The 72,089-nt window shown below is 34.1% G+C and overlaps 2 protein-coding genes and 1 long non-coding RNA gene across 3 annotated transcripts in view; all 3 read right to left on the bottom strand.

Annotated features, from left to right (window-relative positions):
• The window catches only part of LOC129880307 (protein NRT1/ PTR FAMILY 1.2-like), a 2,928-nt gene extending 2,846 nt beyond the window's left edge, over nt 1-82 (bottom strand). Inside the window, exon 1 of the mRNA XM_055954281.1 lies at nt 1-82. This exon is cut by the window's left edge and continues 69 nt beyond it. Within this exon, the coding sequence (XP_055810256.1) occupies nt 1-55 (55 nt within the window). The 5' untranslated portion in view covers nt 56-82.
• Nucleotides 83-63,602: 63,520 nt separating this feature from the next.
• On the bottom strand, nt 63,603-65,167 carry LOC129875315 (uncharacterized). Its single transcript, XR_008763139.1, has 2 exons — nt 65,005-65,167; nt 63,603-63,854 (listed from the first exon to the last, which is right to left on the bottom strand). It is a non-coding gene; the product is annotated as an uncharacterized LOC129875315 (long non-coding RNA).
• A 2,828-nt stretch (nt 65,168-67,995) lies between these two features.
• On the bottom strand, nt 67,996-70,934 carry LOC129880306 (protein NRT1/ PTR FAMILY 1.2-like). The gene is made up of 4 exons (XM_055954280.1): nt 70,755-70,934; nt 70,446-70,663; nt 69,130-69,686; nt 67,996-68,954 (listed from the first exon to the last, which is right to left on the bottom strand). The coding sequence occupies exons 1-4, from the start codon at nt 70,825-70,827 to the stop codon at nt 68,057-68,059; spliced, it is 1,746 nt and encodes a 581-aa protein (XP_055810255.1). The 5' UTR covers nt 70,828-70,934; the 3' UTR covers nt 67,996-68,056.
• Nucleotides 70,935-72,089: the final 1,155 nt, after the last annotated feature.

Genomic DNA, 72,089 nt, shown 5'->3' with positions numbered 1-72,089 from the left:
TTTTCACTACCACTCTCTGTTTGCTTCTTTGCTTTAATATAGGATTAGATCCCATATCCACGTTCCTCGCCTTAAATCAGATGCTTCCAAAATACGTTAAGTATTCGCCTCGATTTACAAAAAATAGTCATCCATTGGTCCCCCTTTTTTAACTTCTTTTTTTAAAAAAATTGAATTGACACTAACTAAATATAATAATTTAAATTTAGTTGTAACGATCCTGAACATCATTTTTGTAATTTTTTGGAAAATTACCATTCTATCCTTTTCAATAGTTGTCCAGAGTCATGTTTGATCAGTTTGCGAAGTTGATTTTGAAATTTTATCGAAAAGTTGTGATTCTTGGAAGTTTTCAAGTTTTGAAGACTTTAGTTGTTAAAAGTGATTTTTAGTGACAATCGGAGTTACGAGTCTCATAATGAAATTCTGTCAGTTTCGTCAGCTCTGGAATGCAGAATTAGGTTTAGAAGTATTGTCGTTTTCAATTTCGGAGTCGATATTTGGAGTTGACCCTTAAGTTGAAAGTTTAAGTGAATTTAGGCTAAAGTTTGATTTTGGTCAATATTCGGAGTTCGGACGCTCAAATTGGAATTTTTGTCAATTCCATCAACTCCAGAACATGACTTTTGGGTTAGTAAGACTATTGGCTCAGGTCTTGAGTTATTTAGATGAGTTTTGATAGAGTTTTGTTGTTTCAAAAGTTGAAAGCATGAGATAGTTGACCAAACTCAACATTTGGTGATAGGAAGCTTAGAATGAAATTCTGAGAGTTCCGTTATGTTATACCCCGTACTTTTGTATCTTGAAAGACTTTTGTACCTTGAGAGGTTTTTGAGTTTCTTGAAAGGTTTTTAAGCTTCTTAAGTTTCTTGAACTTCTTAAGGTTCTCAAGTTTTTTTTTTTTAAAGTTCGTAAGCTTCTTAAGGATTACCATGTGAGCCGGATAATCTATAACGTTATCAAACAACTCTAAGAAAAGGAGAATGTGACACCCCATAGAAGGGAAGATTGAAAATATGGTTATGAGAATCCGAAAAGAGTTGGAGGCCAAGTAATGAGTCGTAGGACTCGACTTACTTACGTAAGCTACCAATTTGAAAATCTTACATACTTAAGCTACTTGAGTACATACCAAGCTTATGTATCAAGGATTACATAGGTTCGTAAAGTAAGATGGGATTGCGAACCCACGAGGAGGAAAAGAAAGCGGCACGTGGCATTCCATGAGAGAGTGCCACATGGCAGCATGAGGGAGTGCCATGTGGCAGAAGCTGCAGCAAAGGGGTGGGTCCCATATGCCACATGGCAGCCCAAGGTTAGAGGGGGTGGTGTGTTGGCCCAACGAGGGCTTGACATGTATCATAACTTAGGGGTTGACATGTGTCACCCCTAAAGTAGCCTATATATATATGTTTGATGACTTTTTAAGTCATCCTTATCCTTTAAGGTTCATATTTATCAAAAAAATTCAAGAAAAGTCTAGAAGAAAAGAGAAGAGAAACTTGAGCTAGAGAGAAGAAAGAGCTTCGGTTGTGGGGAGAAAAAGAGGTAAGTTCTCCGTTTTTGTTCCCTGAATTAATTATCTAGGGTGTACCACGATGTTATGAAGGTGTTAGTAATGAAAATTTATGTTTTGGAGCATCCCAAAATGTTATCAAACAGCCACAAAGTTTTAATCGCGCTAAAGGAACTTCCGAGGCAAGTTTTGGCGAGTTTGGTGAGTTTTGGGCAAAGTAAGGTTTTTTCTTTTGAACTGGAGTTTATGATGTTGTTATGAGGTGTAATACATGTCTTAAATAAGGTTGGAAGTGGAAAAATTGCATAAGGATGCTTGACGTTAGAAAGAAACTAAATTGAAGTGGTTATAGCTAAATCGAAGTTGAGTAGTGTGTTGTCGTTGTGGTGCTGCGGGTGCAGTTAGTTGGGTTGAGTGTTGCAGGTCTTTAAAGTATTTTAAAAAGGGTGTGGGTGCTTCTGGTTACATCCACACGACCCTCAATTTGGTATGGTTAAATATTTTGCGAAAAAAGATTAAAAACTCTATTTTTGTATCGTAGTTTGGAGCTAGTTGTTTGGAGCTTGTATTGTGTAAGGTTGAAGTGATTTACTTGTAAATATGCTGCTGGTTTTTGTTGTTGGTATGGTTGTTGATATTATGGCCGAGTTGAAATCTCGGGGATGTTGAAGTTATAAAGGAGATGCTGCTCGATTTTCGATAGATTTGGAACTAGTAACAAACTAGTCGAGGGTAATAGATAAGGAAATAACTCCTATGAGTACTTGGGTGTAGAGTTGGAAATTGAAAAGTGAAAGGTAATTAACCTTAGTATTACTTTCATGTTAAATAGGTTCAATAGACGACAAGGAGAACGTGTAAGAGTAATCTATAAGAGGTATGCAAAGCTATCCTTCTTTTCTTTTGGCATGTATTAGCCTTAAGTGATTGATATACGAAATGTGGGGATAATTTCATTCATAGAACTCCAAGTATGACTAATAAGTCTTATTCACATCTCGATGGTATAATTCCTATACTAGTTGAGTTATTTCCTCTCAAGGCTTCTATATGATAGAGAGTAGTAAGTATGTGAAGTTATCTCCTTTCTCTTGGCATGTTTTGGCATAAGTACGTAGAGCTACCCTTCTTTCCTCTTGATATGTCTTTGACACAAGTGTGGTGCTATGATGGTAAGGTAATACAATAAGAAGGTTATGATACCGAGCCCATGACGGGCCGGGTACGATATATGTAAATGATGACTCCTTGAGGAAAAGTAGAGACTAGGTAAAGCTTATTATTTCTCTTCGTTTGGCATGTACTAATTGTAAGTAAAATATGATACAAGCTCTGGGGTAACTCCACTCTTAAGTTCTAAATGTAATTCGTATCTCTTATTCACTTCTGAATGTCAAACTCGCGTAGTAAGTTGAACTACTTTTCTTAAACTCCATAGGTTGAGAAGTACTGGATGCATAAGCTCCTAGTCCTAAGGACTATGTGACGACGGGTATCCCTGATTTTATGAACTGTTAGTATTACTTTAGTATATGTCTAGGGTCCCCGAGATCCTAAGTGATATCGGCCTTAATGGCATTTAGAAGGCACCCGAGATGGCTACACTACTATTCTGGTGCTTAGACGATAGCTTAATCTTCTTACATTGTCGAGTCTCTGATAATGATTTAGATTGTATATGTTTACTCACTACTTTATTCGTGTATACTGTAATACATCTTTCACCGAGTCCTATAAAAGGACGGGTATGGTATATAATGATTATGACACCGAGTCCCATAAAGGGTCGGGTACGATATATAATGATTGTGACACTGAGTTCCATAAAGGGCCGGGTACGGTATATGATAATTATGACACCAAGTCTCATAAAGGGACGAGTACGGTATATGATGATTATGACACCGAGTCCTATAAAGGGCTGAGTACGGTATATAATATGTGGATCGGACCAAACATTTCTCGGCATTATAATATAATATGTGGATCAGACCAAACGTTCCTCGATATTATAATATAATAAATGGATCGGACCGAATGTTCCTCGGTATTACTATATAATATATGGATCGGGCTGAACGTTCCTCGGCATTACTATATAATATGTGGATCGGATCGAACGTTCCTCGGCATTACTATATACGATAACACTAATAGTATATAGATGCTTATGATAACAGAGCGATGTAGTTGTTACACCAAGTTCCCAAACGGGCCGGATACAGTACGTGATGATAGTATGTACGACTTTATGTTATAAGCTGCAGGTACAGTAAATGATTAGATGTCATACTTGCCCCTGCATCCCTACGCCAACTGTAATTTTCTTATGATGTCTATGCTTTACATACTCAGTACATATGTCGTACTGACCCTCCTTTCTCGGAGGGCTGCGTTCATGCCCGCAGGTATAGATACACACTCTAAGGATCCATCAGTGTAGGAGTTCTACTCAGCAGTTCAGAAGCGCTCTATTGTGCCGGAGCCTAGTTTTGGTATTAATCCTCGATGTATATATTTACTTATTCATGGGTACGGCGGGGGCCCTGTCCTGCCTTATGTTACTGTTCTTACTCTTAGAGGTCTGTGGATATGTATGTGGGTTGTATATGTGTGTGTGTACAGTGGTGCCTATAAGATTTATGTTTTGGGACATTCCCTTTGTCATGGCAGCCTTGTCGGCTTATATATTATCGTGTTTGTTGAACAGTTGTGCCTATATGTTACAATAGCCTTATCGACTTATATATTGTCTTGCCTGTTGGCATGCTATGACTCAAATAGGAGACAGGTTTACTTATAGTTAGCAAGGATACACATGAGTGTCCAGTTCGGGCACCGGTCATGACCTACAAGGTTGGGTCGTGACACGTTAGCTTCAGAATATGGTTTTTTTGGTCTATATGGATTGTTATTTGGGTCCCAAAGCTTTTAGTTTGATTTTGAGCTACTAGACGAGATGTGAGAAAAGTTAAAGCTAAAGTTTGACTTTAGTTAATGTTTGAAGTTAGGAAGGTCATTTTTGAGTTTTGATGATTCTACTATGTCTGAATGGTGATATTTAGTTTAGTTGAAGGCTTGGTTCAGTTCCCGAAACTTTTGGATGAATTTTTCATGTCATTATTTGGAAATTTGGAGATTCTTAAGTTAAAATGAATTTGGTTAACATTGGATTAAAGTGATTTCATTTTGGTGTTTTCGTGGTTTCTTTGAGTCCGAAACATCATTTTCAAGCTAGTACCATACTTATTTTGTGTTCGGAAGGTTCCGAACAATTTTTGGATGAGTTTCGAATCTTTTTGGGTGATTTGACGTTGTTGCAGCAAAATAAGTCAACTAAAAGGTTCATTATTAGTTTTAAAAATCGAAAAAATATTTTGAAACTTCTAAAAGTTTAGGCATAAATTGTAGGATTGATTTGCAAATTTTGATGTATTTTCGCTAAGCCGAGATTGGACTTTTATCACAAAATATTAAATAAATATTTATCGAGCAGAAATAATATTTAATTGAGTAAACAAGCACAAAATTGAGTTTCGGTTAAACAAGCAGGTCCATATCATTATTTAAAACATTTTAAAAAAATAATTGGGTCATTTTGGTACCGTATGAGGAAGCTACGACTCTTTTAGTGAAAAGTTAAGTTGTTGATTTCTGGTGCAAAATATTGTTATACATGTATATAAATTTCATACTACGTTAATTTGGAATTTTGAGCATATCGGTAGTTTTAAAATTTGAAATGGAGTGATTCTTGCGGATTTCTTCTTGAGTTCATATGGGGTTAGTATCCAATCCTCAATTTGACATTTTTTCATGATTTCTTCATATGGTTTTCTTTTTCTATCCGTAAATTTCTTGGGAAAATTAAAGTTTTATCAAATTGGACTCCGTTTTTGATGAAAAAAGTATATTTAGGATCCTTATGTTATGGGTAAACTGATTTGGCATTAACTTGTTGATTCATTAATTATTTTCATCATATTTATTGTGTATAATTTGAAGTTTTTTCGGTAAAGTTAAAGTTTATTGACATTTCAAGGTCGATTTTAACTCCATTTTCGATGAAATTTCATATTTGAACTTTCCTAAGCATGAATAAGATATTTTTCAAGATTTGAGTCAGAGTTTTGAATTCGGATATTGGAGATTTTCTCAAGAACATGAATTTTAGTAAAATTAATGATTATGAATTGATTTCAACCCCTTTTTTGAATTGATTTTCACCAATGGATTCCAATTACTTTGGGGACTATTTTCATGTAAATGTTTTTAGATTTACCCTTCGTTTATGAAATTGGGATTTTGGATTGATTTTAGCCCGAATTCTAAATTGATGATTTGGGTGTCATTGTGCTCGTATTTTTATTGAGAATTCATATTTGAATAGATTTTGTTGATTTAGATACTCGACGAAAGGGGAAGACCCGAGTCTCGGAGTAGTTTGTACTTGAATTGAGGCAAGTGAACTTCTAAAACCCCGTAAATCTTGTAGAATCCTTAAACTTTCTTTAGTATGTATGTTGAGGAGTAATGGGAATGAGGTTTGGGACTTTAATCATGTGAATTATGCTTAATGAAAGATCGGATATAATAAAAAGGCAATATGTACTATGATTGTGACTGAAAACGTGAACTTCTGGACTTGAACTTGATGTGAATTCGACGAAATATTATGACAACCTTAATGTGATTGTGAACTTGATGAAATTGTCATTTGCTCATTGTTGATTATGGGATTTGATTTGAAATACTTACTCACCGATTGATCATAATTATGTGATAAAGGGGTAATGAAAGAGAGACTTTAATGACTATAATAATGTAAATATTGGTGCATATACTATTGATATGGTAATATGAATGATCTTGATATGGATTGAGTGTGGTTGTGGACACTATTATATTCGCATTATTTATGTGAACATGTTTATTTGCATTGGATCTGAAAAACTGTGATGAGACCCGATTAATAATTATGCTGATGGGAAGCTCCAGCGATTGATACTTATGCCGATGGAAAATAATTCCGGCAATGCAGATGGGAAATGATTTCGGAGATTGATGATTATGTCGATGGAAAATGATTTCGGCGGATACATGGATCTTGTGTGGCCCCATGGGTTTCGGCATGCTAGTCAGTGGATGGTATCACTAGGACAGACATGCATCACTTTACTTGACATTACATTGCATTGCATTACATCTTATCTTGTGAAATTCATACTCCCAATAGTTTAGGTATGAAACTCAAAAAATGTGGATAGTTCGAATGCGTTTTTGATATTTAACTCTTTTATATATAGTGCTAACCAACTACAAATGTGGCATTACTTATGTAGAATCTAATACATGTATAATATTTCTCCTATCAGCTATCAAACGATCCCTTCTAATATTCAGTAAAGTGAATGCTCCATACTAGATGGTCACCGTTTTAATTTATTTTATTCTTTTGGTTTGAGTTTATACCAACTTTAAGAAAGTGAAAACAAAAACTTTTAAATTTTATGGTCTTAAATAAAAATAGGTATTGGAGGACATCTAAAGTTGACATTATCTTTCACTTAGACACTTTAGCTAAGCATTTTAAACACCTTATGTAGGGTTCTATTATGTCTGTTTGACACTTTTTTTTACAATCAGCAAAACCATTATGGTGAATGTAACACACTCGCCAATAATGTGTCAAAATAACGAATTAAATGAAGACACGTGACAAATATATCACAAGTAATTATTAAAAAATATATTATGAGTAAAACCTAATTTTAAACTATTTAGTTAGAAAGGTCTAAAATGCTTCTTAACTATTTGAATTGGTACGAAACCACCCTTCATAAACCTTTCAACCACCAAATACATTTGACGCCAATCTTTTGGCTGAAAAATACATTTGATATGAACCGTTTGGCTCATATGTGTCCTTATTCTTAACTTCTTCCCAAAAGTAAAGTCACTAAATCACATATGATTCATATTTTGATCCGATACGCTTGAAGATAATGTTAAAAATTATTAATTTTATGATATCTTCCTATTGATCTATTTTAAATCAACCTCGATTTATTACAACCCAACTCATAGCTGGGATCCAACTAAAATTCATACTCATCCCGTTTGATTTCCATTTAAAATAAAATTATCATTTTATTAATATAAAATTTTCTATCAATTATCCAATTGTCGTGTTCATTCTTTTTTTAAAAAAAATCTCTTATTCATAAGTAGGATATGAGAGAGTCAAACTTGAAATGAACTTACATTTTCATATTCTTCGAATTTGTATTATTATCTGTTGACACCCAATTTTGACTCTCCACAACGCAAATTAGCTATTGAGTTTCTTTGAATTTTAAATATTTTTTCAAATAATTAGCTTTTATAAAAACAAAGATATTTTCATGTTATTCTTAACTATTTTTTAAATTTTAGTATAATATAAATATTTCTATAAACTATATCTTTGATTACTATTTATTTAGTTATTCGAAAATCATCTCAAAAAGATTTCATTTTTTACTAAATACAATGTTAGTTAGGTTAGTTTAATTATAGTTTGCATTTGTGAAAATTTTAGTTTTTCCTAAAAAAATAAAAATAAAAAAATAATCCCCAATCTCCACATTGAAAATTGCAAGAAATTTTGAAGTTTTTGGAGCCTATATAAATGTTCATATTCTTATTAAGAAGGGAGAAGAAGTAAGAGGTTTTTTAGCCACCCAAAGTTAGAAATTGTCTTAACTTGGTTAGAATTTTGGACTCTTGTCCCCAGCCTAAAAGTTGTGAAAATTTCTAACTTTCAATCTATATTTTTCTTCAAGGAAAATAGGAGATTGAAGTCGAAATTTAGGCTAAGAACAGTGTTCTTACAACGTCGAACCCACGAAGGTTCGAATCTAAATTTTTAATCTTTTTTTTTGTATATTGAAGTTTCATCAAGCTCTTGGGTGGTGGTGAAGTTTTCTTCCGCTCATCGTCTTCAGTCTTGCTGCCCGAAAAGAGGTAAAGTCTTTTCTTAGCTTTATTTTATTTAATTATTTTATGTTTTATATTTAGTTGATTCGTAGTCTTTTTTTTTAGTTAGCATGTATTAAGAATAATTAGATTAATGATAGAAATTTTTTATAGTTAACATGTGTTAGAATTAATTAGCTATCATGTGTTAGGATTATTTAATAAAAGATCTTAGTTTTGTTCATTATTTTTCCAAATAGTTTCCTTTGACAATATAGATTTTCATGTTTTTAATTTCCTCTTTTAACATGATTTAGATAACAAAAATATGCTTAAAATTATTATTCTACTAGAACTTTCATGGCCTAATTGATTTAATTCTTTCTTTAAAATTTGAGTTAGTATAATGTATATATTAAATCTGTGTTCTTTAGTTACTTGAATATATTTCTTCTTTCATTTTCTTTGTCTACATATATGCATGTTGTTAGTCACTTCTAATATGCTCATCAATTTGATAACTTAAAATAAGTAAATGCTTATGTAATTTTAGTTTGGTGCATGTGATATCAATTCAAGTTCATCTTTGGACCCCATCGTTGCATATCGTTGAGTTTTGAGTCTCCCATCATCTTGTTTGATTTGCTGGAAAGTTGATAAATAGAAAAAGAAGGTAATATTGATGATTTATATGTTGATATTGGGATGTATACACAGAACACAGAAGTGATATTGGGAACCACTTCTTAGCCTTTTCCCTTTTGAGTGCTTACATGCACTATCCCTCTCTTGGCCCAACCTCTTTGAGCGCACCGAAGACGTGCAAATTATAAAAGAAGATTCAACTTTGAAATTTCCAAAGGCAAAAGACGTAAATTCTCCAAAAAAAATCCTATAAGGTCGATGTAAGACAAAAAGGAAACTACTCCAATAAAAGAGGAGAAACCTCAAAATGAAGGAGTGAAAAGAGAAAAAGCTCAAAAAATAAAGACTCAAAAGGAAGTCAAAATCTAAGAATGAGATAACAAAGAGAATCGGACGTCAAAAGGCGTAACAATCATCAAAGACACAAATTCAGTGTGACACTCAAGGAGAGATTAAGTCATTCTTATCCCAAATAAATATCTCACCTGTCCTTAAGCCTACATTACAAGCCAATAACAAAGCCTTACATGATCTCATTCCAAATATTCTCACATTAGTTGAGACTTACATATAGGCCAAGCATATGGTATCACAGTTGCGTGCATTGAACATTCTTGAGAGTGTGAGTGCACTTTGAAAAATGTCCTCAAATCAAACACTTTAAATATGTGCGAAATAAGACTTTCTTTATTGTGAGGGTACTTGAAACATGTGAATTGGTATAATTCTAAACTTTTGTTTGAAGAAAGATAAAAAAATCTTGTCGACACTTAAGTATGTTTGAGGTACTACTTGAAGTTATAGGAATTACCTCGAAGTCAATCTCAGTTATAAGAAAGGAAATGAGAAATATTTCTATGCAATCCTAACTGTTGGTATCAATTGTAGTCAAAATCTGACTATCTCTTTACATTCTCTAAAAAAAACTGCATTTGTCCTTTGAAATTGGATGGTTTACTCTAAATAATGTGACATTAGGCTAATTCCATCGGTGTAAGATGCTTATTTTACTTCATTGGATCGTCCATATCAAACGGGTGGCATATCTCATATTTTTAAGCTGTAAATATTGCAAGTAATACAATTTTCCATATTATTATGCTCATATTGCACATGTGTCTACTAATTATCTTGTCTCATATTTTGCAGTACTCATCATCCACAGGATTGGAACTACATTTAACCTGATTCCTGCACCAACAGGATATGTAGGCGCCACAATGGCTCGGTTATGTTCCTCGTAAGATTTTCATTTCTTCCTTACAATGAAAACAGGGACAGAATTTTTGAGAAGATCTCAAAAATTCACAAGAAAATACTATCTCTAGCAAGTCAAGATTGGAGATCATGTTAATATATGCAACTGGGATAGAAGTTTTGAGAAGATCGCAAAAATTCCACAAGAATGTCAAAATCCTTTTTCAGCAGCTCAACATTTGTCAAGAGATCTAACTGGGATAGAATTTTTTAGGAAGATCTCAAAAATTCCATCAAGAATTATCAGAAGTTCGAAGTCAACTTCAAATGATCTCCAACATTGCTAGAATGAAGCGAACACAAATTTAATATGCGAGCCACCGAGGCCTCGTATAAACTTCCATCAAAGACATGAGTCCCAACGAACACAAATTATTCAAAAAAAAAAAGAAGGAACGTGTGCAATCATCCAAGAGGATGATATTTGCATATTTATTTGCCGAGAGGGCCATTTCATTACATTGCATTACCAAGAGGGCCATTATCATATCATTGCCAAGAGGGCCATTATCATATCATTGCGAAGAGGGTCATTTCATTATCATATTCATTTTCCAAGATGGCTATTTCATTTTCATTGCATTGCTGAGAGGGCCATCATCATATCATTGTCGAGAGGGCCATTTCATTTTTATTGCATCGCCAAGAGGGTCATTGCATTTTTATTTGCCAAGAGGTCCATTGCATATTTATTTGCCAAGAGGGGCCATTGCATTTTCATTTGCCTAGATGGCCATTGCATATTTATTTGCCAAGAGGGCCATTGCATATTCATTGCCAAGAGGGCCATTGCATATTTATTTGCCAAAAAGGCATTTGTATTTTTATTTACCAAGAGGGTCATTGCATATTTATTTGCCAAGAGGTCCATTGCATTTTCATTATCCAAGAGGGCCATTGTATTTTCATTTTCCAAGAGGTCCATTGCATTTTCATTTTCCAAGAGGGCTACTACATATTTATTTGCCAAGAGGGTCATTGCATATTCATTGTCAAGAGGGCTATTGCATATTTATTTGCCAAGAAGGCTATTGCATTTTTATTTGCCAAGAGGGCCATTGTATTTTCATTTGCCAAGAGGGTCATTGCATATCCATTGCCAAGAGGGCCATTGCATATTTATTTGCCAAGAGGGCATTTGCATTTTCATTTGCCAAGAGGGCCATTGCATATTTATTTGCCAAGAGGGTCATTGCATTTTCATTTTCCAAGAGAGACATTGCATATTTATTTGCCAAGAGGGCCATTGCATATCCATTACCAAGAGGACCATTGCATTTTCATTTTCCAAGAGGGTCATTGCATATTTATTTGCCAAGAGGGCTATTACATTTTCATTTTCCAAGAGGGTCATTGCATTTTCATTTGCCTAGAGGGTCATTTCATTTTTATTGCATTACCAAAAGGGTCATGCATCATTCAAATCATCCAAGAGGATGACATTTGCATTTTCATTTGCCAAGAGGGCCATTATCATATCATTGCCAAGAGGGTCATTTTATTTTTATTGCATTACCAAGTTTGTCACGCCTTGAGAGGGTACCCTAGGCGTGACCGGGACTCAAAAACCATCTTTGGATTCTGAGAGAACCACTTGGTCTCATTACTCATTTGTTCATCAACGAAAGACTTAAGAATACTAATGTGGGCTTATCATCAACAACATCAAAGAAAAAATAGATAATTCATAGAAGAAGTAGTTTCTAAGGAGAACTACTTCGATTACATCATCAAACTCTGTCTATGAAGCCTCTAATACTCTTAGATGGTGCCAATGACATGTCCATGGCTACCTTAAAAGAAACATAATACTCAAAAATAACAAAAGGATAGAGAGTTCCTTCGAATACAAGAAGGACTCACAAAATAGCTGAAAAATAATGATCTTCAACGATGAGCCTGTTGAGGATCTCTAACACCTGTATCTGCATCATAAAACGATGCAGGTCAAATGATGTCAGTACGTGAAATGTATGAGTATGTAAAATGGCAGGAAGGTAAGGACATATATCAAGAAATTTCTTCCAGGAAAACTCAGCTCAGAACTCAACATCATCTGAACATTAATATGTAATGCAAAGTTAAATTAATAATAAGAAATGCTTACTCAGTTGGAAGTTTCTCTAACCGACAACCATCACTTATGGGCTAGCAATGATACAACGAAGCGATGTTGTTTCCACATCCATCCAATACCTTGCCAGGGTAAAGGACATCACCATCTTGGATCCACTCATCAAAGTCCTCTTTTTGAGACTTAAGAGGCATAGCCTCCATCCTACGCTGGCTACGTAGTTCTGGGGTTTGAGTCAATTTAAACTCTTACCTAACTCGGTGCTCAATACTACTCCCAAAATATGTGCTCATATTAAACTCATCATCTAGTCTCATTGGACTTTAATTTAAATCATCAAACTCATCTCATTACCACTTCATCAATCATTATATTTCAAAAACATCATTTACATCTTATCAAAATATTTTGCTCAAAACATCATTTACTCAATTTAAGTTAAACTCAACTCTTTTGCTCTTTCAAAACTCAATAAAATACATATATAGTATTAGTTCATATCACTCTTTTTATCAATGAAAATATTAAGCCAACATCTTTACTCAAAATATGTGTAAAAATATTTATGAACATCAAATCAATTAGGATTCATGGGGAAGTAGCCATGAACAATAATTCCAATAATATGAAAGATAACAATAATAATAATATTAATGCATAAATATATCTATCTCAATAGAAGAAGAATTAATTTATTTAGAATTCAAAATTTGGATAAAACTCAACTATAACTCAATTATAAATAATTTAAATCTTGGACGCATGGACGAACTCAATCCAATGCTATAAAAGCCTTAGATACCTTAAATATAAAGCTTTAGTCTGAATTGGAACACTCTTGGACCTCTAGCCTTTTCTTCTCGCCGGAGCGTTTTGTGTACTATCCGGAGTATAAGAATCACCGAAGTAGTATTTTTATACTACTAAAACTAAAACTATAGTTGAGAATGAGTAAATAGAGAGAAGAGTTGCTTAAGAAAGCTTGATGAATAAAATGAGGAAATAAGATGGGTATTTATAGGTGGGAAAGAGGGACCTAACAATAAATAAAATAATTATAAAGAAAAATCTGAAATTTTAATGGAATATATTGATGTCATTGGTGATATCAAATGGAGGACTATTGATGTCATGAGTGATGTCAAATGTATCTAGATCTTTCCATGGTAGGTGAAATGAGTTATCTTTGATAGAATACTCTTTTTCGGAGCTGCGTTTGAATAAGATAAATTCCTTATTAGGATTTGGTGTCTTCATAAGAATTGTAGATATAGAAGTCTAGTTTCATGTCGTTTAAGAATCAAACAATTTGGAGTAACCTACAGTGATATATGATTTTTATTCTACAAATACTCTATTTTATCACAACACACTGTCTTACGATAATTAATTTATTTGACCTACTTAATCTTTAAAAATTAACATATGATATTCACAAAAGTTGTAGGTAATGATATTGTGGTTACTCAAAAATTTGGTTCACCTAATTTGGATCATCCTATGAAAAGTTATGCCCATAATACAGAGGCTGTATTATTTACGTCGAGAATTGAAATACAGACATACAATGTTTTAGGGGTTGTTACACAAGAGGGTCATGCATCATTCAAATCATCTAAGAGGATAACATTGCATATTATTACCAAGAGGGCTATTCATATTATATTATCGGAAGTGGTAATAATATTGTTGAGAAGGCCATTGTATATCGATCTCATCAAAGAGAAACATCAGTATTTTCCAGCATTATAAACGCCTGAAGGGCATACGTAAGACGCATCAAATATCAGAGAAGATTTGAAGTGCAATTGCCAATTTTTATTCATCCTATCGATGGACATGTATTTACATCCTATCAATGGATTTTCATTCGTCCTACTAATGGACATGCATCATATCCTACCGATAGTTCAATTTTTATTTGTCCTACCAATGGACATCTATCATTCGTCCTATCGGTAGACCAACATATCCTACCAATGGATCATCATTTGTCCTATCGATGGACCACATTTACATCTTACCAATGGATCATCATTTGTCTTATCGATGGACCAACATATCCTACCAATGGATTTTCATTCATCCTATCGATGGACACACATTTATATCCTACCAATGGATCTTTATTCGTCCTACCGATGGATAAACAGTTATTTTGCCAAAATATCCTATCAGCGGATCACGTTTATTCATCCTACCAATGGACTGCATCATATCCTGCCGATGGATCAGCTTCATTCGTCCTATCGATGGACACACACTTACATCCTATCAATGGATCTTCATTCGTCCTACCGATGGACAAACAATTATTTTGCCAAAATATCCTACCAATGGATCACATTTATTCATTCTATAATGGACATGCATCATATCCTGTTGGTGGATCATCTTCATTCATCCTATCGATGGACACACATATTTATATCCTACTAATAGATTTTTATTCGTCCTACCAATGGACATACAGTTATTTTGCCAAAATATCCTACCAATGGATCACATTTATTCATCCTACAATGGACATGCATCATATCCTGTTGGTGGATCATCTTTATTCGTCCTATCGATGGACATACACATTTATATCCTACCAATAGATCTTCATTCGTCCTACCGATGGACATACAATTATTTTGCCGAGTATTCTATTAATGGATCACCCTCACACCGATAAAGCAACATTATCCTATCAATGGATCAATGGAGATTTTCTACATGCAAAGAGGATGAAAGAAAGTGCGAACAACATCAAAGAGGATGCAGCACAACGTGGAATATTTTCTTAGCAGCAACAGGTACACAGTCCGAAGAGGAATATCAAACTCATAGGACACGAGCTGAGAAACGACTTTTACTATAGTAAACCACATTCCTATCAGAAGATGTGTGGTTATTTCGGGGTCCAATCATAATTTCAAAATCTGTACCAACCCCTTTTTAGAAAGATGATGATAGAGTCGGTCAAAATGGATTTGTCAATTTTTTTTATTCAGGATCTCTTTTATCGATCCTATCCAAACAAAGGGACAACTGTTGACACCCAATTTTGACTCTCCACAACGCAAAATAGCTATCAAGTTTCTTTGAATTTCAAATATTTTTTGAAATAATTAGCTTTTATAAAAAAAAGATATTTTCATGTTATTCTTAACTATTTTTTAAATTTTAATATAATATAAATATTTCTATAAACTATATCTTTGATTACTATTTATGTAATTATTTGAAAATCATCTCAAAAAGATTTCATTTTTTACTAAATACAATGTTAGTTAGGTTAGTTTAATTATAGTTTGCATTTGTGAAAATTTTAATTTTTTCTAAAAAAAAAAAAAAAAAAATCCCTAATCTCCCATATCGAAAACTGCAAGAAATTTTAAAGTTTTTGGAGCCTATATAAAGGCTCATATTCTTATTAATAAGGGAGAAGAAGTGGGAGGTTTTTTAGCCACCATAAAGTTAGAAATTTTCTTAACTTGGCTAGGATTTTGGTCTCTTGTCCCCGGCCTAAAAGTTGTGAAAATTTTTAACTTTCAATCTATATTTTTCTTCAAGAAAAATAGGAGATTGAAGTCGAAATTTAGGCTAAGAACAATGTTTTTATAACGTCGAACCCATGAAGGTTCGAGTCTAAATTTTTAATCTTTTTTTTTGTAGATTGAAGTTCCATCAAGCTCTTGGGTGGTGGTGAAGTTTTCTTCCACTCATCATCTTCAATCTTGCTGTCCGGAAAGAGGTAAAGTCTTTTCTTAACTTTATTTTATTTAAATATTTCATGTTTTATATTTAGTCAATTCGAGTCCATCTTTGGACCCCATCGTTGCATATCGTTGAGTTTTGAGTCTCCCATCATCTTGTTTGAATTGCTGGAAAGTTGATAAATGGAAAAACAAGGTAATATTCATGATTTATATATTGATATTGGGTTGTATACACAGAATACAGGTGGAAAATAGTATCGTATACACTGATATACAGTATCTATATAGTCTGATATGCAAGAAAACAGTATTGTATACACTGATATACATTATATATATATTCTGATATACAATGTGTATACAACTGCAATATACAGTGAAATTGTGTTTAAAGCCCAAAACGCAGATGGCCCAATAACTTAGTCCAGACAGAAAATAAGTGTTGGACAATATTTTCATGTGTTATTTATTGTTTATTTGTATCAATTCGGGTTGTAATAATTTATTCACTTATGTTATTTATTCTTGCTTAGATATTAATTTTAATTTGTTTTAACTTAATTAGAATTCCCTAAAGATAAATCAATTCATATTAATTTATTCTTTAGATGATTTTCTACCTTTACTTAGGCATTTGGTAAACTTTACTTTTTTTTTATACATGTATATTATTTTCAATGTTTAAGTTTGATCATTTTTTCCAAAAAAATATTTTAAAGTCTTCGTTTTCTTTTAAATTAATATTTTTAAAAGTTAGTCAAATAATTTTCAAATCGTCGGATAATCGCGCGCTAGCGGCCACTTTGAATGTTTAATATCTTCTCAAAGTGGAAATAAGAACTTCGTACATTTTTCTCTGAATTTTTAAGACTTAAATCTGTTAGGGTCTTTTACATTAAATTTTCTTAATTTCTTTTAAAAATTAAGTGGTGACTCCTCTTTTCTAAAATTAATTTTCTCTCTATAAAGTTGAAATTAATTTTAAACCGTCGTTTTTCGATATAAGATTATCACGGTGGGTTGGGGTGGGATAGGAGAAAATGTTGTTTTTATTTTTTTATTTTAAATTTTTATATCATCGTTATTTTCCTCCTTTTTCCTCTTTTGTTTTGTTATAAGTTGTTATGGTAATAATTATAAATGGTGGTAATCGTGGTACTTGATAATGATAAGTGACGACGATAGCAGTGAATTGGTGAACCATCTATCCTCTACAAGACGAGTTCAATTTCAGTTAGAGTTCTTGAAGAGCACTCAACCCTAAACTCTAATTCATGTCTATATAAGAGGTCATATATTTTCTTGAAAAGACATCTCGAATATCTCATAAAATCTTGAAATATTCATAAGAAATTAAGATGTGGTCAAACTTTTGTTTAATAATCAAACACTTCAAAAAGATCCAAAAATCTTCTTTACATGAACATCAAAAAGAAAAATAGAAATATACCCACACTGTTTATTTTTCATACATTAAATTTTGTTGCAAGTAATATCATTTTTGTAGAATTCTTTCAATAAATATCTTAATAATATTTGAACTTTTTTAATTGAGATGGCAGAGAATGCACGTAAACTCAATAGCATTCAGCCATCCACAAGAAAACAGTAGCTCAATTTATTCATGTGATATTTAATTTGATATTGAAATCACCATTTCCAGCCATCCATAAGAATGAGAATGAGACATGACAGACTGTCACAAGTGGGGGAAGGAAAACGATGAGGCTTGTCAGTAATTTAAAAATAGTGAGCAGGTCCGCCCCCCGGCATATTAGTCATGAAGATTTTTTACTTCTTTTTTGGAGTTAAATTTCAAAAATTATGTTTGATTATAAAATATTCAAAAATTAACTTGCATTTGAAAAATATTACTCCATGAGATTGCTTTCACTCCAAATCATTCAAAAACAGTTTCAATTTGAATTTATGATTAAACCTAACTCTACTTTTTTCAAGTTTCACAATTTTAATACCCAAACGAGCCCTTGACTAATTCTAAACTCAACTTAATAAGGAAATAAAAATAAAAAGAAGTCCAAAACACTAGTACCGTTTTCTTAAGCCTCCATTTGACAAAAGAAAACGTGTTATTCACATTTTTGTCTAAGGAAGGTCACAAGATACTTCAAAAAATATATGTAGAGGTCTAAAGCTTATAGAAACACCGTATTGGCGTTGCATCATTCAACATTGATATAGTATATCAAGGTTCGGATAAAAAATGTTTACCTCTCATTGTTATGTTTAATTATTTTTTTCCAACACCATCAATGATGAAGCAATGCTTATCCTCAAAAGATATTTTATATTCTTTTCTACCAACAGACAAATACTCAATAAGTTTTGATCACTATTAGGTACATAAAGAGCATCTGAAATTGCTTTATTACCTAAACTTGTTTTGATGACCGAAGGAATAAAACCACACTACGGAATAATATATGTGCAAGTGAAAGATCCAACAAATATTATATAGAAGAAATTTATTAAACTAGAAAGAAGAGATATGAGATTTTACTTAATAACTCAAAACTTTTGTATCTCACTATGTTGAAAATATGGAATAAGGCACCCTATTATAATACTAACAAACCAAATTAAATTAGGAGTAGAAAATTTATTCCTATATAAACTAGGACAGATAAATTCTAACTAGACATGAATTAAGTAAATATCAAATAACTAATCATAAACAACTTAGGATTCCTACTTTTGGTTCATTTCCAATATAGCCTCCCTTAAACCAAGATCTTCAAATGAGACCATGCCTAACATCTTCTTCAACTTTATGAACAACTCTAATTTTAATGGCTTTGTGAAAATATCAGCAACTTGTTCTTCGGCGTTGCAATATTCAACCACTATCTCTTTATCTTGAATCAAATCACGAATGAAGTGCCATTTGATGTCAATGTGTTTGCTACGGCCATGAAAAACTAGATTCTTTGTTAACTCAATTGCAGACTTGCTATCACAAAATATATTTGTAAGTCTATCTTACTTGTGTTGAAGAAATTCAAGTATCCTTCTCAACCATAATGCTTGTGTAGCACTATTTGTTGCAGCCATATACTATACTTCAGCAGTTGACAAAAGCAACAACTTGTTGCTTCTTTGAAGACCAAGAACTCAATAAACTCTCTTGAATCTCTAGCCTTTTCTCCTCGCCAGAGCTTTTTGTGTACTACTCGGAGTATAATAATCACCAGAATAGTATTTTTAAACTACTAATAACTAAAACTATATTTGAGAATGAGTAAAGAAGTGTACAGAGAGAAGAGTTGCTTGAGAAAATTTGATGAATAAAATGAGGAAATAAGGTGATATTTATAGATGTGGAGGAGAGACCTAACAATAAATAAAAATAATTACAAAGGATGATTTTGAAAATTCAATGGAGAATTGTGATGGCATGGGTATGTCAAATGGAGGACTATTGATGTCATGGGTGATGTCAAATGGATCTAGATCTCTCATGGTTGGTGAGATGGATCTTCTTTTTACGGAATACCCTTTTTTCGGAGCTACGTTTGAACAAGATAACTTCCTAATTAGGATTTGGTGTCTCATATGAATTGTAGCTCTAGATGTCTACTTTATGTCGTTCAAGAATCAACTCAATTGGAACATCCTACAGTGAGATATGATTTTTTTCTGCAAACACTTCATTTCGTCACAACACCATGTTTGTAAAAATTAATTTATTTGATCTACTTAGCCTTCGGATCTTAAAATATGGTCACTAAAATTGTAGGTAATGATTTTAGGGTTATTCAGAAATTTGAATCAGCTAATTTGGCCATCCTACGAAAATTTATACCCAAAATACAGAATCATTATCATTTTCGTCGAGAATTAAAACACCACATACAACGTTTTAGGAGGTGTTGCAGATATAATGATTATATAATGCTTGAATATGATCATTTGTATTACTCATTGTCTTAAACATACTAGGTTCTTCATTTTTTTTAATTTCTAAAAAACTATATATAATGCAAACAAATTCAAACATAGTAGTAAATTTCATATACAAATTTAACATAGCACCAATTAAATAAATAGGAGGAATAAGAAAAAAATATTTTTTAAATTTTTCTATCATTCCAGTAATAACTTCTTTGTAATCATCTTTCTGTTTATATTTCATAAGCAATACATAAATTTTGGTTATATAAGCTAAAATATTACAAACAGTAGGATAATAAGCACTAAAAAATTCAATAGTAGCCAAATAATTTTTTTCTAAAAATATAATAACATCATTAATTTTAGTCCAATCAGATTTCTGCAACATGACTTGGAAAAAATTATATGCATATTGATTAAAAGTTGTAGTTGTAAGGGCTTTATAAATATTGCAAGTCTTTAAAAAATCATAAGTAGAATTTCACCTAGTCTCAATATCTTTGGGCATTAATCTTGGTCTAAGATTATTTTGCTCGCATTTTCTTTAAAATTCTTTAAGTCTAACTTTTCTATTATTTTCTTAAATAAAACCAACTGCATGCCTAACTTTTTCAATTATTGTCTCAAAAAAATAAAGACTATTTTTTATAATTAAATTATATATATGACAAGTACATCTAATATGAAAAATATCCTTTAAAGAGGGGAAAACTCAGTTTCTAAAGAATTAATAGCAACGGTATTGTTATAATCATTATCAAAAGAAATACATAAAACTTTGTGTTGAAGAGCATAATATTTTGCAACAATTGATATAGAATCAGAAATACATTATACAATATGTTTTCGGTCTTCATCATATTAAAATGCTAAAATATTTTTTTTGCATAACAAAGTCACTATCTATCCAATAACAAGTAATGGTTAAATAATCATATTTATTTATAACACGATCAAGATAAAAAATAAGTAAAACTCTACATGGAAGATTTGTTAATAATCAACATAAATAATATGCATATTGTCCATGAAGTCTAAAAATATCTGATCTACAAGTAATTCTAGGAATACCTTTAAACATGAGATTATAAACTGGTTGTATATAATGAATAAAAGCATCAGAAAAAGCAAATAAAAAAGGTAGACAACTCAAAGCTATCATTTTCGCTAACTCTTCATGCCCCCTCATTTTATTATATGTCACAATTAATTGTTTGACAATCTTATGCTCAAAAATTGCTTGACAATCTTTACATTGAACTTTAATTGTTCCGGCTATGCGTTCAAAATAATGTCATACTATAAGTTGTGGAGGAAGATTACGAGTTTTAGATTGAGCATTACATATATCAACATCAGAACTAGTTGGTGAAACATCATCATCATCATTATTATCTTGTTCTATTTCTACTTAATTCAACTTCATTTGGTTATTTTATACCGTAAGCTTCTTGATATGCATATTCATTCATATCATGTGCACATACACCTATTTCTTCAAATTCACTAGGTGGTGCTTCAGTCATACGAGAATAACTTCCACTTATACTATCTCTACCGGAACCATTTTTTTCTTACTACCACTACTACTTTCGAGAAATAAATTTTTAACACTTTGATCTACTTTTTTTAATCTATCCATCATGCAAATTAAAGTAATAAAAATTATAAACACAAAATTAAATATTTAAATATACTAGAATTAATTTACTAAATAAAAGCAAGAGAAGAAACGATTATACCAAATTTCCGGAATCAAACAAATAATCATAAAATTGATGAAATATTGAACACTTGAAAGTTGAAAACTTCTACTTGATGTTCTTAATTGAAAAAATAATAAAATATTGCTATCACTTTAAGAAAGAATTGAGAAATTGAGAGAGAATTAGATAATTGTTGGTAAGAAAAAATAAGTAAATATTGTAGGTATATAATAGAAAAAAAAATTGATTAGTGATTTTTTTTTAAAAAAACACTATTTTGGGCCTCTTTCCGGAAAGTCAACGGCCATTGGCCCAACGACTATATCTTATAATTTTATTTTTTTGGCTTATCGGGTCGAGCCGAACCAGTGGATTGGTAGGTCCCTAACCGGGCCAGTTGTCACACCCCGAGAGGGTACCCTAGGCGTGGCCGGCACTTAGAAACCATTTCTGGCTTCCGACAGAACCACTTGGTCTCATTTCTTATTTATTCATCAGCGGAAGACTTAAGAATATTAATGTGGGCTTTTCATCATCAAAGGAAAAATAGATAATTCTTAGAAGAAGTAGTTTCTAAGGAGAACTACTCCGATTACATCATCAAACTCTGTCTATGAAGCCTCTAATACTCTTAGATGGTGCCAATGACATGTCCATGGTTACCTCAAAAGAAATATCACACTCAACAATAATAAAAGGATAAGGAGTTCCTTCGAATACAAGAAGGACTCACCAAATAGCTGAAAAGAAATGATCTTCAACGATGCGCCTGTTGAGGATCTCTAACACCTGTATCTGCATCATAAAATGATGCAGGTCGAATGACGTCAGTACGTGGAATGTACGAGTATGTAAAATGGCAGGAAGGTAAGGACAGATATCAAGAAACTCCTCTCAAGAAAACTCAGCTCAGAACTCAACATCATCTCAACATGAATATGTAATGCAAGTTTAAAATATGATAATAAAAATAATAGTAATAAGCAATGCTTACTCAGTTGGGAGTTTCTCTAACCGACAACCATCACTTATGAGCTAGCGATGATACAACGAAGCGATGTCGTTGCCACATCCATCCAATACCTTGCCAGGGTAAAGGACATCACCATCTTGGATCCACTCATCAAAGTCCTCTTTTTGGGACTTAAGAGGCATAGCCTCCATCCTACGCTGGCTACGTAGTTCTGGGGTTTGAGTCAATTAAACTCTTACCCAACTCGGTGCTCAATACTACTCCCAAAATATGTGCTCATATTAAACTCATCATCTAGTCTCATTGGACTTTAATTTAAATCATCAAACTCATCTCATTTAATGTTTATCAATCATTATACTTCCAAAAACATCATTTACATCTCATCAAAACATCTTGCTCAAAATATCATTTTCTCAAATTCATTCAAATTCAACTCTTTTGCTCTTTCAAAACTCAATAAAATACATATATAGTATTAATTAATATAACTTTCTTTTTATCAATGAAAATAATAAAAAGCCAACATATTTACTCAAACATGTGTAAAAATATTCATGAACATCAAATCAATTAAGATTAATGGGAAAGTAGCCATGAACAATAATTCCAATAATATGAGAGATAATAATAATAATAATAATAATAATAATATTAATGCATAAATATATCAACTCAATAGAAGAAGAATTAATTCATCTAGAATTAAAGATTTGGATAAAACTCAACTATAACTCAATTATAATGAATTTAAATATTGGACGCATGGACGAACTCAGTCCAATGCTATGAAAGCCTTACATACCTTAAATCTGAAGGTTTACTCCGAATTGGAACACTCTTGGACCCCTAGCCTTTTCTTCTCACCGGAGCGTTTTGTGTACTACCCGGAGTATAAGAATCACCGGAGTAGTATTTTTATACTACTAAAACTAAAACTATATTTGAGAAGAAGTATATAGAGAGAAGAAATGCTTAAGAAAGCTTGATGAATAAAATGAGGAAATAAGGTGGGTATTTATAGGTGGAAAAGAGGGACCTAACAATAAATAAAATAATTATAAAGAAAAATCTAAAAATTTAATGGAATATATATTTATGTCATGCATGATGTCAAATGTATCTAGATGTTTCCATGGTAGGTAAGATGAGTTCTTTTTAACAGAATACTCTTTTTCGAAGCTGTATTTGACTAAGATAAATTCCTTATTAGGATTTGGTTTCTTCATAAGAATTGTAGATATGGAAGTCTAGTTTCATATCGTTCAAGAATCAACCTATTTGGAGAAATCTACAGTGATATATGAATTTTCTTCTATAAACACTCAATTTCGTCACAGCACTATATCTTGCAAAGATTAATTTATTTGATCTACTTACACTCCGAATCTTAAGATGTGTTCTTAATGAAAGTTGTAGGTAATGATGTTGTGGTTACTCAGAAATTTGAATCACCTAATGTGGACCAACCTATGAAAAGTTATTCCCAAAATACAGAGGCTGTATTATTTTCATTGAGAATTGAAATACCGACATACAACATTTTAGGGGTTGTTACAATATCTCCCCCTTGGGATCATTCGTCCTCGAATAAAGATGAAAGTAGGAGACATAAAGAATGAATATCATCAATACATCAACTCCGATACTCAAATGGTCAATGACTCAAACTCAAGAATAAACATCGATTCAAAGGTAGAAATAAGGAATATTACCTTGAATATCGTTATCAGAAGGCACAAATAGATGAGGATAGTTAGCCTTCATATCTTCTTCAGCTTTCCATGTAGCCTCTTCAACAAATTGATTTCGCCATAGGACTTTGACAGATGCCACTTCCTTAGTTCTTAATTTGCAAACCTGACGATCAAGAATTTGAACTGGAATCTCTTCAGAACTCAAACTCTCTTTCACCCCAATGCTCTCAGCTGGGACAACAAGTGAAGGATCTCCCAAACACTTCTTAAGCATAGAGATGTGAAACACGGGATGAATAGCAGCTAATTCTGGGGGTAACTCTAATTCATAGGCTACGTTACCTATCCTCCTTATAATCTGATAAGGACCAATGTAGCGGGGACTAAGCTTCCCTTTCTTTCCAAATCTCATCACACCCTTCATGGGTGAAACTTTCAAGTATACCCAATCGTACACTTCAAACTCCAAATCTCTTCTTCTAACATCAGTGTAGGATTTCTGGCGACTTTGAGCAGTCCTCAACCTCTCTTGTATGGTTTTCACCTTCTCCATAGCTTGGTGAACCAAGTCTGGTCCAATCAACTCAGCTTCACCAACTTCAAACCAACCAATTGGTGATCTACATCTCCTCACATACAGAGCTTCATAAGTAGCCATTTAAATACTCGAATGGAAACTATTATTGTATGCAAACTCAATAAGAGGTAAATGATCATCCCAATTACCTTTGAAGTCAATGACACAGACTCTTAACATATCCTTCAAAGTCTGTATCGTACGCTCTGCCTGGCCATCTGTTTGCGGATGAAAAGCAGTACTAAGGTTCACTCTTGAACCCAAGCCCTTCTGAAATGACTTCCAAAACTGAGCAGTAAATTGAGCTCCCCTATCAGAGATGATAGACAAAGGAACTCTATGCAGTCTAAAAATCTCTCTAAGATACAGTTTGGCATAATCCTTTGCAGTGTTTGTAGTCTTAACCGGTAAGAAATGGGCCAATTTAGTCATCCTATCCACAATCACCCAAATAGAGTCATGTTGTTTACGGGTTCGTGGTAAACCGGTAATGAAGTCCATATTGATCATTTCCCACTTCCATTCTGGGATCTCTATATTCTAAGCCACTCCACAAGGCCTTTGGTGCTCAACTTTAACTTGTTGGCAATTTGGGCACTTGGATACAAGCTCTGCTATATCTCTCTTCATTCCACTCCACCAGTATACTTCTCTCAAGTCATGATACATCTTTGTTGAACCTGGATGGATGGAATACTTAGAATTATGGGCTTCATTCATGATTCTCTCCCTAATACCATCAACACTTGGAACACATAATCTTTCTTGATATCTCAACACTCTATCTCCTCCTTTGGTAAAAGCCATTACCTTCTGCTTGTGAACCTCATCCTTTAGTTGAAGAAGAATGGGATCCTGATCTTGCTTTTCTTTCACCTCTGCAACTAGAGATGATTCAGCTCCATTTCGTACTATTGTACCACCCTCACTAGAGTCAATAAGTTGAACTCCCAAACGCGTAAGTCTATGCACTTCATTTGCCCACTCCTTCTTTTCCTCTTCCATATGGGTTGTACTCCCCATAGATAACCTGCTAAGAACATCAGCAACTACATTTGCTTTACCTGGATGGTAGAGAATGTTCATGTCATAATCCTTGAGCAACTCTAGCCATCTCCTCTGCCTCAAATTCAGGTCCTTCTGGCTGAATACATACTGTAAGCTCTTATGGTCTGTGAACACATCCACATGTACACCATAAAGATAGTGACGCCAGATCTTAAGAGCAAATACCACAGCTGCCAACTCAAGGTCATGAGTGGGGTAGTTTCTCTCATGAGTCTTAAGCTGCCTGGAGGCATAGGCAATGACCTTACCTTTATGCATCAATACACATCCCAACCCAACTCTTGAAGCATCACAATAGATTACAAAACCATCCGTTCCTTCGGGTAGGGATAGTACTAGAGCAGTAGTCAATCTATCTTTCAACTCTTGAAAACTTTTCTCACAAGCATCAGACCATTGAAACTTAGCCTTCTTCTGAGTCAGCTTAGTCAATGGTGAGGATATGGATAAAAATCCCTCAACAAACCTCCTGTAGTAACTAGCCAAACCTAAGAAACTCCTTATGTCGGTTGGAGAGGTGGGTCGGGGCCAGTTCTTAACTGCCTCAATCTTTTAAGTATCAACTTGGATTCCATCCCCAGATATAATATGACCTAGGAATGCTACAGACTCAAGCCAAAACTCACACTTTGAAAACTTAGCATACAACTCCTCCTCCTTAAGAGTTTGAAGGACAATCCTAAGGTGATTATCATGCTCACTCTTACTTCTAGAGTAGACCAAAATATCATCGATAAAGACAATTACAAACGTATCTAGGTATGGATTGAATACTCGATTCATGAGGTCCATAAAAGTTGCTGGAGCATTTGTCAATCCAAAGGACATAACAAGAAACTCAAAATGACCATAGCGGGCTCAAAAAACCATCTTCGGGATGTCACATTCTCTCACTTTCAACTGGTGATAGCCTGATCTGAGGTCTATCTTAGAGAAGCATGTTGCACCCTAAAGTTGGTCAAATGAATCATCTATTCTGGGAAGAGAGTACTTGTTTTTAATGGTGACCTTGCTTAGTTGTCGGTAATCAATGCACATTCTAAGGGACCTATCTTTCTTTCGAACGAATAAGACAGAAGCGCCCCAAGGTGAGACACTTGGCCTAATAAATCCCTTATCTAGGAGGTCTTTCAGTTGTTCTTTTAACTCTTTCAACTCAGCAGGAGCCATCCTATAAGGAGGAATGGAGATAGGTTGTGTATCAGGAAGGACATCAATACCAAAGTCTATCTCTCTATCAGGAGGGATTCCGGGTAGATCTTCAGGAAAGACTTCAGGAAACTCATTCACAATGGGAACTGACTCAAGAGATGGAGTTTGATCATTAATATTTTTGACTCGGACTATATGATATATACATCCCTTAGAGATTAATTTTTTGGCCTTAAGGTAGGAAATAAATTTACCCCTAAGCACTATAGAATTCCCCTTCCACTCTAAGATAGGCTCATTTGGAAATTGAAACTTGACAATTCGGGTCCTACAATCAACAGAAGCATAACAAGAATAAAGCCAGTCCATACCAAGAATCACATCAAAATCAACCATGTCCAACTCAACTAAGTCAGCCATGGTATCCCTATGATAGATTGACACAGTACAATTTCTATAGACCCTCTCAGCTAAGATAGAATCACCAATAGGAATAGACACGCTGAAAGGCTCAAGAAGACACTCAGGAAGGATCTCAAATTTACTATCCAAGTAAGGAGTCACAAAAGATAATGTAGCACCCGGATCAAGTAATGCATACACATTAAAAGAAAGGACTCGGAGAATACTAGTAACAACATCGGGTGCATTTTCTTGGTCTTGGCGACTAACCATAGCATACAGACGGTTGGTTCCCCCACCTGCACTTGAAGCTGCATCTCTATGATTACCTCTATTCTGTGGAGCTGCAGAAGAAAACTGAGCCCTACTACTTCCATCTCCCTGCCTCTTTGAAGGACACTCATTCTGGAAGTGACCTATCTTTCCACATCCGTAGCAAGCATTTGTGCCCACATGACACTCTCCCAAATGAAGCCTCCGACATCTAGCACATGGTGGTTTCCCTCTAGAACCTTGAGCCATACTTAATTGGGATTGAGAACCTTGAGATCGAAAGTTTTGGTGACTTAGCGATCTCTAATCATACCTGGTATTAGGTGTAAAAGCATTGGTTGGGGAAGGTGCATAATTGGAAGACCTTTTCTGAAAGAAAGACTTGTTACCCTTCCCTTGTTTCTGCTCATTCTCATGCCCAGCAGACTTAGCCTTTTGCTTAGGTGTTCCTCTCGGTCCTTTTTCTTGTCATCCTCAACCTGCTGAGCATACACCATCAATCTAGAAAAATCCATGTCAGAAATCATTAGCATTGCCTTACATTCTTTCTTTACATGTTTGCCTAGGCCAGAGACAAACTTCCTCATCTTAGACCTCATATGAGGAATCATTTCTGGGGCATATTTGGACAATTGAATAAACTTCAAACTATACTCTTTCACAGTCATACTCTCTTGCTTGAGGTTCACAAACTCCTCAATTTTTGCTTCGCGTAGCTCTTGGGGAAAAGAGTTATCAAGAAATACTCTCTCAAACTCATCCCAAAGAGCAGGTTCTGCATCCTCACCTCTACTTTCTTCCCACTGGTTATACCAGACATTTTCCACATCCTTGAGTTGATAAGACACCAACTCAACTCCCTCGATCTCTGTAGCATGCATCGCTTTTAGTATCTTCCACATCTCATCAATGAAATTTTGGGGGTCTTCATCAACGTTGGAACCCGTGAAGACTGGTGGATTCATTCTCAGAAAATCTCTGATCCTCGTGGCAGCAGACGGATCTTGATAACTAGAGCTAGGAGTTGGTAAACTTTGGCTACTATTTCGAGTAGCCACCAACTGGGTGAGCATAGCAATCGCTCCTCGAAAATCTTCCTCAGAAGTAGGAGTGGTCTGAACAGTAGGTACTTGGGGTACCTCAGTAGACTTTACAGGTCGGCCCCTAGTTCTCCATGGAGGCATCACTGACTGTGAAACCGCAGCGTTCCTCTGACTAGCTGAACGTTTAGGAGGCATGTCTGAAACGTGTAAACGCATGAATTAGAAAGAAAGCTTTTATAGAGTTAAACTCTATCGCACGAACTAAGATTATGAAAGAAGTGAAATAATTCCTAATGTCCTATAGCTTCCTGATTATAAGTGTGGTGCACGACACACCCATAAACAAGACTCTACTAGACACGGCTTCATAGACACCCTAGGACTCTTGAACTCTGGGCTCTGATACCAAGTTTGTCACACCTCGAGAGGGTACCCTAGGCGTGGCCGGCACTCAGAAACCATTCCTAGCTTCCGAGAGAACCACTTGGTCTCATTTCTTATTTATTCATCAGCGGAAGACTTAAGAATATTAATGTGGGCTTTTCATCATCAAAGGAAAAATAGATAATTCTTAGAAGAAGTAGTTTCTAAGGAGAACTACTCCGATTACATCATCAAACTCTGTCTATGAAGCCTCTAATACTCTTAGATGGTGCCAATGACATGTCCATGGTTACCTCAAAAGAAATATCACACTCAACAATAATAAAAGGATAAGGAGTTCCTTCGAATACAAGAAGGACTCACCAAATAGCTGAAAAGAAATGATCTTCAACGATGCGCCTGTTGAGGATCTCTAACACCTGTATCTGCATCATAAAATGATGCAGGTCGAATGACGTCAGTACGTGGAATGTACGAGTATGTAAAATGGCAGGAAGGTAAGGACAGATATCAAGAAACTCCTCTCAAGAAAACTCAGCTCAGAACTCAACATCATCTCAACATGAATATGTAATGCAAGTTTAAAATATGATAATAAAAATAATAGTAATAAGCAATGCTTACTCAGTTGGGAGTTTCTCTAACCGACAACCATCACTTATGAGCTAGCGATGATACAACGAAGCGATGTCGTTGCCACATCCATCCAATACCTTGCCAGGGTAAAGGACATCACCATCTTGGATCCACTCATCAAAGTCCTCTTTTTGGGACTTAAGAGGCATAGCCTCCATCCTACGCTGGCTACGTAGTTCTGGGGTTTGAGTCAATTAAACTCTTACCCAACTCGGTGCTCAATACTACTCCCAAAATATGTGCTCATATTAAACTCATCATCTAGTCTCATTGGACTTTAATTTAAATCATCAAACTCATCTCATTTAATGTTTATCAATCATTATACTTCCAAAAACATCATTTACATCTCATCAAAACATCTTGCTCAAAATATCATTTTCTCAAATTCATTCAAATTCAACTCTTTTGCTCTTTCAAAACTCAATAAAATACATATATAGTATTAATTAATATAACTTTCTTTTTATCAATGAAAATAATAAAAAGCCAACATATTTACTCAAACATGTGTAAAAATATTCATGAACATCAAATCAATTAAGATTAATGGGAAAGTAGCCATGAACAATAATTCCAATAATATGAGAGATAATAATAATAATAATAATAATAATAATATTAATGCATAAATATATCAACTCAATAGAAGAAGAATTAATTCATCTAGAATTAAAGATTTGGATAAAACTCAACTATAACTCAATTATAATGAATTTAAATATTGGACGCATGGACGAACTCAGTCCAATGCTATGAAAGCCTTACATACCTTAAATCTGAAGGTTTACTCCGAATTGGAACACTCTTGGACCCCTAGCCTTTTCTTCTCACCGGAGCGTTTTGTGTACTACCCGGAGTATAAGAATCACCGGAGTAGTATTTTTATACTACTAAAACTAAAACTATATTTGAGAAGAAGTATATAGAGAGAAGAAATGCTTAAGAAAGCTTGATGAATAAAATGAGGAAATAAGGTGGGTATTTATAGGTGGAAAAGAGGGACCTAACAATAAATAAAATAATTATAAAGAAAAATCTAAAAATTTAATGGAATATATATTTATGTCATGCATGATGTCAAATGTATCTAGATGTTTCCATGGTAGGTAAGATGAGTTCTTTTTAACAGAATACTCTTTTTCGAAGCTGTATTTGACTAAGATAAATTCCTTATTAGGATTTGGTTTCTTCATAAGAATTGTAGATATGGAAGTCTAGTTTCATATCGTTTAAGAATCAACCTATTTGGAGAAATCTACAGTGATATATGAATTTTCTTCTATAAACACTCAATTCCGTCACAGCACTATATCTTGCAAAGATTAATTTATTTGATCTACTTACACTCCGAATCTTAAGATGTGTTCTTAATGAAAGTTGTAGGTAATGATGTTGTGGTTACTCAGAAATTTGAATCACCTAATGTGGACCAACCTATGAAAAGTTATTCCCAAAATACAGAGGCTGTATTATTTTTGTTGAGAATTGAAATACCGACATACAACATTTTAGGGGTTGTTACAATATCTCCCCCTTGGGATCATTCGTTCTCGAATAAAGATGAAAGTAGGAGACATAAAGAATGAATATCATCAATACATCAACTCCGATACTCAAATGGTCAATGACTCAAACTCAAGAATAAACATCGATTCAAAGGTAGAAATAAGGAATATTACCTTGAATATCATTATTAGAAGGCTTAGCGATCGCGATAGTCTTTTACTCCCATTGTTCTTCATGATCACGAGGAAGAGTGGCTCGCCATCGTGATTCCCAAATTGATGCCAGAACAGTGTTTAATCGGGAAAACCCCCATTTCCACCATTTTTGAGTTTCTTGAGCTTGTTGGGGCGATTTTGGAGAGAATTCTTTAGTATTTCCGTAGGGTAAGTGATATTTCACTAAAATCTTTCATATTTCACCAAACAATTTATGATTTCAACTCTTATATCTTTAGTTTTAAAATATAAATTCCTTGGTTTCTTCCCTAATCTGAATTTGAGGAAATTGGTGATTGCTAACTCGTTTTGGACTTTATTTTTCTGGGATTTTCAATCTTGAGTTCCTTATTATTAATAGGACATGATTTTTTAATAGATTTTAAGATTTGACCTTTTTTCGAAATTGATCAATTTTTAGATTATTTATCTCTGATTCTGAAACCTATCGATATGGGTGTCATTAGACTCCTTATGACGCGTATATTTCATACTTGATAGTGGGTTGTCATTCCGGGCATTGAATTTGAGAGTTGATCACTCGGTGGAGGTGTTCGAGTGCGGTTTCAGCTATCAAGGTAGGTTTGGCTATCTTTTTGGGGGTTGAGTTGGGGAGATTAGTCAAATTATATGTTGTAGACTTTGGGATGGGGTCGTAGTGTAGTTTGGGACTAATAATTGTTATTGTTTTGCCCATGTGGAGGCTTATATGTGCTGTGTAGCCCGTGTAAGGGCCTTATATGATATTTTATATGTGATTGAGATTGTGTAGCCTATGACTTGACTGAGTAGAGATGAGTAGAGGTTATTTGACTGGTACTGAGGGGTTGAGTTGAGGGTTTTGAGAATGCCTGAGTAGTGGTATATTGTTAAGAAAGGGGTGAACATTTAATTGATGTATTTCCTTTCCATTACTGTCTATTGAGGGTTAATATCTTGCTTAGGTTAAGTTTTGAGAACTTTGATCCTTGTACTACATGTTGAGTTGAATATTACCTCCATGCCTTATACATTGTGACTGCATTCATCTTCATTCATACTATTATTGATCATTGGGAAGTTGAGAACTGTGAAAACCCCTTTTGAGAAAGAAAATGTGACATCTTTTGTGTCTTTGACCACTAGATAGGTGGCAAGTGAATGGGACATTAGTATCATGAGTCAATGGCCCTGAGTTGGGTGGCGAGGTAGTAGATACATTGAGATTATGGTGAGGCATATGGTCTGCGAGACCCACATGGGTCCTTTTTGGTAACAGAGCTCAACAGGTGTATACGACAGGTATATACGACAGATAGTGGTTCTTCGGGCTCCGGAGGCTGTATTGACAACTCTGGTTATCATCTACGGGGTTCAGGACCTCAAGGTTGTTTTGTATGTGATGAGTTTGGGCATAAGGCCCAAGATTGCCCCAGTTATGCTCCTTCTACTGGGCAACCCAGGACACCGGCTGTTCGCTCTATTCCCGCTCCAGCCATCTGAGGTACTACATAGGGCACTAGAGGTGGCATTAAGGGTACCAAGGGTGGAGCTAGCGGTGGTGCTCATGGTGGTTCACAGGCCAGAGGGGACCATCAGTTGTGCTATGCTATACATGGTAGATCTAAGGCGGAGGCCTCCAATTCAGTTATTACAGGTATTGTTCTAGTGTTCCACCATCCTACTTCGGAGTTATTACAGGTATTATTCCAGTGTTCCACTATCCTACTTCGGTGTTATTTGATCCAGGGTCTACCTATTCTTATGTGTTCACATATTTTGATGTGGGTAACGATTATGTGTGTGAACCTCTTACTGTGTCTATTACTGTTTCTACCCTAGTAGGCGAGTCCTTAGTGGTGGATCAGGTATATCGAGGGTATTTAATGATATTTTCGAGTAGAAAATCCTGTGCATATTGATTTTGTTAGACATGCTTGATTTTAATATGATATTGGATATGGACTGGTGTCACGACCCGAATCCAAGTGTGATGACACTCATCTCAACCCACTGAGATAAGTCAGCCTAATACCCAACGGAAAGTAGATGCAGAAGAAAAGGAAATAAATTAAATTTAACTTAACCGAAAATACGTAAAACAATCTCAAACTCCCCCAAGATTGGTTGTCATGTATACAAGTCACTAATACATTAACGAAGTATGAAAGAAAAATACAGTCACAATGTCTTTGTCTCTAGAATAAGACTAAAAACATATTAAAAGAGTAAGAGGTGTCCGCTAGATGGATGTAACAGCTATCTCAACACTCGAAATGATAGCCTCGGAAGTGGTATAAAACACTGGAGATTAAGTAGGTCCGGGCTCACAACCTACACAAGTGTAGAAGTAAGGGGCGAGTACCAAACAACACGGTAATCAGCAAGTGAATTACTAAAACTAAGCAAAGCTCAATAGATACAAGTACTCCTGTCCTCCCAACCGAACCTCCTTACTACAACCTGCATAAAACCAGCCCAACCTTATACTTGTACAATAACAACAATAATACAATCCACGAATACTCATCAATAGTCTCATCAATGAATCATATCAAGTGAAGTTCAGCATATACAGAGCAATATAGGGGTAAACACAAATTCACAAATATCAGAAAGGTATAATGCAATGCAATGCAATGAAATGATACATGTTTGTCCTATCGGTACACATCCATTGAATCACAGTCCAAAACCCATGGGGGAAATTTCTATCCATGTGACCTGTCACGGAGCGTATGACCCGTCCCCTCGGTATACATATCCTGCCACAGAGCGTGTGGCCCGACCCCTTTGTTTCATATTATTTTTAGTCTCAACATAGTATGTCAGAACCAATGCAATCAATTTATGTTCATATGATTCACGATAATAAATGACAACAATAATATTTTTTTCCTATCTCACATCAACATAGTCATTTCACATGTCCAAAATAAACCCATAATCACAATATATCAATTCCACCAATACATGTCATTGGGTTACCATTTTATATCCCTCATCTCCATTTTTAAGGTCAATCATACAGTCAAAACCCATTCCAATTCTCATTACTCCCTAGTACACATAACACAAAAATACAAACATCTACAAGCTTAAACTGAGGTTTAGAAATTCACCTGCTTCAATTAAATTGAATAATCATTTTAAAACTTGAGCCTTTCGTAACGCTTTGAATGATCAAAATCTATTCAAATACATAATCTTCATAAGAATACGAATCCAACGACACCCATATTGCTATATTTATTTTTGGATAAAAAATTGGGTCAAAAAGTCATCCTGAGTCATTGAAGTCAAATCTAAAATTTTCTTTCTGATTATGTTTGTTCATGATAAAATAAACTCACATGTCAAATTTCAGCTAAAACGGATCGTTATTCGACCCCCCTAAATTAAGATTTTATGTGAAGAACCCCAGGGTCATATTTTCTTATTTCAGCGTTATTTTTCCACCAATATACCCTAAAATTATGTTCATAATCACATTAAAAATTTATGAAAAGGATGAGAATAATTACCTTGATGCTTTGGAATGAAAATCCTTATTTTTCTCTTCTTCTTTATTTTTCTTTTCCCCTTTCTTTTCTTTCTTCCTCCGTATTTTTTTTCCAATTTCGGTGCTTATGCGTTCGTCGCTGCTCTTTTTTTTTCTCAAACTAATTATGTATTAAAATCTACAAACTCTACTAACCTATTTTAATAAATATAAGAAAAGTGGTATAGGGTATTAAATAAATTAACACTTTATCCCATCAATTAAATTAATTCTCTAAAATTATCTCTCAACTAATTAACTGAAGTTACCGAAAGGTCCAAAATTTTCAATTTAAATTTACAAAAAGGGTCTTCTATGAAAGGAGGAGGACTCGTTCTCAAAATTACCTAACGGGTCATTACAACTGGTTATCTCCTTATCATGCTATATTAGATTATTAAGCAAAGACCGTGACCTTAGTATCCCGATATGCCTAAATTGGTATGGAAGGGTAATCCGAGTTCGTATCCTAAAGGGGTGATATATTATATTCGTGCTCGTCGTTTGATGGCTGAGGGTTTTTATCTTATTTGGCTTATGTACGTGATCTCACTACAGAGTCACCTCCTTTGAGAACACGAGGGTGGTGAGAGAGTTTATGGATGTATTTTCCACAGACTTATCGGGTGTTCCTCTTGACTGTTATATCAATTTTGTGATATATTTTAAGCCGGGCACCAAGCCCATCTCTATTTCTCCTTATCGGATGGCTCCGGCGGAGTTGAAGAAGATAAAAGAACAATTGGAAGACTTGTTAAAAAGGGGGTTTATTTGGCCTAGTGTATTGCCATGGGGTGTATCGGTCTTACTTATGAAGAAGAATGATGGTACATTGAGGATGTGTATTGACTATCGACAGTTGAACAAAGCTACCATCAAGAATAAGTACCCTCTTCCTCGCATCGATGATTTATTTGACCAACCTCAGGGTGCTTCAGTGTTTTCCAAAATCAATTTGAGGTCGGGTTATCATCAGTTGAGAGTTTGAGAGTATGATATTTCAAAGACTGCCTTCAGGACCCATTATGGCCATTATGAGTTTGTGGTTATGTCTTTTGGGTTGACTAATATCCCGGCTACTTTTATGGAGTTGATGAATCGGGTATTTCGGCCTTATTTGGACTCATTTGTGATTATGTTTATTGATGACATCTTGGTTTATTCCAAGAATGAAGCGGGCCATGTTAGGCATTTGAGGACAGTCCTTTAGAGATTGAGAGAGAGAAGTTGTATGCAAAATTCTCCAAATGTGATTTTTAGCTCAAGTCCGTGGCGTTCTTGGGTCATGTGGTGACCAAAGATGGTATTATGGTCAATCTGGACAAGATTGCATTGGTTTGTGATTGGGTTGTGCCTACTTTGGCTATTAAGATTCAGAGTTTTATTAGGTTGGCAGGCTATTATCGTTGGTTTAACTAGGGCTTCTCTTTTATTGCATCCCCATTGACTAGGCTAACTCAAAAGACTGTGGCATTTTAGTGGAAAGATGAGTATGAGATGAGATTTCAAAAGCTTGAGGAGTTATTGATTTTGGCACCTATTCTAGCCTTAACCGAGGAGGATGTGGCCTTCATCGTATTTTGTGATTCTTCGAGAGTCGACTTGGGTGGTGTTTTGATGCAAAAAAATAGAGTTATTGCTTATGTTTCTTGATAGTTGAAGGTACACGAGAAGAACTATCCTACCCATGACCTAGAGTTGGCGGTGGTTGTGTTCGTTCCAAAATTATGGAGGCACTATCTCTATGGTGTGCATTGTGAGGTCTTTATTGACCACTGTAGCCTTAAGTATATATTTTGCCAGCCGAATCTGAACATGAGGTAGCGTAGGTGGTTGGAGTTATTAAAAGACTATCACATCACCATTCTGTATCATCCAAAAAAGCTAATGTGGTTAACGTATGCCTTCAGTCGCAAAGCACCTAGTATAGGTAGTTTGGCCTTTCTTAAGGCGGATAATAGGCCTTTGTCTTTGGAGGTTTAGTCATTAGCTAGGCAGTTGGCCCGACTTAATATTTCTGCACATCCTAGCATTTTGGCCTTTGTGGAGGTTAGGTCTACCTTGATGGACCGAATTTGGTCATACCAATTTGAGGATGACAAGTTGAGTACCATTCGATACAAAGTACTGAGTGGTGAAGTAAAATCAGCCTCTTGTGATTTGGAGAGAGTTTTGAGGATCAATTATCGTATTTGTGTGCCCAAGGTGGGTGATTGGGTACGTATGATATTAGAGGAGGCTCATTGTTCCAAGTATTCAATTCACCTAGGAGTAGCAATGCTGTTTTATGACTTGAAACAACATTGTTTGTGGTGTGGCATGAAGAGAGACATTATTGATTTTGTGGCTAAATGTCTGAATTGCCAACAAGTGAAGTATGAGCTTCAGAAACTGGGTGGTTCTACGCAAAGAATGTCCATTCCCAAGTGGAAGTGGGAGCGTATTATTATAGAATTTGTATTTGGATTACCCACGGCATTAGGTAAGTATGACTCTGTATGGGTGATTGTGGATCGATTGACCAAATCAGCCCATTTTCTTCCGATGAAGACTAGCTACAATGCGGATCAGTTAGCTAGGATTATCTTTGTGAGATTGTCAGGTTACATGTGGTGCCTATCTCTATTATGTTAGATCGGGGTTCGGTGTTCATCTCTCACTTCTGGGAGGCATTGCAGTGTAGTTTGTGTACACAGCTAGAGATGAGTTCAGCATTTCATCCCAGATCGATGGTCAGTCCGAGCAGACTATTCAGGTGTTGGAGGACATGCTTAGGGCCCGTGTGATTGATTTTAGTGCTTGATAGGGCCAATATTTGTCGTTAGTAGAGTTTGCCTATAATAACAGCTATCACGCTAGCATTCAGCTGGCACCGTTTGAGGCATTATATGGTCGTAGGTGCTGGTCACCCATTGGGTGGTTTGATTCAGTTTCGGTTGATGCATTAGATAATAACTTACTCAGAGATGCTATGGGGTGGGTACATTTGATTCAGGGTTGACTATTGACAACTCAGAGTTGTCAGAAGAGCTATGCTGACAAAAGGGTTCGTCTCTTAGATTTCATGGTGGGTGATTGCTTGTGGCTTAAAATATTGCCCATGAAGTACGTGATGAGGTTTGGAAAGAAGGGCAAGCTTAGTCCTAGGTTTGCTGGCCCATTCGAGATTCTGAGGAGAGTGGGTAGGGTGGCTTATGAGTTAGACTTACCCTTTAGACTGTCAGCTGTTCATCCAGTGTTTCATGTCTTTATGTTTCACAAATACATACTGGATAAGTCCTACGTGATTTCTTATCATACGGTAGAGTTGGGTCCGAATTTGACTTTTGAAGAAGACCTGGTAGCTATCCTAGACAGATAGATTGGTAGACTCAGGACTAAGGAAATCCCTTTATTCAAGGTGCAACAGAGGCATCGTCCTCTTTAGGAGGCAACGTGAGAGTTAGAGTCTAACATGCGAGCCTAGTACCCTAGCTTTTGAGACTCTAAGTACCTTCCTTTATCTTATATTCGAGGGCGAACATCCTTTTTAGTGGTGGATGTTGTAATGACCTTGAGGGTCATTTTTGGAAACTTGCACAAAATTATTATTTTACCCCTATCGTTGGTTCCCCCGAGTGTTATTTGTTCAGTTTGTGTGGTTGAACGTATTAAAGTCTTAAAAGTTAGTGAAATGGGCAAATTCTTGAGTTTTATAGAGTTAAATTGAAGAGTGTTTTGGGACCAGATGTAGCTACGGTTCTAGGAATGAGATTCTATCAGTTCCATCAGCTCTGAAATATGGAAATTGGTCTAGAAGAGTCATCAAAAAAAGATTTAGGGTTAATATGTGAATTTGAGGTCTTGAGTTGAAAAGTGAAGTTTTAAATGAGTTAGTTTGACTTCGTTCAACATTTTGTGATCTAGGCGTCGTATGAGAATTTTGTCTGTTCTGCTGCATTCAGAACGTCGACTTTGGTTTAGTTAAACATCGAATTAGAGCCCCAGGACCTTAATCGTCGTTCCGAGGTTCTAGGCCAAAAGTTTTGTTTTAGGCCAATAAGGGGTCCCAGAGGGTATTTTAGTTAAAATAATTTTTTTTTGGAAATTTGACAATTTCATTGAGTCTAGACTATTGAATTTAGTGTATTAGCATATCTGATTTATTTTTAGCGGACCCCGAATATTTTCCAAGGGTCCAATCGAAGTCATTTTGAGTTGTGTTTCAGCTGTTGTTGCAGAGTTCTGGTGGAGCACATTTTCTTCAGCGCGATTGCGAACATATGTTTTTGCGATCGTGAGAAAGGGGTTCACGATCGCAATTGTCTTTTCCTCCCACTGTTCTTCGCGATCGCAAGGAATAGTGGCTTGCGATCACGATGCTCAAATTGATGCCAGAACAATGTTTAATTGGGAAAACCCCTATTTCCACCATTTATGAGTTTCTTGAGCTTGTTGGGGTGATTTTGGAGAGGATTGATCGAGTATTTTTGTAGGGTAAGTGATATTTCACTAAAATCTTTCATATTCCATCAATCCATTTATGATTTTAACTCCTAAATCTGTAGTTTTAAAACATAAATTCCTTGTTTTCTTCTCAAATCCAAATTTAAGGAAATTGGTGATTTCTAACTCGTTTTGGACTTTATTTTTATGAATCTTTCAATCATGAGTTTTTTATTATTAGTAGAACATAATTTTTCAATAAATTTTTAAATTTGACCTCTTTTCAAAATTAATCAATTTTTGGATTATTTTACCTCCGATTTTGAAACATATCAATATGGGTGTCATTGGACTCCTTATGAAGCGTATATTTTATTCTTTATAGTGGGTTGTCATTCCGAATATTGAATTTGAGAGTTGATTACCCGGTGGAGGTGTTCGAGTGTGGTTTCGTCTATCGAGATAGGTTTGGCTATCTTTCTTGGGGCTGAGTAGGGGAGATTAGTCAAATTATATGTTTTAGACTTTGGGAGGAGATCGTAGTGTAGTTTGAGACTGATAATTGATAGTGTGTTGTCCATAGGAGGCTTATATGTGTTGTGTAGCTCGTGTGGGGGCCTTATGTGATATTTTATCAATGATTGAGACTGTGTAATCGATGACTTGACTGAGTAGAGGTTATTTGACTGGTAATGACCATCTAAGGGGTTGAGTTGAGGGTTTTGAGAATGTCTGAGTAGTGGTATATTATTTAGAAAGGGGTGAACATTTAATTGATGTATTTCCTTCTCATTACTGTATATTGAGGGTGAATATCTTGGTTAGATTAAGTTTTGAGAACTTTGAACATTGTACTACATGTTGAGTTGAATATTACCTCTATGCCTTATACATTATGACTCCATTCATCTTCTTTCATACTATTATTGATTATTGGGAAGTTGAGAACTATGGAAACCCATTTTGAGAAAGAAAATGTGACATCTTTTGTGTCTTTGACCACAAGATAGGTGGCAAGTGAATGAGAGATTAGTATCATGAGTCCTTGTCCATGAGTTGGGTGGTGAGGTAGTTGATACATTGATTGTGATGAGGTATATGGTCTGCGAGATCCCAATGGATCCTTTTTGGTAGCAGAGCTCAGCAGGTGTATACGACAGATTGTGCAACAATCTTGATTCCATCGTACCATCGTATCATTGCATTATTATAGTGCATTGCATTGTATTGATACTGTGATAAATGTTCTATCTGTTTAATTATGATATTGAACTGTGATTATATGTTTACTTTAATTGCGTTGTTCTATATAAATTAGCGGCAGTGTAGCCGGAGTGAGACTTTTTTGCGTACAGGTGGATGCGTTCCTTAGTTTATTTCATAACTTTTGATTAATTCTTTATACTTAGTTGGTTAAACCTTCAGTCGGTTAAACCTACTTAGTACATATGGATTGTACTCACCCATATTTTTGTATCCCTTTTTGATACAGAGCCTAGTCAGGATATACCGCATAGCAGCTGACCTTTTTTTCTGAGATATTTTATCATTCAGATTAGTGGTGAGGTCTTGGTATTTGGACCTCCATTATTTCTCACTTTTATTTATAGTCTTTACTATTTTTCGAAGACTTAAGATGTATATCAGACTCGGTCATTGTACTAGATGCTCTTTACACTTATGACACTAGATTTTGGGGTATTTTCATTGTTGTCCTTTATTTTGCATTTATTTATGGCATGACTTCCCTTTGGGAGTCTCATATAATTTTACTTTTCTGCTTACGCATCGGGCTGAGGTTTGGTATGCGTGTCATCATGACCTCAGTTTTTGGGATCGTGACACACTATCAATCAGCCAAGAATTTATTGAAATCTTACTTAAGATACATGTTGCAAAAAAAAATGGTCTTCTACTTCTTCTTTATTGACCACACATGTATCTACTTCATGGTTCTCAAATTTATTGTTGCAAATCACTACTTCATGACCAAGCTGATTGCACTTGCTACCCTTCGCATCAGGCCTTTTCTAATATTTGTATGGTGGATGACCCATTTTTTCCAGTGCTCACAAGGTGGGTAAATTTTGAAAATTTTACCCATGTTTTCAGTTTTATGGTTAACTGCTAAGGCTCTTTTAACCATACCCTCTTGACTCATAAGTCTTCTTTGCTCCTGTGCCTGAAAAGAATTTAACAACTCTGCCAAGGTAATCTTGGACAGATCTTGTGTATTTTCTAAGGGTTATACATGCTTCATATCTCTCCGGCACTGTAACAAGAAATTTTTCAACAATTCTTGAATTTTTAAATTCAGTGCCTAGTAATCTTACTTTGCTAACTATGCCAAGCAATCTGTCTGAATAGTCTTTGACTATCTCAAAATCTTTCATTCTTGCAAATCGAACTCCCTTATTAAATTTAATACTTGCATTCCTCAAATTCTTTTATCTTCGGCATACTCTTTCTTTAGATAATCCCAAATTTCTTTTAGCGATGTGAGAGACATAATTCTGGTGAAAATAGTTGTTGAAACACCAGCAACAAAGTTGACTTTTCCCTAAACTTTGTAGTTTTATTTTCCTTGTGATTCTTGATTTGAGCTATGGTGCGATTGTGTAACACCCCGGAATTTTTTTCGCAAAAACTCAAACATTTCTTCACAAGTGTGTAGACTCGAACCAAAGGACTTGTAATTTTATATATGAGTTAGGATCAATTCCTAAGTATTTTAAGGGTATTATATGTAGTTTAGGGTCATAAGGTATCTCTAACACCAAGCCGAGTCCAAAGAATTCCTTTCGGCTAAGTTTCTGAATGAGTTAGTATAAAGGTCAACTTTGAATGACCATATATAATTGCATATAATGAAATGGATAGCCCATGACCTATCAAATTAAAGGTCTTCGAGTCTTCTTTCCAACGCCACCAAGATTACATTTTTTGGAGTTCAGAGTCGAAAGTTATGACCATTTTACTACAGACTATAACTGCAGAAAATTTAGGCTTGGCACTGGAGTGGCGCCCGACGCAACTATAGCGCCCAAAACTAGCCTCAGTAGTTTGGGTGCTGGCGTGGTGCGCCAGCTATAGCGCCAAAAACTGGCCTTTGTAGTTTGGTCCTTGGTGCGATGCGCCACTAATAGATAGAGGTGGGCATAAAATACCGAAAACTGAATTACCGAACCGAACCGATTATTTCAGTATTTCGGTATTCGGTATTCGGTATTTTGGTTCGGTATACGGTACCTAAATGTTAAATTTCGGTATTTTGGTTTCGGTTTTGGTATTTTATAATTTTCCCATTCGGTATTCGGTATTTACCGAATACCAAATTTATTTCTATTGGCAATTGGGCCTCCTATAATTATTTCTGTTGGGCCCATTCGTATAATTTAACTATATCTAACATACCCTAAGTCCCAGCCCAATTATGTAACATACCCTAAGTCCCTAACAACCCATTAGCCCAATTAACCTATTAACCTATCCATTTCAGTATTAAATATTATCTCTATACTGCCCAACCCTAATCTTCACTCTTCACTCATCACTCTTCACTTCTAAGTTCTAACTTCTGAGTTCACCACCGCCTCAGACCTCAGTCTTCACGCTGCCTTCAGCCCTTTAGCTTCATGCCGCCTTCAGCCCTTCACGCCACCATCAGCTTCCCGTTCTCCATCAAATATCAAATCTTTTGGAAAAATTTGTACGGAATTAGTGAAATAGAAGTTCCAGGTAAGAGATTCATGTTGATTGATGTCTCTTATTATCCTGAAAATCTGAAAATCTGAAGTGAGTGGAACTGTAGACAAGAACTGTATGGAGGGTTCGACATACAGCTGAGGTAACATGTTTAGTCTGTCTTAGCAACATACATTAGAAGTTGGTATCAGATTTTTGTGTCCATTCTTCACAAAGTTAATTTCTTTTTTTTGTTCGACTTCTTTGTGTTTTCAGAGTATAAAGTTCATATTTATTTCTTTCTTGTCAATGGTAAGGAGGAGGAAATTACAATATGCAAGAGTCAGCAAATGATTCTGTGAGCTTCAATATTTATGCTAATGTATTCTGACTTACCTACTCTCCAAGTTTTTGTTTCCCTTTTTTTTATTCCATTTTTCGATTAATTTGTTTTCTAGAACTCAAATTGGGGATGCTGTTCAATTCCTCTTACCTAGTTAACCATGTTTGTACACATTTACAAAACTTAAAATCATTCATTTTTAACCGCGTTTTGTAGGTGTTTGCCCATTGTTCTTCTTCTAATATGTTTTTTAACTGCTGACTTGTTGTTCTGAGTTCTCTGTCTACTTACTTGGGTCCTTTCTTGATTTGATTTTTTTTCTAATATCTTTCGATGTTTAGATGGAAGATGAAACAAGTCGACAACCAATGTTAAGTTATAGGTTTCCAAGAGAGGTTTAAGCTCCTTTGCTTTTACATTGTCTTTTTTGATAGATGAGTCAAAAAAATCGCGAGTGTACTTATGCCAAATGTGTTTGTTTAGTTTCTTTACTATTACCTATATGTGATTTTTCCATTTTTCCATTTTATAAGATGTTCTTTTGAAATTTCAAGGATTCATTGCAGACACTTGGTTCATCACTTCGGCTTGCTATTGATTCAAAGTGCTGAGTTCTCTTATTGCTGGAAAAAAATATGTCAGAAATGATATATTGCAATGTAAATCTAACATCATTCTCCTACCTTGCATTTTTCTGTTAATTTTCTTGAAGTAATTAAGATGTTACTCCTTTTGGTATTATAGTCAGTCATTGAGAAAACTTAACAGCCTCATTGGCTTCTGTCACTCTTTATGCCTATTCTGGTTAATGCTCTTTCCAAACCCCAATAATGACAAGTTTCATGTTACTGTTGTTTTGTGAAGGCCTATTAGGTGGCCATTATTTCGATTATGAATATGAGACCAGTGTTTATACTTATACTTATATATGAGTTTTTCTGTTAGTCGATCAGTTTAATATGCGTGTGGAAAAGTTGAAGCTAAGGACTGGTTGATTTATCTTGTCTTTAGTTCTTATTAGATCTATAAGTGTCGAGTACCAAGTTTTGGGTTGCTTTGAAGCAGCTGTTGTTTTTATACTATGGCATCCGTGTCATTAATTGCTAGAAGTCGACGTAGAAAACTGATTACACATCATCTTGATCTGCTGATATTTGGGATTATGATATTTATTAGCTTGTGTTTGTTTAATGGTTACTTCTTGTTTGCTGCTTGATATGGTTGGAAGAGTATGTTAATTTTCTGACTGATTGCGACATTGGAGTTTCCCCTTTCGTGGTTTTGATTTTCATTTTAGTTGTTAGTTCTAAACCTTTAACTGTTACAACAATGCATTTTCTTACATGTAGGCTGTCGCGATAAGTAGTTGATATATCAGGAGTATTTATTAGCTTGTGTTTGTTTAATGGATACTTCTTGTTTGCTGCTTGATTTTTTTTCCTTATCTCTTCTATGTTTAGATGGAGGATGAAACAAGTCAAACAACCAATGTCGCACCTCTGGCTCTTACTGAGTCTCTTGATTGACTAGAGGGTTCCTTTTTTTCCTTAACAGTTTCTGGCTTTCTGCAATGCCTGGATTTTTATCATTGGGGTTATATATGTCTTTAAAGTTGTGAGATTTTGAATAAGCCATAATATACATATTTTTTACAATTAGTTTGAAACTCAGTTGTATTCGATCCATTTTTTAGTTTGTTATTAAAAATCTTCACATCTCTTATTATTGCTATTGTGAATATGATCTACTAACATATTCCGTGTGGACTTTGACTTCAATATGGTATTACCGAATACCGTACCGAACCGAAGTTTGATTTACCGATTACCGAATTACCGAACCGAAGTTTGGAAGTTCGGTATTTGGTATATACTTTGAATTACCGATTACCGAATTATCAAACTCGAACTTTGAAAATACCGAACCAAATACCGAACGCCCAGCCCTACTAATAGACGTGCAGGTTTTCTTAGCCCATTTTCCAAATTTCAGAAATTTCTGGCTTGGTGCTGCAGTGGCGCGGCGCGCCACTATAGCGCTAGTAGGGTTTTAGCCTATTTTTCCAGATTTTTTATGAAGGGCAATTTGGATATTTTTCCTAAACATATATACACCACTTGGAACATTTTGGGATTAATTTTTTTCAGTCTTTTGCCTCTCCAAGGAACCCTAATCTTCATCCCCTCTTCTCTTCCAAATCATCTCCAACAAAATCCTCTTAAAAGCTCAAGGATTCAAGCTTCCCATTGAAGACCCAACAACAAAGTTTCTTCAAAATCTACTCTAAGGTATGTAAGGCTAACTTAAAATATGGATTGAGTTCTTCCATATGCTCCATAGATGTGTTGGATGAAGATTGTGAAAAGCTTGAACCTTCTACGAAGATTTTCTTGAAAGTTTCCTAAACTCTAAAATATTTTTATATACTAGTAATTGATTGATGATTTTTATGACTTGAATTATTGAATAATTATCATTCATATTTATTTCATAAATTGTAGCTACATATTGACTACAAATGAATTTTTGTCTATAAATTCATATGTATTGATGGTGTTCTTGAGTTGAATTTTGTTGAGAGTATGGATTCATGTATTCATTCACATGAACCCAATATGAGATTTCCTTTGTCATAATTGTCTTGAGGTTGAGATTGATGGTTTTGTGTATATGTATTGATTGGAATAAAAAGAATGAATTGGGATAGTTATGAATGTGAATGACATAAAAAGAAATGAAATATTGGTAGAGCTAGAATGTCACTTTTGTTTCTATAAATGGAATATAGAATTAAATAAGAATTTTGGAGCAAGATGTTGATAATGATGTGAATGATGATGTTTGATGATGATGTGAATGATGATGTTTGATGATGATGTGAATGGTGGTTATTTAACATGGGTAGAATGATTGATGAAGAGGTATGTTGATGATGATATTTTAGGTGAAATGGATTGGAGTCTAATGTAACTACATGATACGTGATTTGCATAATGTGATTTGATTGGAGTCATATGAGTATAAATGATTGTTTGAGAAGGACTTTTAAATAAATGATTTGTGAACATTTTTGCATAAACTATTTATACACTATTTTGAGTTTAAGAATGATTATTTTCATCTTTGATTTAAAAAGAGTTTAAGCATGGGTTGAGTTTGAGAAGTCTTTTAATTATTTTTGAACATTAGTATTTTAAGTATAAACGAGTTGAGCATTTTTACATTAAAACATCTATTTTGAGATTGAGTTGAGTAGTTAAAAACTATGTTTTAAATTCATTCATTGAGTTGAGATTTGTATCAATTTCTAAAGAGAAGAGTTTGATGGTTTGAGATAAGTTGATTTGAAAGAAGGTCCAATGAGGCCAGATTTGATTGAGTTTTGAAAAGAGTCCAATGAGACTAAATGAGTTGATTTGAAAATAAGTCCTAAGAGACTAAATGAGTATTTTGAGTATTTTACTCACTTGATAGATATGAGCATATTGAGTCTTGGGAGGAGTATTGAGCACCGAATTGGGTATGAGTATAGACCATACTTGAATCCCATAAACTACGTAGCCAACGTAGGAAGGGATTGTACCGTACGAATGTTTCCCTATTTCATTGTCCTCAAATGATAGGACTTGATTGATTGATGGAACCATAATTCGTTGATTCGTTCATACCCTGGCAAAGTATGAACGGACGTGGCAACAACATTGGCTTGTTGTACTATCACTTGCTCATATGGTGATGGTTGTCGGTTAGAAAAACTCCCAAATTGAGTGGATTGTGCATGATATAATTGCTTTGATTGAGATTGTACCTTGATTGAGTTGGATCTTATAACATTACTAAATTCTAATTTGCATATTTATTGAGTTGAGTCTTTTGACTTGATTGTTGAGTTGATTGTATATGATTGGATTAGATTAGATAATATGTGATTAGATTTGATTCTATTGGATGATATGTGATTTGATTGGATCGGATTGCATATGATTAAATTGGATTAGATGATATGTGATGGATTGGATTAGATAATATGTGATGGATTGTATTAGATAATATGTGATTGGATTGGATTAGATGATATGTGATTGAATTAGAGTTGATGGTATATGATTGGATTGGATTGGATGGTATATGATTGGTCTTTGTCTAAAATGTATTCTTACTTTAGACTTATGACACTTTGATTGAGTTGTTTTTCATCTTTCTGATTTGAGATATCTGAACTGGTATTATTCTACCTTGAGGTATGTTTCATTCTGCCATATTACATACTCGTACATTTCACGTACTGACGTCTATTTGGACCTGCATCATTTCATGATGCAGAGACTGGTTTAAGAGGTCATCAATAGGCGCACCATTGAGGATCTGTTCACACTCAGCTTATTGGTGAGACCTCCCCTACATTCGGAGGACACCACTTAAGTTATTCTTGCGTCGAGTTAGTCTTTTCATTCTGATTTGAGGTAGCCATGAACCTGTCATTTGCACCAATTAGATAGTAGTAATAGAGGCTTCATAGACTAGATAGTGATGGGTCGATTGAGTATTTTATTTCCAGAATTATTCTTGTCAAACTATTCAACGATGTAGATTGGAGTTCGATTTGTTGGCCCATGGCCTTTATTATTTGAATTAGATTGATGATTTGAGTTACCCACTAAACTATTTCTTTATTTTAAACTTTTCGCTGATTGATTGATATAAATGGATATGTGATTGGATCAAGTGGTTCGCTTGGGGACCAGCAATGGTCTTTGAGTGTCGTCCACGTCTAGGGTACCCTCTCGGGGCATGACAGATTGTTTGGAAGCTGATTAATTTCATAATCATCTTCCACAACTTTCCAAAGATCAAGAGCCTCCAAATAAGTTTCCATTCTTACGGCCCATAATTGATAATTTTCACCATAAAAACAGATGGTGTCATTCCTGAAAAAACATTTTCAGAATCCTTTTCTTCACTCACAGCCCTCAAGAAAAATGACTCTAGATATCAATTATTGGTATAAAAAAGAAGAATTTGCAGGCAAAGAATAAAAATATTAAGGGAATTAAAAAAAACGTATAAACTGAAGTTAAAATCGATACATATTTATTGCAGTCTAAGAATATATATATATATATATATATATAAAGGAGAAACATAGAGAAGGTTATGTGGCACCTCCCTATGACCTCCAAATCATATTTATCTTTTTTCTCCTTTTTTTAGCCTTTTTTCTTATTTAAATTAATTATTTTATTATAAAAGTAAATTACTTAATTTATTACCAATAAATATTTTATTAATATGGAAATAATTACAACAAAACTCTTCACATGTCAATGAGTAACTTTTCATAACTCACACCTCTGTAATTTACACTCTTAATAAATGCATTTTTCTTTTTCTCCCTTTTTAACCTTCTTTTAATTATAAATTATAAAATGACAATAGTTTTTTAATATTTTAAGTATTTTTCTCTTTATTATTTAATTTATTTACAATCCATATATATAATAAAGCTAGATATAAATAAGGTGATAAGACACCTCTCTTAAACCACCGTTGCTATTTATATGTTTTGATTTTTTTATATATTTTTTTCTTAAAATATTTGCTGAAAATTTGAAACACTCTATTAATAAGTCTGTAATTATTCATATTAATTTTTATTGAATTTATTTGTAAAAGCAAACTAACTTTTCCTCTCCCAATGTTTGACTCTTAAGTTCTCCTCTTTTGTATTTAAAGAGTAACATTTCCTCCCAAATCTATTAATTTTAGATCTTAATTTGGTGTTCCTTGAACCATTTTCGTACCTCAATCACTGGTGAGAATTCTCAACCTTTCTCTCCTAGTTTCTTTTCTATGTTAAAGATTTTCTATTTTTCCAATTGTCTAAGAATCAATCTTCTTCTTTATAATTGTGTGAGGTTTCATTTACTTATTAATATCTCTTATCTAAGTAACATGAAATAAATTATGTATCTATGTTCGTATATTGTATATATAATGCTTTTTAGAAAAGGTGATGATGTGTCACCTATTTTAGGCTAATAATCTTATAAATCTTTACTTTTATCTTTCTTATCCTTTAGTTATTTTTTATTTTCTGTATGATAAAAAGTAACTGAGACAAATAAGAATTTTCACATACGAAGATAACCAAAATCATATTATGAGAGTTAATGTTCTTTAATATACTTTCTTCTCTCTTTTTCTCTTTTTATATACACTTTTGAACTTGTGAAATGCTTCTAACTGCTGTAAAGTTATATTGTCTAAAAGGTTATTTGATCATTCCAAATGAATACGTCGAATTTCTTCGTGAAAGCATTTACTTTCATGTATGTCACAACACACACGATGTTCCTCTAAGTAAATTGATTGGTTTAAGAAATGTTGCAACTAAAGGTAGAAGTTAGATTCATATTGTTTATTTCTTTTGATTTTAATTTAGAAAGATAGTGTTTTCTGTTCTATGTAATACAATAGCTATAAATTATATGTTTTGTCATCACCTCATTTCCCAACTTCCTTTGGTATGAAATGAATTGTATCTTGAAGTTAAATGAAACCTCTTTAAATGTCTCATCTAAATTTGAGGTAGCAACTATCTCATATTAAAAATGCCTACGTACGAATGTACAATTATATTGAAATGTTAGTTAGAATATTGTTAGAATAGTTAGAAAGCACGTGTTAGATCATTTGGTTGATATTGTTAGTTAGTTGTGTTGATTAGTTAGCACTAATTTAACTGATCCAGATGGCATTCCAGTTGTCACTTCTTGTTATTCAGTTAGTTAGAGTTGTGAATTGATGTATAAATAGGACACACCTCAATTGAATGAATCAAAACAATTCATTCCAAAATATTTTCTCAAAGCTTCTTCTCATTCTCTAATGGCTTCTTAGTTTAGTGCATAGCACAAATCTAAAGTTGCATGCACTAAAATTTGATATGGTATCAGAGCTCATGATCCAAAACTGAGCTGATTGTTCAAATCGCTTATGCAAAGTTGTTCGATCCTAAATCTGTTAAGACTTGAAGATGAAATGGAAGAAGTTGAAATCGATCACAAACACCCGTTGTTTCTACAGCCACCGGATACTCTTAGATCCATGTTAATTCCTATTCAGCTGATAGGAACTGAGAACTATAGCCTTTGGAGCTGATCGATGAGGATTGCTCTTTTTGGAAAAGGAAATTTAGACTTCATCAATGGAACCTGTAGGAAAGAAAAATTCAAGGAGAATCTGTCCGATACATGGGAGAAGTGTGATGCGATAGTACATTCATGGATTATGAATTCAGTCTCAAAGCACTTGTTGAATGGCATTGTGTATGGATCTAGTGCCAATGCAATCCGGGAGGACCTAGAGGAGCGTTTCAATAAGATCAATCGAGTGAGAGTTTTCTAGCTGCATCAGAAAATCACCAATCACACACAAGGTACGACCTATGTATCTGTCTACTACTTAAAGCTCAAGGAACTATAGGATGAGTATAATACTATAATTTCAAATCCTAAGTGCGATTGCCCTAAATTGAAAGAATATGAAGATCATGTGCAAGACTAAAGGTTGCTGCAATTTCTGAATGGCTTGAATGATTCATATGATCAAATTAGAAGGCACATCCTTATGAAATTAGTAGCTCCGAGTGTGAGCCAAGATTATGCTATGATATTTGAGGATGAAAGTGAGAGAGCAATTATTAGTTGTTCTCAGGTAGCTATTGGTCAGGATAGGTTTAATGATCCTACCATTCTACAAGTTGGTAAGGATCAAGGATATAGAGGAAAGAAACATTTTCTAAGGTGTGAACACTGCCATGTGAGAGGACATTCCAAGGAGCAATGTTGTAAGATAGTTGGTTATCTTGAGGATTATAAAGCTAAAGGAAGGTTCAATAGAAATAACAACACTAGAGGACACTACAATCAATCACCTCAACCTCAATTTTTTGCCAATGGAAAGTATGGTGGTCAACAATTTACAAATGTAAGCAATGTGTGTGGAATTGGTACTCCTACTAGAGAAAGCACTTATGAGAATTACACCACTGGAGCAAAGCATATGACAGAAGCAAAGGGCTAATACTTCACTAAGACTCAATACCAACAGATCCTAAATATGTTGAGCAAAGATGCTACAGAAGGACAACAAGCTGTGAATCCATCAGGTACCATTACATGCTTTCATTCACATATTTCCCATAGTGAATGGATAGTGGATTCTGGTGCCACTCACCACATCGCAGCTAGCCTAGAAAATCTGCTAAGATCTGAGAAAGTAGAAAGTTCTACGAATGATAAAATACAACTTCCCACAGGATATAAGGCAGATATCACACACATAGGAGATGCTTATGTGTTTGATGAGTCTATTTTGAAGAATGTGCTATTTGTGCCTAACTTTAGATTCAATCTACTGTCAGTTTCAAGGTTAACCAAGGAACTATCATGCTTTGTCTCTTCCAATATGTCAGAATGCTGATCAAAATGATGTATCTTCCAAAGATCTTGTGGCTAATAATACACAAGATGTTGCCAATACAGCTCCTCAAGATTTTGTGGCTGATAATACACATGATACTGAGCATGCAGAGCTAATTAGTTCTTCAAGGCACAACCAGATGAGGAGGTTACACCATCAGTACCATGTATTAGGAAGTCTCATAGATAGGTGAAAGAACCTATATGGATGAAGGATTATGTTGTCTAGAGGAAAGAGAGCACTAGTCTCTATCCTATTGCACAATATGTTTCAAATGATAGGACATCTCCTAAGTATCAATGTAATTTAACTAAATTCTCAAAACTGGTGGAGCCACAGAGATTTAATGAGGCTACCAAGGATCCAAGGTAGATAGAAGCTATGAAACAGGAAGTATAAGCCCTGGAGGAAAACAATACTTGGGAAGTCCATTGCCAACAAGAAAGAATACTGTGAGGTCCAAATGGGTCTACAAAATCAAGTACAACTCTAGTGGTGAGGTTGAAAGGTTTAAGGCAAGGCTTGTAACCAAGGGCTATAGCTAGAAAGAAGGCCTAGACTACCATGATACTTTTTCCCCTATAGAGAAAATGGTCACAGTGAGATCTGTCATAGCTCTGGATACTTCTAGAGGGTGAAACTTATTTCAAATGAATGTATATAATGCCTTCCTTCAAGTTGATCTTGAGGAAGAGGTATACATAGAAATGCCAGAAGGTTTTAGAAGTCAAGGGGAGACAAAAGTATGTATGCTATTAAAGTCATTGTATGGATTAAAGCAAGCGTCAAGATAGTGAAATATCAAGTTAACAGATGCCTTAGTGGATGCAGGTTTTTCACAAAACAATCATGACTACTCACTATTCACAATAAAGGAACAGGAGGACATTGTGATTGTGTTAGTGTATGTTGATGATTTGCTGATTACTGAAAATAGCATTGCCTTAGTTGAGAAAGCTAAGCATGTCCTAAATCATAAATTCACGATGAAAGACCTGGGGGAACTGAAGTACTTTCTTGGAATTGAAATTATGAGATCTGCAAAGCGTGTGCTATTGAATCAAAGGAAGTATGTGTTGGAACTTATCTCTTAAATGGGACTAAGTGGTTCCAAACCAACTATCACTCCTTTAGAATTTAATCAAAAGCTCACAACACTAGAGTATGATAAAGTCACCAAAACCACATGAGATGAATTGTTGAGTGATGTCCATGCATATCAAAATTTAATTGGGAAGCTACTCTATGTGACCATAACAAGACCTGATATTAGCTTCTCAGTGTAGACCTTAAGTCAATTTATACAGATGCCAAAAAGATCTCATTGGGAGGTTGCATTAAGAATTGTCAGGTACCTAAAAAATTCACCAGGACAAGGTGTCTTCTTACAGTCTTACTTGTTGGTGTGACTCTTGTTGACACCCAATTTTGGCTCTTTGTTCTCAAAATTAACGTCTTAATCGTTAAAGAACACAAATAATAATCTTTTACACATTTTTTTAGTTTTAAAATTTTTCTTTTAATAATTATCCTTATTTTAGGATTTTCATGAATTTATTTTTTCATTTTTTAAATATAATTTATGGATAAACATTTTTTAGTTTCGTAAATAATAAGATTCTTATCCATGTTGATACCCAATTTTCACCTCCGCAACGCAAATTAATCATCGAGCCAATTTTAAATAATTTAAAATAATTAATTCTAAAAATACAAAAAAAAATTGCAAGTTATTTTAAAAGTAATTCTATCGTCTTATAATTTTTGAATGATTTATATAGTTCTATATAATTATTATTTTTTATCATTATTTGAAAATAATATCAAAAGTTTTAATCAATTATTTCATAAATTAGTAGTCTATATTTTTAAATTAATTAGTTTATAATTAAATTAATTATTTTACTTTATTAGAATTAAGAATCTCGTTAATTAATTAGTGTTATTTCATCTTATTTTAAAAAAAATTATTGAATTTACTAATTAATTTCAAATTCGGTTAATTTCTTAATTTATTTTGTTCATAATTGAAATCATGTGGCCATTTCTTAAATTACAATTATAGCCAATTGAGTACATTTCCCCCATTTTCCTTTTATATTGTCCCAACCCCATTACAATATATCAAAACCCATTTCAACCCAAAACTAAATTACTACATACACATACCCAACATTACAATCTATACCCAAAAATTCCCCAACTTTATTATTCCCCCACACACCACTAGTAATATGATATTATTATGAAAGTGGATTGTCCACTTAACATAATATTCTATATTAGTGGGGCCCACTCAAAGTGGGCAACTAACCCACTTGGTATTCTTCCTCTTTTATGGCTATAAAATGCCATCAATTTGGCACAAAATATTCATCCGACGAAAAACAAAATTACATACTGCAATCACTCTCTTCTGTTTTATTTTCCTTACTCTCTCCTTCTAATTAATTGTTAAGGTAGTATATTCATAACACGTTATCAGCACGAGGCTCCGGCTAATTTTTCAAGGTAACAAAAAGTGGTAAGAATTTTATTTAAATTTATTTTCATAAAATGGCAAATATTTTAAAAATTGAATTTGTTGCTTTGGATATCTCTGGAAAAGATTACTCCTCATGGGCACTAAATGCCGAAATTCATCTTGAATCGATGGGTCTAGCAGACACCATCAAAGATGATAACACGGCATCTAGTCAAGACCGTGCAAAAGCTATGATTTTCCTCCGCCACCATCTTGTCGAGGGTCTTAAATTACAATATCTTACATTAAAAGATCCCTTGAAATTGTTGAAAAATTTAAAAGAAATATATGACCACCTGAAGTTGGTCATGCTTCCACAAGCACGTTATGACTGGTTAAATCTGAGACTGATGGACTTTAAAAATATAACTGAATATAATTCTGCTTTATTTAGAATTATAGCTCAGTTAACTTTATGCGGAGATGAAATCACGGAACAAGATAAACTTAAAAAAACATACTCCACATTTCGACCCGCGAATATGCTCCGGCAGCAGCAATATCGCGAAAAAGGCTTTACAAAATATTCTAAATTATTATCTCACCTACTTATTGCTGAACGCTATAATGAATTATTAATAAAAAATCATGATAGTCAGCCCGTTGGTTCTTTGTCACTCCCTGAAGTGAATCAGGCAAATTCTAACTAACGAGAAAGAGGTCATGGCCCCAGTCGTGGTCGTGGTCGTGGTCGTAGTCAAAGAAGAAATTTTAATCATGATGCTCGGCTGGCACCGAGAAATAACCAGCAATATAAAAGACAGGGTAAAAAGCCAGAAGCTTTACCGAAGAATAATTCAGAAACAATATGTCATAGATGTGGAGGTGTGGGGCACTGTTCGCGAATTTGCCGATCGTCAAAATGTTTGGTTCAGCTATATCAGACATCGTTAAAAAGGGCAAAAAATAATTCAGAGACAAATTTTATCTCTGAGGACAATATTGAGCCCATGCATCTGGATGTAGCTGATTTCTTTAATTTTCTAGAAGTAAACATGAATGTTGATAAGCCCGATAATATTTAAATAATTCTCTTTGTTGTTGTATGTATTAAATATTATGTTTGTATTTTTCTAGATCCATATAATAAAATAAAATTTTGCATAATAAATTATTTATTAATTATAATATTTACTTTTTTTTCCTTTTAAAGAAAATATGGAAATGCCTCAAATTTTATTTGGATCAATGATCAATCAAGAAGATATTTGTTTAATTGATAGTGGAACAACTCATGCTATTTTTAAAGACGAGAAATATTTTTCCAACTTGCTTAGAAGAAAAGCTAATGTTACTACGATATCTGGCAATTCCAAAATGATTGAAGGCTCCGGAAGAGCTACTATAATTCTGTCTAAGGGGACAAAAATTGTTATAGAAGATGCCCTATTCTCTTCTAAATCCCCAAGAAACTTGTTAAGTTTTAAAGATATCCGCAAAAATGGATATCATGTTGAGACACTAACTGAAATAAATACTGAATATCTTGGTATAACCAAGAGTGTCTCGGGCCAAAAATATATTTTGGAAAAATTACCAACTTTGTCATCTGCCTATATTATGCAAAATTTAGTGTAATTGAAGCACATATGATTGTAAACCAGAAGTTTACTGATCCAAATATATTTGTGCTATGGCATGATCGAATAGGTCATCCTGGATCAATAATGATGAGACGAATTCTTGAAAATTCAACTGGACATCCGTTAAAGAATCAGAAGATTCTTACAAATGATGAATTTTCATGTGTTGCTTGTTATCAAGGCAAATTAATTGCCAGACCATCGACCCTGAAGGTTGGCATCGAATCTCCTGGCTTTTTAGAGCGTATACATGGAGATATATGTGGACCTATTCATCCACCTAGTGGATTGTTTAGATATTTTATGGTCCTAATAGATGCATCATCTAGATGGTCTCATGTGTGCCTATTATCATCTCGCAACCTGGCGTTTGCGAAGTTGTTAGCACAAATAATAAGATTGAGAGCGCAATTCCCAGATTATCCAATTAAGGTCATTCGCCTTGATAATGCTGGAGAATTTACATCCCAAGCATTTAATGATTATTGCTTATCAATTGGGATAAAAATTGAACATCATGTTGCTCATGTTCATACTCAAAATGGCTTTGCAGAGTCATTTATTAAGCGCCTACAATTAATAGCAAGACCTTTACTAATGAAAACAAAATTGCCAATTACTGTTTGGGGTCACGCTATCTTACATGCAGCAGCACTTGTACGTCTCAGACCGACACATTATAATAAATACTCTCCGTCGCAATTAGTATTTGGTCATGAACCAAATATAGCCTATTTAAGAATTTTTGGTTGTGCGGTATACGTGCCTGTAGCACCACCACAACGTACAAAAATGGGCCCTCAACGAAGGTTGGGCATATATGTTGGGTTTGACTCACCCTCCATAATTTGATACCTTGAACCGTTGACTGGAGATTTATTCACTGCTCGATTTGCAGATTGTCGGTTTGATGAAACAATTTTCCCGCCATTAGGGGGAGAGAAAAAGAAACCCGAAAAAGAAAAAGAAATTGCGTGGAAAGTTTCATCACTATCACATTTTGATCCACGTACCCGCACATGTGAACAAGAGGTCCAGAAGATCATCCACTTGCAGAAAATAGCAAATCAAATGCCAGATGCATTTACTGATTTAAAACGGATAACTAAGTCACATATCCCTGCAGTGAATGTACCTATCCGGATTGATGTCCCAAAAGGACCATCTACAAGTATCATAGCTTCTGAATCCCAAACACGCCAGAAGCGTGGTAGACCGTTGGGTTCAAAGGATAAAAATCCTAGAAAGAGAAGCGTGAGAAATAATAAAGATGATACTACAATAGAACCTCCTGAAGAAGGTCAAGATTTGAGTAATCCTGATATTCCTGAAGAAATCAGTGAACCCAAGACTCAAGTGAATGAAGAACTTTCAATAAGTTCTTTCGGTGATGAGATAAAATTAGATCGATCTACAATCACGCTTGATAATGTTTTTGCATATAATGTTGCACTTAACCTCATGCAAGATAGTGAAAGTCTTGAGCCTAAATCCATCGAAGAATGTCGACGTAGATGTGATTGGCCAGAATGGCAAAAGGCAATTCAATCAGAATTAGACTCACTTGCTAAACGTGAGGTTTTTGGACCTGTAGTCCAAACCCCTGAAGGTGTAAAACCAGTTGGCTATAAATGGGTTTTGTTAGAAAACGAAATGAGAGAAATGAAATTATAAGATATAAGGCACGCCTTGTTGCACAAGGATTCTCTCAAAGACTCAGAGCCAACTATGAAGAAACATATTCACCAGTTATGGATGGAATAACTTTTCGATATCTCATCAGTTTAGCTGTACATAAAAATCTTGAAATACATCTAATGGATGTAGTTACAGCTTACCCTTATGGTTCACTTGATAATGAAATTTACATGAAAATTCCAGATGGATTAAAATTGCCTGAAGCATGTAAAAAGTCTCGGGAAATGTACTCAATAAAACTGCAAAGATCATTATATGATTTAAAACAATCAGGGCGTATTTGGTATAATCGCCTCAGTGAGTACTTGATAAATGAAGGCTATATAAATGATGTCATTTGACCATGTGTTTTTATTAAGAAAATGAAATCAGAGTTTGTTATACTCGTCGTTTATGTTGATGACATAAATCTCATTGGAACCCCTGAAGAGGTCCAAAAGGCAATTGAATATCTAAAGAAAGAATTTGAAATGAAAGACCTTGGAAAGACAAAACTTTGTCTAGGTCTGCAAATTGAACATTTAACAGACGGAGTTTTTATCCATCAATCTGCCTACACTGAGAAAATCTTAAAAAGATTTTACATGGACAAAACACATCCATTAAGTACTCCAATGGTTGTTCGATCACTTGAAGTGGAAAAAGATCAATTTCGACCTCCAAGAGAGGATGAAGAAATTCTTGGTCCTGAAGTACCATATCTCAGTGCTATTGGTGCACTTATGTATCTTGCTAACGCAACTAGGCCTGATGTAACAGTTTGTGTTAATTTGCTAGAAAGGTATAGTTCATCCCCAACGCGAAGGCATTAGAACGGTATCAAACATATTTTGCGATACCTGAAAGGTACTATTGATATGGGTTTGTTTTATACTAACAAAGGTTGCGTAGACCTTATTGGTTATGCAGATGCAGGTTATTTATCAGACCCACATAAAGCTCGATCTCAGACAGGTTATTTGTTTACATACGGAGGGACTGCTATATCATGGCGATCTACAAAACAGTCCATTGTTGCTACTTCTTCAAATCATGCTGAAATAATAGCAATTCATGAAGCAAGTAGAAAATGTGTGTGGTTGAGATCGATGATACAGTTCATCAAAGAAAGATGTGGTCTGGAAAATAATATTAAAGTACCCACAATTATATTCGAAAACAATGCCGCGTGTATAGCTCAATTGAAAGGTGGCTTCATAAAAGGAGATAGAACGAAACACATTTCACCAAAATTATTCTTCACACATGATCTTCAGAAGAACGGTGAAATTGATGTACAACAAGTTCGTTCAAGTGATAATCTTGCAGATTTATTCACAAAGGCATTACCAACATCAACTTTTGAGAAGCTAAGGCATAAGGTTGGAATGCGCCGTCTCCAAAATATCAAATGAAGTTTTCATCAGGGGGAGTAAAATACGCGCTGCACTCTTTTTCCCTTAACCAAGGTTTTGTCCCACTGGGTTTTCCTGGTAAGGTTTTTAATGAGGCAGCAATCAAGGCGTATTACCAGATATGTAGACACAAGCTTTATGGATATTCATGATAAATATGTATATTATGTTTTGTAAAGTTTTTTTTTTACACGTGGACATCCAAGGAGGAGTATTATGAAAGTGGAATGTCCACTTAACATAATATTCTATATTAGTGGGGCCCACTCAAAGTGGGCAACTAACCCACTTGGTTTTCTTCCTCTTTTATGGCTATAAAATGCCATCAATTTGGCACAAAATATTCATCCGACGAAAAACAAAATTACATACTGCAATCACTCTCTTCTGTTTTATTTTCCTTACTCTCTCCGTCTAATTAATTGTTAAGGTAGTATATTCATAACAGATATAATATTTAAACCTAAGCTTTTTTTCTCTATTCCACCACCCCTAAGTCTTACTGCCTCATCTTCCTCATTTTTTTTATTTTGCTTTAGGCTATCTCCACCTCCAAAACCCCTTTCATTTATCCAAACCACTAGATCTCCACCCAAAATACCTCCCTCACGCATGAACTGACATCATCACAGCGAGCTCAAGCTCGCTCCTCCAAAACCCAACCAAGTAATCATCAGATCTATCCACAGAACTCCAAAATCAAAACCACAACGAACCAGTGAGCTCGAAGCTTCGATGAACGAAAAATCACGATGCACCAGAAACTCCGACAAACAACTAGATCCCTCCGGTGATGCTATCAAAGCAATACCATATTTGGTATTTTTTCTATCATATTTTCATATCATTGTTTGCTGCTTTGTTTAGTTACTACTTTTTCTCTATTTTTTAACTACTTTATCGTAACCTTAGTTTATTGTTTTTGTCTCATTTTTATATCTACTTTATCTTACTTTATTGTTGATTTTGATGACCTTATTCAGTGATTCTTGTTCCATTCATGAACGTGATAGGGAGTATATTATATTGTTTGTTTTGCTGTTATTTTGGTCTTTTTGTTCATTTGTTCAATATATTTATTTCATTTTTTGATTGTTGTTTCTTTATTAAGTTAACCATTTATTTATGGTTAATATTTTAATGTTGGGATTGATGCTGTCATTATTTTGGAATATTATCTTCTTTTATTTTTATTTTAGTTTTATATTTTTCATGCTACAATTTTAGTGTGTTATTTTTGTCCTACGTTTAGATAAAGTTTGCCATTTATTATTATCTTTAATTGACATTGAATAGATACTAAAAATTAAAATTGGTCAGTGAAAAAATCTCTCCGTTGATTTTTGAGGCTCTCCATTTTAAAAGACGGATATTTTAATTTAAGTTTACATTATATATTATATATTATAAGTTGAAATTGGCCAATGAAAAAATCTCTCCATCGATTTTTGAGGCCTTCCATGTTTATAAGATGGATTTTATTTTAGTTATTATTATTTTATTTTTTTTATTATTATTATTTTTTATTTATTTTTTATTTTTTTTATACCTTACTAATACTTCTACTAAGTGTCTTTTCAGTTATCCAGCCCAGAGTTGCTTCCCGAGGAAGCTATTCGAATTTAATAAAGTTCAAATATATTTTTAATTTATTAATGTATATTACTGATGTTAGGGAAAACTTAGGTCGTAAGTACTTACATAAAGAAATCTAATTGATTTAGCTATTTAATCAGTTAATATCCCATTTTTAGACAATAGTAAATAATCTTTTTTCTTTAAAATATTTTTCGTAAGTTATCCTCTCATTGATATTGTAAGTTAAAAATGTTATTTGAGAATACTTTATTTCTTCTATAAAAGAAATATTTTTCTTTTCACACATTACAATTTTTTTTTATGGTAAAAGAGTTTTTTTTTCCATATTAATAAAGGGCAATTATTTTAATATTGCATAAAAAACTACCCTTTTTTTATATACATTTATATCGTCTTTCTCATAATTTCATACATATAGTTGACGATAATATACATTATTTACTTAGTACATACTCTTTCATACATATATTCTTATACAATTTTAGTACATATTTCTTTATATATATGTGTGTTATACTTGCAAATAATAATTTTATCTCCTCCTTTTTTGATAAATTAAGTTTAGCCGGATACCACATTTTGTGGATTTCGAAGGATGCCTAACACCTTCCCTTTGGAATAATGTAAACCCTTACCTAGAATCTAAACTGGTTTTTCGTAGATTGAAACGTGAGTCATACAGGTATTGCATCAAATAGGTTTTCCTTATTTTTCTTAAGAAAATAGGTGGCGACTCTATATAATAATTAATTCTTTTAGAGTATATATGTTGTGCTTTATCTAACCTCGGTTAAAAATAGGGCATAACAACTCTGATTGGGTTGCTTGCCCAAACACTAGGAGATCAGTTACTGGTTTTGCTGTCAAGTTTGAGGATTCTCTCATTTCTTAGAAGTCCAAGAAGCAACAAACTGTATCTCGAAGCTCTGCAGAAGTAGAGTATAGAAGCCTTGCAGCAGTTGTGGTAGAACTAACTTGGTAGAAGGGGTTATTTCAGGAGTTGAATGTGCCCATTGACACACTAATTACTGTCTACGATGATAGCAAGTTTGCAATCCAAATTGCTGAGAACCCCATTTTTCATGAGAGAACCAAGCATATTGAAATTAATTATCATTTTGTTCGAAACAAAATCAAGGAAGGGACTGTCAAGACTGTCTATGTCAATACAAAGGAGCAACAAGCTGATTTGGTGACCAAGGGAATTCTAGCATTCAACATCTACACTTACTTGGCAAGCTAAGAGTGTTTAACATTCTCGGCCCTCCAGCTTGAGGTGGAGTATTGAAATGTTAGATAGAATATTGTTAGAACAGTTAGAAAGCACATGTTAGATTAGTTGGTTGATATTGTTAGTTAGTTGTGTTGATTAGTTAGCACTAATTTAACTAATCTAGTTGGTATTTCAACTGTCACTTCTTGTTATTCAGTTAGTTAGAGTTGTGAATTGATGTATAAATAGGACACACCTTAATTGAATAAATCAGATCAATTCATTCCAAAATATCTTCTCAAAGCTTCTTCTCATTCTCTAATAGCTTCTTAGTTTAGTGCATAGCACAAATCTGAAGTTGCATGCACTGAGATTTGATAAATTAATTCTGAGTTTTAAAATTGTGCTCCCAACACTATTTAAGGACCAAATGAAAAAAAGAATTTGAATTCTATGATCTCATTGTAGTACTTTTAATTTTAATTGTCCGTATTATTTTTATTTAAGAAGCTATTTAAATATCACACTTCGTAGAAATATTAAAAATTCATTAGAGAGACAAAAAAGTAGACCATAAGGTTACATGGTACCTATTTTATTTTAATTTTCATTTTTGATTTACGATATTTTAAAGATCTCAAAAGTTTCTAATGTAAGTATTAATTTATTACCATAACAATTGTTATTTTTTAACAATAGTTGCATTAAAATAGAAGATGAAAAGAGTTGTGTAAAACCAAAAGTTTTAAATATGTATAACGCTTACTTATGAGTTCATTAGCTATAATTGTTACTCCATTATTTGCATAACTAATGTATTGTTTATGAACAACAATTAAAAAAGAGGGAACAAGGTGAAAATATTTATGTAAAATCTCTAATTGGTAGAAGACGAGAGGACTTAAGTAAGACAACTTCTTCTTTTTTTATGAATAGCGTTACTTACGAGTACAATAATATTATTATTACATAATTAATGTATCATTTATGAATTATAAACAACAATAAAGACCAAAGAACTTGTGTAAATTTATGTATAATAATAAAGCTAGGATAATAATAAAGTTGAGTAGAAAAAGTAATGTGACACCTATCAAGAAATACAACTTTTTAATCATTTAAATATGCAATGTTAAGAAATTAAAATGTCATTTCTTTAATATAAAATTTAATGGTCTTTATTTTCATTACTCCCGCAATTGTTTATTATTACCATAATTTTTAAAGTAGATTGATTGAACACAGAAAATCTTTCGCTGGAAGGTGATCTTGTTTTTCACAGAATTTTTTCTTACTCGTGTCAGTTTGTCACGAACCAAGCCTAGGGCCTAGACGTGACATGGCGAATGAGGAACCCGAAAGTACCTCAAACAAGCCTCTTAGCATTCTTTTAGCCTTTCATAGGTAATGATGATAAATAGACAAGCGGAAATCATAATAATAATAAATCTTCAACTTACATATGTCCAACAATACCTCTAACTATTAGATTTAATGGGGCTAAGACAAGTTCCTAGCTCACCCTCAATCATAATAGAAGAAATGTCATAATAAAATATCTTAACATATCATAAGCTAGAAAGACAAAGGAGTATTGTTCCCGGAACATGGGAACTCACCAAAAGTAGTCTTCAATGGAATATCAACTAGCCACGTGGAGGAGAACGAGGAGGAGCACCGATCCCTACATGGTGATATCATGTAGGCAAAAGAGTATGCGTTAGTACTTTGAATGTACTAAGTATGTCAGGATGCATGAACATTGAGAAAATATTATAACATTTATGTAATATGGAACATAATGTAATACATGCATAATAAATCATATGGATATCCTTTAAAACATTCATTTTGTGGGAAGCTAACCATAACCGACATTTAAGACCATGCGAGCTATTACATGGAATCCAACATAACCCCCTACGTTGGCCGGGGAGACTACTTGCCAGGTAGAACTCCGTCAACTTCATTCATTTCTTTAACTTTAACTTTAAGGGCTATTTATGGATCCATTAGCCTAAGCCTACAAGGGCTCCTATGTTGGCACATAGTTAATGAGACAAGGGGTTGCTACTAGGATTCCCTTACCGAATCCCACCTCAATGCTTCATTCGGTGCTAAGTCAATCCCACGGAATAGTTTAATACTTCAAAATATTCATAGCATATAACTTGAGAATTCAAACATCATATTCGGTAGAATAGCTCATTAAAACATTTGATAATTCAAATATGCAAGAATTGTCCTTATTGCATAAAGAATCCATCATTCATATCATTTCATCATTCTTTCATTTCATAAGACTCCCTTTTTTATCATAGATATTGTTTTCATAAACATTTATTTGGAGTCAAAGCTTTCAAGTCAAACTTTATTAAAAACATAGTAAAACTAGGTGGGATCAAATCACTTCAACTTGCAAATATGTATGTAAATAAATATACATAAATACTTTAAAATTCATTAATTAAAAATCATGCTTTAAACAACCCACCATGAATTTCAAGAACCTTTAAATAGATAAATAGAGGAATTACTTGCAAACTATCAATTCATATATATGAAATTATGTTGCATCAAAATAGATCAATAATCTTTAATTTAACCATAATTCATACTATTAAGTAAAAAATAAGAATTACTATAAGAAAATATTACTTGAAATCAAGAGACTTAATTGAAAGAGTTTTTGGACTATATGGATGGAAGAACTCATGGATAAACACCAACATAACTTAGAGTAAAGCTTAAAGAAATAAACATAATTTATCATATAATCAAAATAATTTAGACATGAGAGTGGAAGGAATACTCTCATTGAAAACCTTACATACCTGGAAACCAAAGCTTTAGTTGGTACCGGAAGACTTAATGAACACTCTTGAGTCCTAGCTTCTCTCCTTGCCGGAATGTTTTGTGTACTACCCGGAATATATGAATCACCGGAATAGTATTTCTTCACTACTAAGAACTAAAACTATATTTGAGAATGTGTATAGAGAGAAGATTTGCTTGAGAAAGCTTGATGAATAAAATGAGGAAATAAGGTGGGTATTTATAGGTGGGAAAGATGACCTAACAATAAATAAAATAATTATAAATAAAAATCTAAAAATTTAGTGGAATATATTGATGTCATGGATGATGTTAAATGGAGGACAATTTATGTCATGAGTGATGTCAAATGTATCTAGATCTTTCTATGGTAGGTGAAATGAGTTATCTTTGACATAATACTCTTTTTGGGAGCTGCGTTTGAATAAGATAAATTCCTTATTAGGATTTAGTGTCTTCATAAGAATTGTAGATATGGAAGTCTAGTTTCATATCGTTCAAGAATCAACCAATTTGGATAAACCTACAGTGAGATATGATTTTTCTTCTATAAACACTCATTTCCGTAACAGCATCCTACCTTACAAAGATTAATTTGTTTGACCTACTTAACCTCCGAATCTTAAAATATGGTCTTCATAAACGTTGTAGGTAATGATCTTGTGGTTACTCAGAAATTTGAATCACTCAATTTGGATATTTCTATGAAAAGTTATGACCAAAATACAGAAGCTGTATCATGTTTAGGCAAAAATTGAAACATCGTATACAACGTTTTTAGGGGATATTACACAGTGATAATTAATTGTCATATTCATGACATTATTTAGTATTCTATAATGTATTCCTATAAGTAAAGACATTGTAAGATTTTATAGAAATGATCATATTATCCCTTTAAGTTATTATGTTTTCGGTGCTTATAATTATATTCGTGTATTAGTTTGACTCAGAAAATAAGATGAAGGCTATTGAATGGTGGACGATGTGTAGAAGTGAATGTCGATAAAAATTGAAAGATTTTGTATTGTTTTTTCTATTTCTTCACTTCTTAGCCTTATCTAATGTCTCTTTATGCTTTATTGAGCCGAGGGTCTCCCGGAAACAGTAATCCTACCTTGATAGGAGTAAGGTCTGTGTACAATTTACCCTCTTTAGACCCTACGTTGTGGGATTACACTAGGTTGTTATTGTTGTTGTTGTAATGATTAAGGTCATAAGATGATGTTGCTTTATCTTTTCATATGTTCTATCTATGATTTGTTTTATACTGTATTTTAGATGAATTTTATATTTTCGCATGTTTATAATTTCTTAAGGTTCAAAATATTAACTTCTAATTTTGTTTAATTATCTTTTTTCTCTTTTTTTTGCCATTTACTTCCTTCAAAATATCTTAAAATATAATTTTTTGAATAAATTTTTAATTACAAATCCTTCTACAAGTCTTAAATAATATTAAAATCTATACAATAGTGTCTGTTTCTTGAGTTTCTCATCTTGATTATAATCTTTGGCTAAGATTTTTATTTATTTATTTTCTTATTTTTTTGACAATTTCTCCTACGTCTTTATTTTTTTTGTTGTAGAATAATGAATATGTCAATTAACCATGATTCACATTCTTTAATGTAAAATTTAATGGTCTTTATTTTTATTACTCACACAATTTTGTTATCATAACTCCTAAAATAATTAATAGTCATATGCATGATGAGATTATTTGGTATTTCATATTATAGTCCTATAAAAGGAGATATTGTAAGATTTAGTAGATATGATCACATTAGCCTTTTAAGTTATGTTTCTGGTGCTTATTATGTTCATGCTTTAGTTCACTTGAAGAATACGATGAAGATTATTAAATGGTAGTCGACTTGTGGGAGTGAATGTTGATAAGAGCTTGAAAAATTGTACCTTGATCAATTCATACTTTTTTCCTTTTATTTTCTTATAATTAAGATTGTAAGAATTATGTTGCATTATTTATTTTCTTGTATGTTTTTTCTATGACTTCTCTTTATTTTGTATTTTATATGAATTTTTGATTTAAAAAGTTTATAATTTCATCTGGTTCAAAATAGTAATTTATAACTTTGTTGGAAGGGCACTAACTACCAGCCAAACATTTTCCCTTAAGAAATCAATTGTACATCTTTACTTCTTATAATATTACCATCTATTATAACCGCGCAAATTAAGTATAAAAAGTATACTTTACTTTTTATGTAGTTTTTTTTATAGTATATTTATAATTAGAAGTCTCAAAAAATTGTTAAAAATATTTGATTACTTTAAAATTATATATTTATGAAGAGAACATGAGTCAATTTTATTTTTTTTAATAAATTTCTTTTTCTATTTAAATTTATGAAAGGGTAGCCCGGTGCACTTAAGCTCCCGCTATGCGCAGGGTCTGGGGAAGGGCCCGACCACAAGGGTCTATTGTACGCAGCCTTGCCTTGCATTTCTGCCAGAGGCTGTTTCCAAGACTTGAACCCGTGACCTCCTGGTCACATGGCAGCAACTTTACCAGTTACTCCAAGGCTCCCCTTCCGGACTTAATAACATTTTAATAATAGCGCGAACCGTGAATCTATTCACTAGTTTATAATAAAACTACTAATTAACTTCTAAACCTAAAAATAAGCAACAAAAAAAAAAAACCCAGGTTGCTTTCACTTCTAAAGCAAATGTTCAACATTACTCCATAAAGTTTATTTCACTTCAAATCATTTAAAAACAGGTTCAATTTGTATTCATAGCCAATCTTTTAACTCTACTTTTTTCAAGTTTCACAATTTTAATACCCAAACGAGCCTTTAATTAATTCTAAACACAACTTAATAAGGAAATATAAATAAAGAAAAGCCCAAAACACTAATAACATTTTCTTAAGCCTCCATTTGACAAAACAAAACGTGTTATCCAAAACACATGTTCACATTTTTGTCTATTGGAAGGTCACAAGATACTTCAAAAAATATATGTAGAGGTAAACACATAAAAACACTTTATTGGTGTTGCATGATTCAACATTAATACAGTACATCAAGATTCAGATAAAAGCATATAATCACATTCTTTCTCATCGACCGCATGAGATGACCTACTGCTTTCATCATTGCCAGATTCGTACAACCGGCAGACCAACAGAAAAACGAAGAAGTTGAGCAAACTCAAAAAAGTAAGCAACCAGAGATAGTAATCAATGTGACCCTTATTAATGTTGCTCGAAAGCCAGCTCGTTCTACCTCCGGTTGATGAAAGCCAATCCACACCACTCACCAGAATACTTCCAATCAAATTAGACACAGCAGTCCCGACAGTGTACATAGCTGACGCTATGCTGGACATGCTCTTGGGTAATAAAGCGTACAAGAACTCAATCTGTCCAACTGCATGGGAAGCCTCAGCCACTCCGAGTAGTGCATACTGTGGCACGAACCACAGAGCAGACATGTTCACTAAAGCACTTGGGTCGTCCTCATGCCCTTCCTCTATTGCCCTTTGTCGTCTTATGCTTTCTGTTATTGCTGACAATAACATAGACATAAGGGAGGCTATTAAGCCAATCCCCATTCGGGTGATAGGACTCAACCCTCTTGGCTTTCCACTATATTTTGATAGAAAAGGGACCAAAACACGGTCATAGAAAGCAATCCACACTGCTAAAGAAAGAATCATGAACACACTGAATGATGCTGCTGGTATTTCAACATGAGCGAAGATATGTCTATCCATGGTCTTTGTTTGAAGTAAGGAAAATGCGAATACATTCATGTCCACAAAGATTATAAAACCAGTGGACCACATAGGAAGTACTCTAAGAAGAGCCTTCAGTGATTCAACGTGTTCTAAACTACAGAGACTCCATGGATTTGAAGCTGATCCATCAGGATTCAATTCCCTTTGACGATCTTGAATCATGCAAGCTCTATTTAAACAACTATAAAGTACAATAAAATATTGTTACAATGAACTGCAATATCATATAGCACTGTAAAAAAAAAAAGGAGAAAAGTTCTGTGATTACCATATCATAAAATCTTCAACTTATATTTGATTGTTTCAGACAAAGTGCATCTCATTAATGTCACTAGTGAAAAGACGGAGGCACTGACCTGAAGTCCTTTGATGGTGTCGAGGCCTCTGATTCAAGTGGCCAACGATAGTAGTCATCACAATCAATCAATGGAAGATTGGTATTTCTTTTCCTAAAAGCTGCTACAACTGCTTGAAGCAATCCTATGGCCACGTTTTCTGTATCTTTTGCTTTCACTTTGATATAAAGAGGAGAACCGATAAGGAACATTGAGACAGACAAAAACATGAGGATAAGCGGGACACCAAAGCCAATTTTCCAACCATAACGATCTTGAATATAAACCATAATGGTAACTGCAAGAATAGTTGAAATCCCTGTGCTAGCATAGTACCAATTGAAATAGCTTTCAATAAGCCTCTGGTTCCTGGGGTTCTCTTTATTTTCCAATTGATCTGCACCAAATATTATAGAACAAGGTCTAACAAAACCAGCTCCAATGGACATAAACACAAAAGATAAAAATAGAACAGCAAGTTGGACTAGTGTTGCTCCACTACAAACATGTTGGAACTGAGAGCAGGGTAAAGACTTGAGTTGTGGAATCATAGCTGTCAGCCAAAGAATAATCATTCCCTGTCGAAGAAGAATGTTAATTCGAGAAGGGACCAAAGATATGCTATTTATCAGTCAAGCCCCAAAATAATTGAATTTATGAGAGAAAGCCCAAGGATACAATGCACTAGAGGTGAACTTAGAAACAAATTACATTATCTTGAATACCATATCTTTTTGGTCCTAACAATAAACTTCATCACTTGTGTTTTAGAGACACAAATCATGAGAGTGCTCCTTGTTAAGTGCTACACAAGCATAACTTCCCTGCTAATATTGGAAGTAAAATGCTTTTTCTCCTTATTATTAATTTATTGTCATTATATCTTGTTAAGTTGTTGTTCATTATTTAACTCAACAACTTGTACTATCTCATATGTTTCATCATTCTGACACTCTGTAACGTTATCAGCTCTTCATTTATCCTGACACTACAGTGGGTAAAATCCATTAGAGAACAGCAGTGGAGAATTTGCAGCTAAATTATGGAAACCAAGCCACCAAGGTATAAATCCTAGCACAAACCAAAAAAAAAAAAGAAGCATGAGGTGATTTCTTCCCTCAACCTTAGTCTTGGTGAGAAAGGTTGCAGGTAACCCTGTGGAGTAGTCAAGGTGAGCACAATTTGGCCCGCCCAAACAACGCTATTACATAAAAAAGAATTAAAAAAAGAAACATTTGCAGTGATCATCCAACATCTCTAACTTAAGTAAAACACACGAAATTGACCAATTAGTGTTTCAAAATAAAATGCATGTTGTTGAAATTGTCACAACTCACAATAAAAGTGGAGATGGATCCAGAGGCAACAACCCTATACCGACCCCAGTAAGAATCAGCAACAATTGCCCCAACAATTGCCAACCCATTTGAAAGTGCACCCCATAGTCCAAGAATGCTAGTACCAGTAGCAGCACTCATGCCATAATATGTCATCAAATAGATTATCATGTTAAATTGTAAACCATAACTTGCTACCCTTTCAAATGATTCATTCACTGAAAAAAAAAATTAATTGACATAATTAGTACTTAAAACTATGTAACGAAAAAAAAAAAGCAAAAAAAAAAAATGGTACTATTAGAGTACCAATTATGAAAGGCATGGTTATAAGACCACCCTTTCTTGATTTCTCTTCAACCACTTCTCTTTTTCTCTCCATTTTCACAACTACTCTGTTTTTTTTCCTTCCTCAGTTTGTTCTTTGCTTTAATATATAACCAATAGAGAGAGAGAGCAAAGAGTAGAAACATTAAAGTTGATGCTTCCAAAATACTTATTTTATCTTATTCATAAAATGAAAGGCCCATGCTACTCGCCCACCTTTAAATTATTTTTGTCAGATTTTGAGCTTGCGTCAAAGTAAAGAAAAATTTAAATCTAAATATTTTTAATTTTTTAATGTTAAACATGTTATGGTGAAAAAATAAGATTAAAAAATGTGAATATGACCATGAAAACGAAGGAATACGAAGGAGAAGATAAATGTGTGGATGCGAGTCTGGGTGTGGCAGAAAAGAAAATTAAAATGGAGAAATATGATGAAGAAGATGTTTGGGGGAGGAATACCACAACTAAAGTTTGATATGACAAGAAATATGAAAATAAATTGGACACGAGAATTTTACGTGGAAACCCCTCTAACTGATAGAGAGGAAAAACCACGGGGTAGAAGGATCTCACTATTAAAATATGGAGTACACTGCTCTCAAATACAAGAAGGAAACAACAATTAACACTTCTCTCTTGTAAAAGGAACAACTACTAAAGAGGACACTCAAGACTAAAATATTTATCTTGGTGTATAACTCTTTTTGTATTCTTACTCTCTCTTTCTGGGATGATCTTAAATGAGGGCAAGAGACCCTCTATTTATAGGAGAAAGAAAACACGTATACGCGTTTTCAAAACGTGTGATGAGCAAGTTTGTCAAAAAAGGTTGCTGCCTAATCTTTGCCTTTTAAGGCTGCTGGCAGCCCTTTTTGACTTTTGCATTCTCCCACTTGAAGATTTAATTGAGAATCAATTAAGTCTTCACACCATTCTTTCTACCCAACTGTTATAATGTTACGTTTCTGCTAGGCCAATGGAAGATCGACACCATATGAACTTGTTACTCTTGATCGCCTTCGTAAACATATCTGCTAGGTTGTCATTAGTGTGAATTTTTTGAATATCCACATTGTCTTCTTCCACCTTCTCACGAACAAAGTGATATTGAACTCGTATGTGCTTTGTCCTTGAATGAAATGCCGGATTCATTGCAAGATGCAAAGCGCTCTGACTGTCACAAAACAGAGCAACCTTCTCTTGTTTGTGCCCGAGCTCCTCCAGTAACATCTGCATCCATATTGCCTCTTTGCTAGCTTGTGTAGCTGCAACATATTCTGCTTCCGTCGTAGATGTAGACACGATAGATTGCAT

Source organism: Solanum dulcamara, chromosome 2 (assembly GCF_947179165.1).
Source record: "Solanum dulcamara chromosome 2, daSolDulc1.2, whole genome shotgun sequence".
NCBI lineage: Eukaryota > Viridiplantae > Streptophyta > Magnoliopsida > Solanales > Solanaceae > Solanum > Solanum dulcamara.
Note: the sequence above shows the minus strand (reverse complement) of the source record. Positions and strands in the feature narration are given on the sequence as shown.

What these genes read in the sequence shown, in the direction of transcription:
- LOC129880306 (XM_055954280.1), bottom strand. Translation starts at nt 70,827, where the DNA reads ATGGAGAGAAAAAGAGAAGTGGTTGAAGAGAAATCAAGAAAGGGTGGT. An exon ending in AACCATGCCTTTCATAATTG is followed by an intron (nt 70,664 to 70,754) that starts GTACTCTAATAG and finishes TTTTTTTTTCAG; the next exon opens with TGAATGAATCATTTGAAAGG. An exon ending in ACACCATCAAAGGACTTCAG is followed by an intron (nt 68,955 to 69,129) that starts GTCAGTGCCTCC and finishes TGTACTTTATAG; the next exon opens with TTGTTTAAATAGAGCTTGCA.